Here is a 72,089-nt window from a genome sequence, read left to right on the forward strand (position 1 = left end):
TAGTACGAAAATATGCAGAGCAATCAGCTCTTTGCTAAGCAGTCTCTTTGTTCCCAGGGATCCCAGTGGTGGGTGGATAGCCCCAGATGAGAGAGAAACATTATCTCTCAGAATAAAGCCAGTGCACTGGTTGCAGAAGCCGCACTGGCACAATTCACCCTGTCCTCTAGGTAATATCTGAGTGGCCCTTGTCTGATGGGAACAAAGTGGCTTCTTGTTAGAGAAAAGTGTTCGAAGATCAACCAGTCTTGCTGCAGGACTACCACTGTTCAAGGGTGGCCACGTGTTGGCTATTCCACACCCACAAAGGACCTCTTCATCTCAAAATTTAGAGTCTCATAAAAACATTATTGTGCAGCATCGGGGATCATTTGTCCACTTCACAAAAGAATCAAAAACCAAAGCATTGACCCCTCTGGTCTTTCGGGGGGCATTTTTAAAATTCCGACCCCCTCCCTGCCACTCTTATGCCCACACTGACGTCCCAACAGTGCTCCTACGCAGCCAAATTCACCATGAAGGTATTTCAAAGGTTGAATGGTCAAGGCCGCCACCATAGAGGCCATTATGTTTTGGCCCTCGTTTTGCCATCAAACAGAGGAGGCTCTGTTGGGTGACTGCGTCCATCTACTGTGTTTTAAATACTGTATCTTTCGGTCATTCTTTTGGTTCCTAAATGCATTTTTTTGTCCCTTGTTGGTTCCCCATCTTCTCCTTTCAAACGTAGCAATGAATCAACGGGGCCGACTCTCCATCAGTAATATTCTAAATATGGCTACTCCACATGGCTCCGCTCTTGCACAACGTGTACCTGCCAAGTGCTTGGGCAAGGTCATGTCAGCCTATTAACCATACTGAAACATCACAATTATGGTAATTGGCAACTACTAATGCAACTTTAGGTAGCTTTGCTCCAGGCAATGAATCATAATGGATTAGCCAATAAAGTATAGGGGAGGAAGTGGAGAGGTGCAGCAGGGTCACAGGCTTTAGGCCCATCCGACTGGTCAGAGCTTGACCCTGATTGTACTGAGTTCATTTAACTTCATTGCACTCATCTAATTTGCAGACATCATATAGAGGAAACAGCGGCCTCATGCAAAATTAGTCTACGGGACATTTCAGTTATGACTTTAACATTGCTAGATGGCTAATCATGTCTGGCAGATCTAAATACATGGATCCTGTAGAAATGCCTGTCTCAGGTGATACATGTTGCAGCGGGCAAACATGCAAAATATTTACCTTTACCTATTCACTGAGATCTCAAATTCTGAGGGTACTTTAAGGGTATTTTGGGACTTATTTACCAACTAAATACATACTCTAGTGTTCCTGTAGCTCAAGTGGTAGAGCATTGCGTTACCAGCACAAGGTTGTGGGTTCGATTCCCAGGGAACACATGTTAGATAAAAAATGCTAGCCTGAATGCACTGTAAGTCACTTTGGATAAAAGCATCTGCTAAATGCATACATTTAGCTAAATAAACTTATCACTGTATCTAAACCAACAACATGTTTATTAGATCCTGTACCCACTAAATTACTGAAAGAGCTGTTACCTGTAGCCGAAGAACCGCTTCTCAATATCATAAACTCGTCGTTATCTTTAGGACACGTCCCAAAACCATTCAAGCTGGCGGTTATCAAGCCTCTTATTAAGAAACCAAAACTAGATCCTAGTGTACTGGCAAATTATAGGCCTATTTCAAATCTTCCATTTATGTCTAAAATTTTAGAAAAAGTTGTGTCTGCTCAATTGAGCACCTTCCTGCATAAAAATGATCTGTATGAAGAATTTCAGTCAGGTTTTAGGCCCCACCATAGCACAGAAACTGCACTTGTTAAAATTACAAATGACCTGCTCCTTGCGTCAGACCAAGGCTGCATCTCATTTCTAGTCTTACTTGATCTTAGTGCTGCGTTCGACACCATAGATCATGACATACTCATAGATCGATTACAAAACTATACAGGTATTCAAGGGCAGGCTCTAGGATGGTTTAGATCCTACCTGTCCGATCGCTACCATTTTGTTTACTTAAATGGGGAGTCATCTCATTTATCATCAGTAAAATATGGAGTGCCACAAGGATCCGTCCTAGGTCCCCTTCTATTTTCAATATACATGTTGCCCCTTGGTAATATTATTAGAAAATACGGAATTAGCTTCCACTGTTATGCTGATGATACTCAGCTATATATATCAACGAGACCAGATGAAACTTCCCAATTATCTAAGCTAACAGATTGTGTTAAAAATGTAAAAGATTGGATGACAAAGAATTTTCTCCAATTAAATTCGGATAAGACGGAGATATTAATTATTGGACCAAAAAACACTACACAGAATCTTGTAGATTACAATCTGCAACTAGACGGATGTACTGTAACTTCCTCTACAGTCAGAAATCTGGGTGTTATATTAGACAGCAATTTGTCTTTTGAAAATCATATTTCCAATGTTACAAAAATTGCATTCTTCCATCTTAGAAACATTGCCAAGCTACGAAACATGTTATCTGTTTCTGATGCAGAAAAGCTAGTTCATGCATTCATGACCTCTAGACTGGACTATTGTAATGCACTTCTAGGTGGTTGTCCTGCTTCTTCAATAAACAAGCTACAGGTCGTCCAAAATGCAGCAGCGAGAGTCCTTACGAGGTCAAGAAAATATGATCATATTACCCCAATTTTACAGTCTCTGCACTGGCTACCTATTAAGTTCCGCATCAGTTACAAATTATCATTACTTACCTATAAGGCCCTAAATGGTTTAGCTCCAGCGTACCTAACTAGCCTTCTACCACGTTACAACCCATCACGCACCCTAAGGTCACAAAACGCTGGACTTTTGGTAGTTCCTAGGATAGCAAAGTCCACTAAAGGAGGTAGAGCCTTCTCACATTTGGCTCCCAAACTCTGGAATAGCCTTCCTGATAATGTTCGGGGTTCAGACACACTCTCTTTGTTTAAATCTAGATTAAAAACACATCTCTTTCGCCAAGCATTCGAATAATGTATCTTTTTAATTGTGAGTGTAGTTGCATCTGATCAAAGGTGCATTTTTATTCATTAGCTTGGGTTAAACTAATTTTACTTTGTTGGATCAGCAGCTATGCTAATGATGTCTGTATTTTGTTTCTATGTTTTGCCACGGGATTCACATCCCGTGGTAACTAGGATTTACACAAGCTCCAGTCTGGATCCAGAACACCTGAGAAGAGATGATGCTGACCCTCAGAGGACCTCAGATGATGCTAACCCTGAATGAACAAACAGAACTAACAATTATTCCTAAATGTGTGACTTAATCATATAATAACTTAATTAATAATATTGATAGTTCATCGTCTAGCTGACTACGTCTTGTATTATTATTATTTTTTAGTTTTTCTAAAATCCTGTCAAATGTGCACAAACTACTAGCTACTACTAAATATTGTAGAAACATAATTTTCTGTAAAGTTGCTTTGTAACGATTTGTTTTGTAAAAAGCGCTATACAAATAAACTTGAATTGAATTGAACATTTAATTTAATCTACAATTCAAAGGTTTGGGGTCAGTAAGATCTAAAAACAATAATAAATACTATTTTTATTATTGTTTTACAGAAATTTTATTTTAAAGTGACAGTAAAGACATGCTAGATAAATTTTCAAAGAAATGTTGATCTTCTGAACTTTCTGTTCATCAAGGAAAATTGAAAAAAATCTTTTAACAAAAAATAAATAAATACAAATTTGAAAAATAAACAATTGTTTTCAACATAACCAGATCGGCATATTAGAAAGATTTCTGAAGGATCATGGAGTGACTGGAGTAATGGCTGCTTAACATTCAGCTTTGTTATCATAAGAATAAGTTACATTTTAAAATATATTAAAATATTTAATAATAATGTATCACAATATTACTATTTTTACCTTTTTTAAAATAAGATGCTTCTTTTAAAAAACATAAAGAATCTCTCTCTCTCTCTCTCTCTCTCTCTCTCTCTATATATATATATATATATATATATATATATATATATATACACATATACATAAAAAAATATATATATATATATATATATATATATATATATATATATATATATATATATATATATATATATATATATGCATTAAAAAGTGTGTACATGAATACACTACATAGAGTGCTGCTGTTTTGTTGCAGTTTTTATTTGATTTTATTTATTTTTCTATCTTGCCTTTTCTTTTATCTTTGACTAAGGTGAGGAAATGCCCATTATAAAACACATAGTTGGTTGAAAGTGTCATGCTAAGCAGTTCGCCCAAGAAATTGCACAGTTTGATTGGAAGCAAAGAAAGTGTCATCCCTTTTCGGTACCTACCTCTCCCTACCATTCCACTGTGTAGACCCCTCCACCCTCCTCTCCAAGCAGCCCTGACTGTGTCATTCCGGGAGGAGAGTGCATTCTCCTTTCATCCCTTTAGAGGACAAACATCAGCCCCATATTGCCGCCATCCATATTCATGAGCCTCTTATAAATATCTGATATCAGCCACTCTACAGCTGTTTAGCTCTGAAAGCAACACTCAGCCCATACACACACACAGAGATTTTAACGTAAGCACTAGTCTGTTCATGGGCCCTCATCACCTAGTGTGCCTTGACGGCCCCTAGATAGCATCAGCTCATTGCCGGGGTATCGCTCTCGGCTTAATTAAAGACTAAATGTGACCGCTAAATGAGAAAAGAATCCAAAAGAGCTGCACTTACCTTCCGCATGATAGCACAGCACTTATCTAAAGAGAGAAAGAGACAGTGAGTGCATGATATAGAGATTAAAAAAAGAGATGGCAAGGATATACAGATTTGAGTTAATTGTCACTTCCTCATCTCACCAAAGCACAAGGTGACTGCTATATCAATCATGAGTAAATAAATTATTTAGTCGTGTCTCGATATAGGCATATATATATATATTTTTTTTATTTATTTATTTAATTTAAATACATTAAATAAATATTGAAAATTTGAAATATTAATATGATTTGTTATGTTTTAATAATAATAATAATAATAATATATTATGTGTGTGTTTTTAATAGATCTATATATAGAATAACAAATAAATATATAATAAGTAAAGAGAATTATTATAAAATATTATCGAGTAAATATAGCTTTCTCATACTTTGGGCCTTAAAAAGGGGTCTCTGTGTCTGTAAAGGTTAAAAAGCCTCTTAATACCTCAATTTTACGTAAACACCATGTCCCACAACAGAGTATTTTGTTGTCAGATTATCTAACCAAAGGACATTGGATGGGTTGAACGCTTTACTAACTGCTACAGTAAACTATGACTTGTTAATGAGGAGGGCACTGTGTGTTCTCAACAACGCAGAAAAGAACATTCTGCCTTCCTGAGAAACTGTTCTTTTTTCCCTCAGATTACACTTCCAGTCCTCCTCCAACTCATTAGAAACGTTAGAATTGCTGATCCAGGCAAGAAAAAATGCACTTTGCTTCGTTTTCCAGAATATCATGGTTCGTTTCCAAAACAAACAGCAAGAAATTTAAATATTGCTCTTGTAGTGAGTGTGAGTGTGTGTGTGTGAGGGGGAAGGTTAGAGAGTGAGAGAGAAAGACAGATTGTGAGGTTTAAGATAAGTATCACAGTACCTAGTGGACTGGATGGGTTTAAAGTATTAACATTAGAGAATACAGGACGACGAGAAGCAGAAAAAATCACAGGGAGGAAATGATAAGCAAGACACACTTAAAGAAAAGAACCAACAAAGACTGAGGAAAGTTAAGCTCTGTGAACATATACATAAAATAAACATATAGATATGAGGAGGGAGTTTCCTCTGAGAAAAAAAACTGCAAGTTGGAGAATGATTGATTTGAATATACAATATGCAAAAAAAAAAAATTAAAAGGGCCTATGAGACACCAAGATTTTCTGAGGGGAAAGAAAAGGAGAGTTGGCGGATTTCTTTTTATCGCTCATTAGCCATGCGCAGTGATCTGGCTTTTCTCCCACACCTCGCGGCTTGTTACAGCCAGAGCCCTGCCTGCCAGTGCAGCCCCCCTCGCCACCCTCCTCCCCCGGCCCACACAATCACGTCTGCAATCACAGCCTCTAATTAGGTTAATTAATTTGTATCAGCCCTGGTAGGGACTTGGCTGATGAGGCAGGCGTAAGAGTATAACTGTTTGGACCTCATTAAAATACAAGCAAGACGATGAGATACAGAGAATGTTGTTGTTTGTTGTACGACAGGACAAGACAGGGTCATAAAGCATTTCAGATTGGACCCCAAACCCACTACATACCCCCACCGGGGGTTCTCTCTATCCCACATTGTATTATCCTTTAGGTGACAAGGCTGCCCCGTTCAGCCATAGAGAGGGATGATATAGTGCAAGTGCTCAGGAAGGGGGGGCCTTTTTGAAACAGAGGCATCACATTACAATCAGCGAGGGCCGCTCATCAGGACACTGACGAACACACTCTGATTAAAAGCACGATCTGATTACAGCAATCATACAGAACGTAGGACCAGTCCCATGAGGGAGGGAAAGAGAGAGAGAGTGCAAGATTTACTGAGAATGTGTGATAAATATATTGGAATGCTCATTCACTCTGTTCTTATTACAGGAATAATGGAATTCAGATATAGCAAATATCATAATATAAAAGTATTATTATACAGCTTAATGCAGTACATTTGAAAGATTTAACCCTCACATTCTGCTTGGGTGTCCACAGGGGCCTCAAAAACGTTGATAATTAAGTGCTGATAATTACAATTTTAACAAAGATTCCAAGTGATAACACCAATTACACATTCTCTGTGAAAAATGTTACATATGTTTGTGTTCTCGGAGACCCCAGATTTAAAGCAAGAACTTGTTTAAGTGCTAACAATCTCTGGAGACTTACTGCCATTTGTTAAGGTAAAATCAACACCAAACAGAAATAATGTTACTAGAAAATATTTGAATCTTATTTTGTCAGTAGGGATGCACTGATGCTATGTTATTGCTGATAAAAAATTATGGTCAATATTAGAATTCTAAATTATTTTGTCTAAATAAATGCAGTTTAAAACACTAAAACCTCAAATGTATTATTTTAAATGCTACAAGTGAATTTAAGCAACACAGATTTATAATCATTATGAAAAATGTATACTTATTTCGAGATTTGCTAATAATAATAGTCTGACCGATACCGATAAGCCGATAATAATTTTCATCCTATGGCTGATTACCGATTGTGGTCATTTTTAAAAGTCTACACTATTTTGTCTAAATCAACACAGTTAAAACATTAAACACAAATCTTTTTGAAAGCTACAAGTTAAAATTAGGCACCACAGCGTTATAATGTACAGTATGAAAAATATATGGTTATTTTGAGATTTGCTAATGATCAGATTTAAGTGTTATTAAATTATTATTGTTTTTTTGAAGAATAGATTTAACTGAGCATTAGATGATGGCAAAGGTAATATTAATGCAAGTAAAAATGAGGAAATGGAAATGGATATGCGCAATATGAACTGATGTTTTTATTTTAAAAAGAAGAAGAAGAAGAAGAAGAACAGCATTTTAAAAGGAACTCTAATACTGGCTGATAACCAATATGGTACAGCTATATTGTGAATCCCTTCCAGTCATATTGTGGTTTAAAGTGTTCAAGCATCATAGAAACATATTACAATAATTTTAAAGTGAAAATTACTCTCATTATTTTTTTAACATGTCAATGGGATCTTTGGTATAGGGTCAGCTTCAATAGGTAAAACTAAAGAGAATATACTCATAAGATTTAAAATGTATAAAACTTGATATTTTAAAGAGCATTGGAGTTCAAACAACATTGTACCTAGTAAAAAAGCAAGAACATCGGAAAGCAATTCAGGTTTAAAACAAGATGATGGTGAGTAAATAATTGCAATTTCTTTTTTTTGGCTGAACTAAGTTTTTGAAGTAATGGTAGAGAGCAGTTTAAAAACCTACAGGGAGACACAATGATGTAGCAAACAACAATAAGGTGCATCCATTGACAGGCCATCATAGACCATAAAGCCAGACTGTTGTTTTATAAGGCTGAGCGAAGCAGAGTGTGGAGGTATACGCAGCGATAGACAGACAATGACACCCGGTTGCCTGCAGACAAGGACAGATCCAGTAGTTAAAGTGTAATGAACACATCCCCCAGGCACACAGCTGCCAGTGGGAGAGTGATGGACTAACGGTAATACCCAGGCAGATGGGTGCGCGCCACGCCTTGTCCTGTCCTCTCACCCACAGCGGGTCCCCCCCATGGGCCCCCATGTCTGGGGAGCAGAGGGGAAACGAGCTCCACTGGGGAGGAGGCCTTAGCGTGATTTAGGCTCCCATGCAAATTTAATCAATTCAAGTGCCTCTTCCAAACAGGCTCATGGCTAATTAGTGACTATTTAAAGGGGTCTCTGTGATCCCACCTCACACACACATACACGCACACTCGCATGCAGTGAGAGTTATAAAGATTTTCCTTCAGTCGCTTTCCCTCTGGCACAGAGACAAACCCCCACCCCTCGAGCTCTCGCTACAATCTGCTACTTCAAAAGCCGTGTGACAAAGTGTGGTGCTACTCAATGGGGCAGATATAAGAACCTCAGCCATTTTTTCTCCACACAACCCACCGATTCTACTGTTCACCCACCCAGTTACCCTGAACCGTAATTGGCAAATCGATTAGTGCTGTTCTTAACCTCACTCTTGAAAGGAGACTTTGAGGTACAGCAGAGAAGAGGCAGCTAGGGGCTTGACATCCAGCGGGCTCAGGTGCCGTAATAACAGTCAAGGCCATCATACTCTAGTCAAAACTACTCTGAGTCACCAACGCTGTTTTAAACAGAGAGTGATTAAGAAATGGCCTATATTATATGCATCTGAAATGACAGTTTAATCCATGGAAATTGTTACAGTGTGATCTATTTGCATGCAAAAAGTCTAGAAATAGAGAGATACTTATCAGCAATAAGCAAATTACTCTGCTATGAAATGCTTGTTCACACTCACTTACATACTGAGAGGCTTCAACAGCGTTTACAACTCATTTTATTAGTGCCATTCAGAATCACTTAATATTAATTACTCAGGAGTCAGGTTGAGACATTATCCCAAGTACACATCTTAAAGATTTCACTAATCATTTCACAGAACCAACAAAAAAACAAAAAAGAAGAGCAAAAGCATTGAGGCTCAGCATAGACTTCACATACCATCCCATCAAATGAGCCTATTTAAAACTATTGTCAACTCAACACTCCTATCCCAAACCCTTAACAAATGGCTCAAGAGCTCCATGAGGGCCACAGGAGGCCTCTTTTATATTTCCTAATGTTAATAACATTACGGGACAATGTGGAGGATTTTGACCAATATCTTTCAGATCTAGGGGTCACTGTCAACACTGCGCTGGTAGACCTGCAGCCATGACCCCATGCAAAAGCTGATGCGAATGAAAGACAGGCTTCAGTAAGAACAGTGGCTTTCTGTGTAATGACAGACAGAAGTAGAGCGGAACTGCGCACATGGCTGCATGACCCAGCACTCCAAACCGAGGCGGTCGCAGTGACGAATGCTCGGCCACATGACGCACACACACACACTGCCAGTGACTTCTTTTGGCAAATACAGAAGGTCAATATTGATATGTCACACGGAGCTGCTTTGTAAATATCACCAGACTTGGACATGTATCCACATGTCACTATGAACACTGGCTTGTAATTCCTTATATATATATATGTGTGTGTGTGTGTGTGTGTGTGTGTGTAAAGAATAGCATGTAAGAATTAAACATTTTGAGTGTATTACAGTACAGCAGCAGTATGCACGCAGCATTCATTACAAACTGCTTTTCCTGTGGTCAGCGTGGGCACAGACAGACTCCTGGCCTGCTCCTCTCGAACACAGTGACATTTACCTGTTCCTGATTCAATCCTCTTCTTTCCCAGGAGAGAGTAATGGATGGGGCCTGTTTATGAAGCCGCTGCCACCTGCATGATCAATCAAGTCATGCAGAGACGTGTGGGCCTTAAAAGTGGGCCATTTAATGTTCTGAGAAAATTAACTTCTGCTTTAAATAGGGTTTCTGCAGGACCTTTTTTAAGACCTGAACACATAATTAATACCATATGAGCGGTGTAGGGCAATGTCTATAGTGCCATATAAAGTAACATAAAATTACTGTAAAAAGCATAATTTACAGTTCAGTTACAAAACAGGAAATATGGTGTCTAAAACTTAATCTCATGAACTGTTTTATAAAATCAAATCACATTTATAATAATGCTTGCTTTTGGAGAAAAAAAAACATCACTTTTCATGTGATTGTAACTATATGAGATTATATAAATATACATTTTCTTCCCCCTCTTAAATTGTGATCATTCTAAATGCACTGATTAATGCATGCAGTGAAAGAACGCGCACTAGTCTAACCTACAAGACTTCATTACATTACATCAAAAAAATTTATTGAAAATGATCATTCATACTGCCAGCAGGTGGAGCGTTTGGTAGAGTATAACTGTTTCCCTGGTAACAGCAGAACAGCACTGGACTTTGAATGTGCAGCGCTCATGTTTATTCAATGAAATCATAACATCAGCCTTTTGAAGTTTAATCGTCACATTCAGCCGCAATTCTGGTCTTTCATACCCACATTTAAAACCTCTTGAAATCATACTTGAAATCACTTTTTTAGGCCTTAAGTTTGATACAACAAAATGTAAGACTTTTTAAGAGCCCCCGGAAACCGGGTTTATCTTAGTAGCCAGTCAATTTAAAGATGTAATGGTAATAGCAAAATGTAAAAAAAAAAAAAAAAAAAAAAAAAAAAAAAAAAACAAAGGATGTAATAGGACAAAAAATGTATATTAGTAAAAAAAAAATAAAAAAAATAATATATATATATATATATATATATATATATATATATATATATATATACATACATACAGAAACCGTATTTCTGAATTATGGATCTACCATGTAATATAAATTATATTGCTATGTCACCTAATCATTAAAGAGTTGAGACTGAATTTTGAAGGCATAATAGTTGCATTTAAAAAATTGAATGCCTACATCAAGAGCCAGGAAAATTGTTTTTTTTATTATATTTATCAAGGTTGTAAATTTGATGAGATGATTTAGTGCCATCTACTGTTAAATTAAAGAACTACAAAACAGTATGTGTATTTTAAGGCAATAAACGATTTTGCAGTAAATATTTACAAACTCCTTGCTTTATATAGTGTGCAAGATTCCCAGCATAGTCTTTCAAACCACACTATAGAAGTGAAAGAGAGTCCACTTCATAGATGAAACTGCTGATTGATGGTCACAAGAAAGTGAGTTTCCACGGTGTACTGATACAAAGACATCATCTTTTCCTCTTAGCTTCAAATCTATAGACAGCTGGAGCAGTTTCGGTCTCCTCACAGACTTTCACTTTCTTAACTTTATCCTGTCAGAGATAAAAGCACAACTCAGATGTCACACAAAAATGAAAACCAATTCTGAAATCACCACCAACACTTCATCATAAGATAAGGTTCTTAAAAACAAGATCATTGGTAAATCCATGCATTACTAAATTGAAATGATTATAAAAAGTACTGAAGTGCCCATGTTTAAGGGGTTTATGTGAAATGTAGAAGAATTCACTTACTTGCAGATCTTTTCTAGTCTGGATCTTTTGACTAATGACAAACATATTTTTTTCTCTGTCAATACGCTGTGAAAGCCTCAGATATTGAAGTTCCCTCTGCTTTGCAAGTTTCTGAGAAAGGGGATTCAACATGTTAGAAAATGACAAATATGAGAAATGGTACAATAAATGCAGAGAAGTTAGTGTTAAAACGTGTTTTTTTCACTATTTACACCAGGATCTGCATTTTCATGGGTTTAAAAATTATTACATAATCAAAATTATGAATAATTTAGAATGTATTTCTAAGTCGTCATGACTACTATTTATACAATTATTAAATTAGTGTAAAATATATGAATTCTTATTAAAAATGGGTAAATGAATGAAGAAATGATTCAACAGTGCAGTGTACACACTAAAATACTTAGGTTACATAGGTTATACAAAGAATGCTATACAGTGGCTAAATTACTTTTATTCTCTGAGGATCCACTGCTCCCACAATGCTTTTCTTTTCCAGCGTCTCTATTGTAGGTCTGTTATATGCTCGTCCCACCAATTCAGGTACTGTGTTGAGGTGTGTGGCCAGATCAAAGCCCTCCACTAGGATAAATAAAAAAAAATATATTAAAAAAAACAAATTTTAAAATATAAAAATGAAATAAGCAAGCAAACAATAAATTACGTCTACATAACAAAGGGGTCTGCAGCAATACTGCAAGTGGTCCACCAAGTATCATTTGATCTCAAACTTTTATTCAAATATTCATAAACTTACAATCATGCAGTATTAAAAGAGCAGGTCATATGCTATTTTAAAGTGTCCTAATATTGTGTTGTAGCAACTACAACAGGTTTAAATGCATCTAAGTTCAGAAAACCAGCCAGATTATAGAAGCAGTCCTTATTAAAGCTGCAGTTGGTAACTTTCGTAAAAATATATTTTTTTACATATTTGTTAAACCTGTCATTATGTCCTGACAGTAGAATATGAGACAGATAATCTGTGAAAAAAATCAAGCTCCTCTTGCTCCTCCCAGTGGGCCTATTGCCATTTGCAGAAATCCATCGCTCCCGTTAAGAAACAACCAATCAGAGCTGGGGTTCCGTAACTTTGTTTGTGTTCAAAATGTAGAAAAATATATATAATAAGCGAGTACACCATGAATCCATTTTCCAAACCGTGTTTTTAGCTTGTCCTGAATAACTAGGGTGCACCTATAATAAGTGTTTATATTCGGACTATTTTAGATTGCTTCGGGGGTACCGCGGCGGAGTAACCCAGTACCTTTGTGATTCTTCATAGACATAAACAGAGAGAAGTAGTTCCGGCTACGATGTTCTTCCGCAAGACGCAAGCAGTTCTGTTTATTAACCGCTAGAGCGTCAAAAGTTACCGACTGCAGCTTTAAGTCCTAATTTTTATTACTAAAATTACATGCAAACAAAAGGTTTGAATCTTATTTCTGTGGTATCCTTGAACACAGCGTCTTCTCAACATGATGTGAAGTAAACAAACTAACTAGCGGAAGTGTTTGTGGGCAGGTCAGAGTGTTCCTATTTAGCGGGCAGGCGGGATTATGCAAATATGTTACCTAGTGATGCATACCTGTAACAAGCAAAAATATGACGAATCATTAAGGCGATTAAGAAACGACTCTCTCATTTAAAAGACAATATCTTTATTTATCATGCACTTTTTTGATGAACAACTTTGCATAATGTTTTCATTTAAGGATAGCTACTTTATAAACTGCAAAAGAGATATTTTTTCAAAAACCCATTTGGCCTGCTCTTTAACTTCACATAAAGCTAAAGTTAAGTAGCTAGAGGCAAATGTTTTGTATCGAACCACATAAAAAAAAAATGTCAAATTAAAATGTAAATTACATCAATAAATCTTATTTTACTGGCATAGCAATGTAAGGCGCATAAGGTGTATAAATAAATATATTAATATGATACTATCTGATTATAAGGTAGGTTTACATTATGTAATAGGTGTAGCTATGCAATATTACGGTACCTTCTTTTTTTGAGTCCACATAAAAAACATGCTTATTTTTCTTTTCTTCATCAACATCAAGAAGGTGGAGCTCTGACTTCATCCTTTCGATTTTCTGAAAAATAAAAACATTTAAGCCATTATTCTCCACTTTAAAGGGATGAAGCCACAAATAAACCGATATATAAGAAGAATCTGCCCCACCTTCATCTCCGACACTCGCTTCATTTCCACATATCTGATGTCCTGGGTCCTCATCACCTTCTTCTGCTCCTCTGTCATGGTTTCGTCTTTTGGTTTGATCACGTGAACTCCATCCTGAACAGTAGCAGAATGAGCAGAGGATTCACAAACCTCGTTGCTCCCATTTCAGGCTAAGATAGTTGAATGCAGTAGCAGTTCTAAGAGGGGACAAACCTTTAAATGGTTGTGTATCATTTTAAAGTGAAATTCGTCCGGGTTCTTATCCATTGCCTTCTTGCGCAAGGCCGTGAGGGTCTTCTGTTTCCGATGGTAGTCACTGTATTACAAATAACATGTTGTACACAGCGGATTGTAAATCATAAGTGAAGTATTTCAACTATATTCCAATGTCAAACCAATCTGAAGTAAAACTATAATGGCCTTCATCTTATAAAGTGATCAGTTACATCCAAACTCATTGTTATTATCCTGTACCAGTATATTATATTTACTACTATCCTGATTAGGATCTCTTATATTCACTACTCTCTTTACTAAGGCACTCAAAAGACACACACAGAGACACATATCTATATTTTTACATACTTATAGTGGACATCAAAATTAGAATAACCTACAATTTCCTAAATTTCAAGGTCACTGCTCAGCCCTATTTGAAGTTATCCAAATAGGAGCAGAAGGGCTTTTTTTAAAAGCATATTTAATAAATGAATTGTATTCTGCAGCAAGTGGCATGGTTTGAGGGATGTTTTCTGAAGATACAAGGCAGGGTGAATGCAAATGTTTATCAGAACGTCCTTCAGCAAGATGCAGTACTTTCCCTGCAAGCATCTCCCGATCATCCAGCAATTTTCATGCAGGATTATGTCCCCGTCACACCTCAAAACAGGTAAAGCACAAAGCAGTTGCTTGAAGCTAAGAACACTGAAATAATGAAATGGCCGGGCCAGAGTCCTGAGCTAAACCCAAATGAAAATCTCCGTTAAAATCCTTGGAAGCAAAGTTATTGCTAAGAAACCCAGTACAGGTACCAAAATATTGACTGGAAAAGAGTGTACCAAGATCACACCAGCGAGCGCAGTCTCAGAAACTAGTGATGCCCAACGGCTGCAGATGTGCTCAAGTCACTCAAAGCAAGGGCCTCTACACTTCCTACTAATTTCTGACATCTGTAACCCTCCAAACTTTAAGTTATAATCTGTTTTCTAATTTCCTATCACTGTGTTTTCCACAAATTAAAGTTGTTGTTTTAAATGCCTTGGTTATTTTGTCAAACATTACTATAACAGTTGAATACCCATAGCTAATATTCCTTAAAATTTTGAGCAATGAAAATTAACAATATTTCAATAACAACAAAAAAATCAAGTATTTACAGATTGCTCTCTAACTGTAATATATATACTCATTTTATTTAAAATGTTTTATTTTCGATAAATGTATTTCTTGTTTACAAAACTTTTCATTGACATCTCTTATGGGAGAGCATCCAAATCAGTAAACATAAAACTATAAAAACAATAATTAAGTTGTGTTATTTCTTACTCTGCACGAAGTTTGTAATCCTTCTTCTTCTCCAGTAGTCCCAAATGTTTCCTGAAACCGAGCTGAGATGGTAGAAAAGTCACGTTAACAAACAAGAAATGCGAAAGTTAAACCTTCTCATTCACTGTTAGGGAAAGCTAAAGTAACGTTAGCCATCGGATATCAGTAAAACTCGCTTTAACGTTACCTGGTTAATTTGACACCATAACTACATACGTACATTAATCTGTCAGATTAAATATAATAATAATACACTGTTACATACACTGTTTCAACAGTCTATGAGTCCTTTTACAACAAAAGCTATTTAGCAAGGCAGCACGCGAGTTACCCAGTACGTTATGTTTAATCTTACCTGTGATCGCTCTTTGTGGTCTCGTTGTTTAGATTTCAAGGCTTTTCGAAAGGAAGACATGGCTGTAAATATCTAAAAAATCAAATCCAGTTGTGAATGATGGGAGAAAAAACCTAGACACGAACTAGTTACACGGCACAATCTCGAATGTATGGTTCTTAACTCACGTGGATACGATGGTACACACTAGCGTGTTATTTCTCGGCAGCAGATTCGCGGGTAAGATTTTTCCTTTTCAACCTGATCAAGCACAATATTTATTATTATATGAAATAGAAGTAAAAAATAAATAAATAAATATATATATATATATATATATATATATATATATATATATATATATATATATATATATATATATATATATATATATATATATATATATATATATATATATATATAAAATGTAGAGATAACGAAAGTTATTCATAAATGGTTTACTTGAATTATTAAAAAAATATATAAGTCTGCAGTAGCCTATAAATTCCTCAGTATTAATTTAACAGAGTAAACGCGAAAACTGAACAACAATATAGTTATTTACGCTGTGTGCCTACTTTTAATGTAAAATAAATGTTGCTCGACATTTGTCGACAGCAGATGGCAGTGTCCTCCATTGCATATGACCCACTCCTATATTTTGCTTCGTCCAAATAGATCCTTTAAAATGTGAAAGTTCCTCATAGAAAAAAAAATATGTTTTTTGACTCCAATAAATGTTATGTTTTCAAATCCAATCATTCACTCTTGTTCCAAAAACTGCACTTTCTGAAAGTCACAAAGCTCCAGTACCAATCTGACACTGAGCATAGGCTACACCGCAACATTAGCTTAATATGGCCATAATCAGTGACATCCATCAGAGGAGTTGTCTGCTGTTTTGTATAAAGAAGATAGCCAGGCTCACAGCAGGGAAGAACTCAATAACAAACCTTGGGTGCTGAGACACTTAGTTTATATATCCTGGCCAGTGTGTTGACACTAAATAACTTCGGTCATGAATCTCATGATAATGACAGCCGCAATCTGCCAAGGAGATTGGTTAACACTAACAAATAATAATTGGTGTTTCTCAGACTTTAAAGGGTGTTCTACTCCACACTTATGAAAATTAACCATAGTTTTATTACAGTAAAACTTAGTGATTACCATTTGTATAATCACAATTTTATAAATACCACCCAGATAGCACATGTACGTCTGCAAGATATCTGTTAAAGATCGCTTAATCTGGAAAGTATCTTCTGTGTAGAAACATCTGATGGGTGTCTTTAAAATGTCAGTTTTACATTCATTCAGAAATAGCCATTTGATGTGTCAAAACATGTGGGGCATAAGCTAGGGCAGATTTGAAATAACAACCATCTTTTCTTCTTGCAAAAAAAAAAAAACCCACTGTGGATTACTCAAAAATACAGAACATCATGTTCTGGTGCTGCAAGTCTTTTCCCATTGTGTTTTTTAAGAGGAAATTACAAAATAAAACACTCACATTTCAGTTTGAGGAACCTCAAATTGAACACTTAAGTCTTTTCATTTATACTTTAAATAAGGACAAAGGCAATGTATTACCTCATAGGACATTTCTATCCTTTATTTCCCCTTTTATGTTTGAAAAAAATCTGATGTGTGAGATTTGCAGAACAGATTCTTTACTGAGAAAGAAACCACAGAAAAACCACAGTAAAGCATGTAAAAAAATAAAAATAAATAAAAATAAAATCAGATTTAAAGTACTTCCCTGAGTGAATTTTAATAAGATTTGATATGTTTCTCAAAAAAAAAAAAAAAAAATTATATATATATATATATATATATATATATATATATATATATATATATATATATATATATATATATGTGTGTGTGTGTGTGTGTGTGTGTGTGTGTGTGTGTGTGTGTGTGTGTGTGTATATATATATATATATATATATATATATAACTGAGCTCAAGACCTTGGAATGTATTTCTTAACCAATGTAAGGTTCTATACACCGAGGGTGAGATTAATACAAATCAAGATGTGCTCTTGTATGAATTATATTGTAGATCTTAAATCAGGTTTCATCTCATTTTTTTATTTAATTTTATGCATTTAGCAGACGCTTTTATCCAAAGAGACTTACAGTGCATTCAGGCTAACAGTTTTTACCTAACATTTTTGAGTGTTATATTCAAGAAATAGATGTAGTTTGCCTGATTAAAGTTTTACAAGTTGGCAGATGTAAAAGTGGTGGATAGTCTGGATTGTGGGAAATCTTATTTACGTTTCACTCCTGTGTCAGAGAGAAAGGTTTTTGAGGATTGTTTTTTGTAAAACAGGGGAAACCATTTAACAGATTTAAAACATATAGTTTCAGGTTTTACCAAGGATGTTAACAACACCATCTGAACCTATCCTTCCAGGAAGAGGCCTCTCTTAAATGTTTGGTTCTCTCAAAATTCAACCACAAAACCCTGTAAAGAGTTGATATGGGACAATTAACAGTCACCCCACTATTTACCCTACCAAGTTTGAGCTGGCAGAACAAAATGTAGTGTTGTAGTCCTCGAGACCAGTGTTGGTCTCATGTGATGATCTAGAACTTCCTGCTTTAAATGAAATCAACTTTCTAATTTTAATTATTTTGAAATTGCTGTCCTCAGTCAGAATTTAATGTGGAATTGTGTCAAAAATTTCAACAAAATTAATACAAATGCCCCCAAAAATTGAAGATATAGTCACAAGAAATTAATTGAGATCTTGTTTTTATACTAATTAAGAAATATCACAAAAGCAAGAGTGCAAAGATTATTATTATTATTATTTATTCGGGTTTTTTTTTCTGTGATTGAGTTTGATTGGTAACAGCTCTAAATAGTGTCTTAATATTCTGGTTGTATTTATTAATTAAATATTTATATATTTTTCAGGTAATAAATGTGGATCTTTTACAATTTCAGGAATGTGTGTATGGTCTTTTTTTCAGGGATAAAAGGAATGATTATCATAAGCAGTTGTAATGGAGGTATTTCACAATTTACACTTGATTACATTTGGTGTAATTTGATAATCCTTTCTTTTAAACTGTTAAAGAGGGCAATATACGCTCAATGGCATTAGAGTTCTGATGCTGAGAATCAGACTTCTTGAACATCATAACGTTTAAGAGAAAAACATGAGGTAAATCATGGATAAGTCAACTCAAGATACAGTAACTAATTTAGCTTCAGTTATATAACCTCTGATAAATTTCTGATGTTTTCTGCGGATACCTGAATTAGTACAAGGACAAAGTCACTTTCTTTAATCTTATTACAGTACATTACAAACATTACCACACAGTGAAAACTCATCATGTAACACTTACGCCTTTGTTATGTAATAAAACATTTTCATAGCAAACTTTTGTAAATATCATGTGTCAATATGATAAATCAAACTGACGTCATCAGAGAAGTAATTCCATTCCAGAGTGGAAGCAAATGTTCAGATTTTGATTACCAAGACACATTTATTTATTTATTATTATTTACTTGCACGGATATATTTTTCACCTCAAGAATAGCAATGGGCACTAACAAAATGAATTTTATACATTTTGATTTTATGCAGACTTTAAACAATTAGTTTTTTTAAATAAATAAATAATAATAATAATAATAATATTGTATATCTTTGTAATTGTTATAATATCGAAGGATTTTCATATTGTAGAAAGGTATTTGAAAAAGTAGCATGAGTGATGACTGATAAACTGATGACATTTTCAAGACCGTTCAAGAGTTTCTGTTAATGACATTTTCCAGTTTAAATGTGACCATAATACAAAAATGAGTAAAAATCAACCCCTGTTAAAGATAAACGATATGTTTAAAAATGATAAACATAAAACTGGATTTCCCCAGGAAGCTACAGGATATGTGCTCCACTGAACGAGATAATTTTCCAACTTTGGAAAAGTGAAAAAAGAAAGAAAGAAAAAAGAAAGAAAACATTTTCTCTATTCCAATGGTTAGATTGGTTTAGAAAAAAAAAATAAAAAATATGTATATATATATATATATATATATATATATATATATATATATATATATATATATATACACATTTTTTTTTTTTTTTTCAGCTCTGTTTAATTAACCTTGTCTGAAATATGCTCCATCCCCCTTGAGCAGCGCGGTTATGGGGTGGGGAAAAAAAGTTATTTATTATCATGACGATTCATCCCCTTCAGATGTGGGTGTCACTGGTAAGTATTTGTGCTACAGACATAGGCTACATCTTTTGCGCTCTAAACTAACTGCAGACGGCAAATCTGCTAACAATGCAAACAGTTTTGATTTAAACATCATTCAATGAAACTTCCTTCAGAAAAGTAGGGTGACTGGGCGGGATCTTGTGAATCTCACAACTTCCTCTATAGTAGCGCATGGAAGAGTTGAGCGCGAGCATTCTCTCACTCGGGGGTGCTTTGAGAGAGAGCTGAGCACTTCTGGACACCCGTGAGGAGCAACAGGACTACAGAGCTGTTAAACAGGCCAACTAAACTGACCGCAGCACACTCGACACGGACAGACAGAGTACTGAAAGAGTTTTGACTGGGTAAGCGCTTCGGCGTTTCTTTTTTCCCTGTCATTTAAATTTAGAACCAGAAGCTAACCAGATTTTTCATTCATAACCAGAGAGTAAAAATCATCGATAACTTGTTAGCCTGTGAAAATTTTCATTCATCCAGGAAGAAGTATTAGACATTTCTAGGCTACCTCAATAGGCTACTTGTAAAACATTTTCTGACTAACTCTTAAACTGCTTCAATGGATAATAAAAAATAAATAAATAAATAAAAACCTTTTTTAAACTATATTTAAAGTTATCAACTGAACTTTAGATGCATGTTAGACAAAATCCTAGCATTAACGCTTACTCATATTAGACTTTAATGTAAAACATAATTCATTCTAAGACATTCGTTCCTGAGTGAAAAAAAAAGACTCATTTATTATATGCAAGCCCTTTCGATGTCATCTAACCCTACCTAAAGTCAGAGTTTCATGACATGTATTTTACACACTTCTCAGAGGAATCTGGCACATGTGTCTAGACATGACAGTTATTTGTGTCTTTTTTGACAGCCAGACCTCAAGTCTTCATTGCATTAAACATTAGAAAAACAGAATGAAGGCAAACATGCCTTGGGGATCTGACATATTCCTGAGTTTAGTCAAAAGCTGGTCCAGGTTGGAACTTGATTTCTCATCTTTGAACACAGCTCATCCCAGAACATGATGCATTCCGAGGCGTAGTGAATGCTTTGAGTAGCTGCTCGTAAGGTTCCTCTTTGCAAATTTACAGCCTGTACTGTGAGGTAATAATGTAGAAGCCCATTGAGAATGATACTATTTATGGTGTTAATTTTTTTATTGATTTACTTCATATTATGTACTGTATGTTTATACAAAGTAACCTTGAGTTAAACACAAAACAGGAAATGGTTTATGCATATCAGTGAGTGATGTAATTCATAAAGACACACCTTGAGTGATTGAAAGCAGGTGAGTGGAAATAGTTTATTCATCAGTGAGTTTGTCCTCTTGATGTAAACATTTAAGCAATATTTATCTTAGGAAGTCTTGAGAAGACAGACAAGGGCAAAAATTACAGTGAGTAAGTCAGAAAAGCTGACTGGAAGAACAGAACTGCATCCTCTCATTTCCTCTTTCTTTTCTATTTTCAAGCCCATGCTGGTGAGACTGGCCTCTGTTCTCTGGCATCCTGTAGATATTGCATACAGGCAGCCCGACAATTGTCTCATGCTCAGTGACTCATTGAGTTTTTAACTGATAAAGTGAGTTGTTCTTTGCGTTTTTTAAGTGCCATTTGCTGGCATGCATATGTTTGTGTGTGCAGGAGATTTTTAAGGTGCATCACTGTGTCTTTTGGTGCATTAAGAAGCCTTTGAATCTGCTTGCCTCAGAGCCAGATTCCCATCCTATCTGCTCCCAGTGCTCTGCCATTCCATTCCCATTCATTTTTCCAAGAGGTGGAGTTCAGAGGTGCTTATGGAGAAACAAAATCATCCTTTTAAAACCCAAGTTCCATCCCTCTCATAAACGTGCCACAAAATTTATGTTTAAGTTAAGTTTAACTTCCTGCACCATAGCAACTGATTGCTGCATGCAATATGAAACACAATCCTTTATCCAAACACTTGTTTAGATGCCAATCCTTTATACTCTAATTATACTTAAAAAAGAATTATCTGCCACTACTTATTGACTTAATTTGGGGGCTTTTCCCAGCAAATATTGATATATACAATTAATTAAAAAATTCAATGCATTTTATGATATTAATTCAATTAGAAAGTATGCATATTAATTAAAATGTGTACTTTTTTTAATTTATACACTAATTATATACTAATATTTAAAATTAATTTAAAGAAATTATTCCTTTTATTCAGCAAGAACGCATAAATCGATCTAAAGATTCAGCATCAAATCTGCTGAAATTTTAGCTTTGCCATCACAGGAATTAATTACATGTAAAAAAAATATAAAACAGTTTTGTTTAATTGCAATAATACACAACATTAAAGTTTTAACAAACCAAGAAGCCCGAGTTGTTTTTTAACGTATTTTTGATAATATAAATCATGAGCCATACAATTAAAAAGATATAGAAAGGTTTTTATTACAACTTTCCCATGTCCACCATATTCTATATATATCGTAAAAAGTGCTACATCAGAAGTGGCTTGTGAATAACTCATCATGGTGTCCATCAAAGAAATCCAAGTTCTTAAATTGGGCTGTATTTCATTTTTTATTAACCACAACAGAGCTTCCTCTTATAAGTACTGTGGTTTCTGAAGTGTGTCCTGCTGTGCCAACAAAATTCAGTTTGTTATTCTTTTTTTCTTGTGGTTCAAAATCCCTGCACTCTTTGGTAGTGAGGTCCATAAAGTCCCAAAAAATTCCATTAAGTGTGGTGTTGTCACCTTTGGAGTATATTTTTTTGGTGTCTGGAATATATATGGTGTCTGACCCCATTGGGTCAGGGTGATGTGACTGCAGTGTGGTCATGGCCACATTCTTTGGAAGTACTGTGTTTTGGGAAAGCTTTATCTTATGCACAGACTGTTGTTCATCAGTGATAGGACAGAGCACAATGCATTTTATGATACAGTATTACATAATGTGAGCTCTGTTGAATACTTCTCACTTGGCAATTTAATTCTATGCATACAAAAAATGCATACTGTTCTTCCACCATACATACCATAGTGTATGTAGAGTAGTGTGGTATTGACTACCACTTGTTTGGTTACAACAAACACTCAGTGTAGTTGTCCATTCACAAGTCATAGCGCAGCACTCAAAAAGAGCATACATTACATCATTAAAGGTTGTCCCAAGCTATTATTTATCAGACCATATATATACAAATCAATTAGACTGATCATCTGTCCATAAATAAGGCAGCTCTGTAGCCAAATGTGTAAGATAACACAAAACCAGAGACAACAAACCCTTTAAAAAGAATAAAAAAAAGAAAGTGACGTGACATTCAGCCAAGTATGGTGACCCATACTCAGAATTTGTGCTCTGCATTTAACCCATCCAAAGTGCACACACACAGAGCAGTGAACACACACACACACACACTGTGAACACACAGCCATTTATGCTGCGGCGCCCGAGGAGCAGTTGGGGGTTCAATGCCTTGCTCAAGGGCACCTAAGTCATGGTATTGAAGGTGGAGAGAGAACTGTACATGCACTCCCCCCACCTAGAATTCCTGCTGGCCCTTGACTCGAACTCACAACCTTTCGATTGGGAGGCCGACTCTCTAACCATTAGGTCATGACTTCCCTAATTAATCTCTAAAAGAGGGCTCAATGCCGTAATGTGATTTCAAATGTCTTGAACGAGTAACACGTGCAAGTACACTGTTTACAGTCTTCTTTAAATCATGATGAGTTACTGTGTCGACTCTGGGACTGTCCCACACATATCACAAGCTCACTGTGTGATATTATGTGTGATATTGTGTGATATTGTGTGTGTATATTATTATCTCAGGATTCAGACTTTTTGTGGTCTACTGCCATATTTCTAAATTGCTCATGGAAACATATAACTGGTTGTTTGGAGGATTAACTTTTGAATTAAAGGAAGTTACTGGGAGTTTCCTGTGGGGGACTCCAGGTGCATCTGCAATCCAGTGAGTTGGTGGCTTCCTCCCAGACTGAGGAGAATGAATGGATTCAATCAGATCCTTTCAGCCTGGGCCCCAAGAGATGCGACCTTCTGCTTGGTGTGCTATCTGCTCACTTGAACTGATTGTTTACCTTTCCCCTCTCTCCCTCTCGCAGGCCTTATTGTCCTAGATGGTTATTGTCTTGCCCTGAGTCACTTGTTTTTTTCTGTCTTTCTTTCATTCATTTCTCTACAACACTTATTGTGTGCTCCAGTATGCTGCTATGTGTCACCATGACCAAGGTGTCAAGATTCAGCTGGTTAAACAACTTCTGGTATACTATACAGTCTGGCTTTAAAAATGTCTTTCTCCATTTAGTAAAAAATTGGGTTTTGTTAAAGTTTACCATTAACAGAACCCATTTCGATAACAGTTCTCAGGCTTGCATTATTCCATCAATGTGAACGTAATATGGTACCGAAACACGGTGACAATGTTTTCTGCACTACTATTCAGTGGTAATGACTTATGAGCAGCTTTGTTTATCTGAATCAGAACAAGGATGTGTGACTACTGTAGTCTGATTTACAAACAAATGACTCTTATTAGCGACATTGTTTTAAGTAATCAAAACCATAGCAACTAATGTGGTCTGATTCCTAAACAAATGAACCACTTTGTTTTAGTGAATTAAAAACATAGACTGCAACTATTGTAGTCCGAATCACAAAAAAATTACTCTCATGAGCCACTTTGTTTTAGCGAATCGAAACCATATATATGGGAAACTAGTGTAGTCCGATTCTCAAATAATTGACACTTATGTGTTGGTTCTTTTTTGAAAATTAAACGAATGCAGTTAACTTGCTATCTTTTGTAATACTTTTGGATTGGGAGACTTAAATCACTGCAGTTACTGACATTAATGTCATTAATATTTTATAAAAATGAATGAATGACATATGTTGCAACATTTTTATTTAAGGATTAATATTTAATATGTCCAATTGTCGGAATCTATGTATGTTGCCTTTTAAAAGACTACAAAAAGTAAAATACAGTATTAGTTCACTTCCAGAATAAAAATATCCTGATAATTTACTCATGCACCACGTTATCCAAGATGTCTGTCTTTCTTCTATCAAAAAAAACATTTTTTTTCCATAAAATAGACTTAAATGGTGACGAATGGTCCAAATTGCTGTTTCAGTGCAGCTTCAAAGGGCTCTACACGATCCCAGCTGAGGAATAAGGGTCTTATCTAGTGAAACAATCATTAATTTTCTTAAAAATACAAATGTATATACTGCAACCACAAAAGCTCATCATGCACTAGCTCAACCATGCATTATGTTGTCATGTTGGAAAGGTCACGCGTGACATAGGCAGAAGAGCCTACCCAAAGTGAACATGCAAAGAAAGTCGCATGTTCTTTACAAAAAAAGGTAAAACAGTGATGCTAGATGTTTTTGAAGTAGTAGGAGGAAATCGGATGGCGGTTTTCACCCTACCCTACCTTCTTGAACCAGAGTACACAGACGATGAGCTAAGCGCGTGTGACCTTTCCAATGTGAATACGTAATGAATTTGATGACGTGCATTTATGGCTAAAAAGTATATCAATGTTTATTTTTCTTTTTTTGAAATGACAGATCGTTTCCCTAGATAAGACCCTTATTACTCAGCCTGGGATTGTGTAGAGCCCTTTGAAGCTGCATTGAAACTGCAATTTAGACCTTCAACCAGTTAGCACATTTAAGTCCATTATCTAGAGCGAAATTCTGGAATGTTTTCTATGCGACTGAAGACATAAAGACATGAACATCATAAGGGTTAGTAAATTATTAGGAAATGTTCATTCTGGAAGTGAACTAGTCCTTTAAAAAGTCTGTGTAAACAAAATTTGCAATGATTGGATTACATTTATTACCTTGTTTTAATAGGCCTTAGTCAAAGTATAAAAAAAGAAAAGAAAAATATGGATGAAACCGGAATGGGAATCAATAAAGTCCTTACATTTCCCATTCTAAATAACCATTCAGAATTTACTGAATCTGATCTTACGAGTGTGATTAGCAATGCCACATGGCATGTTTCTGTATGCATGAGTTGCATCAGTAAACATTCTGTGGGTTACAAGGATTAAGCAATTGGCATTTTTCCTAATGGTCCAGGTCCATGCTTATTATGTCAGTCATAACAGCTGTATCACAAGCAACCGATGTAACTGTGCAGTCTATCCATCCACACTCTTTTGTCACCCAGCTACAGTCCCTGAGTCACCTTTGATGCACTTCATCTCTGTACGGATCCAGAAATCAGTCACTCTAGAGGTGCGGGCTGTAAAAGACTCTGTAACCTGTCCCATCACAAGGTTGGGTTTTTTCACCCCTATATCACCAACTCCCAAGAGGAAATTTGCCCAAAACTGTCTAAGAGATGCATTCAACCTGACAATGAATACCCGCATTGGAACGTAAACACTCGTCCGTTCTTATACCAGTCACATTAAACGTGTGTCTGGTTGGCGTTCTCAAAGCTATGACTGTCAAACGTACTGTAACATTATCAGAATCAGAGTGAAATATGTGTATAACTGCAGGGAGTTTCCTTTAAAATCTGGATCCAGAACAAATAAAATCAACATCTTTAGGGATGTTGGAAAACCAAATCCATTGTAAACTGCTATAGAAATCCCAAAGTATAAGCAATTTTTAAATAACATTATTTTCTCCATTATCTTAATTAACACAAAAGCAAAATGATCGAAACCAACAACTCATCAAAAAGCATCAAAAAAGAAAAATAAATCTATAAACATGGGGTATTTTTAAAAAATATATACATTTTCCTGAGCATTAATGGTACATTATAAATAGTCAGGGATGAAAGTTGATACAAACTGCTCCGTTCATCTTCATGGTTGGGAGTTTTTCCCCATCTGATGGTGACTCACCACATACTGGAAATGTACGGTTCAAACATCTGACCTGCAGACTGATTATTTTGACTTGATTTATTCTTGCTGATAAATCAAACCATTTTTAATGTTCCGTCTGTTGTGCCAGGTCTTGATGGAATTAGTCAGGTCTTTGCACTCCGCACGGAGAACCTTTATCAGTGACATCAGTTTAAAGTATTGAAAAAAATTTTCTGGGAGAAAAAAATTCAGGGGTCACAGAGTGAACTGCAGTAAAAAAAAAAAAATTTAATAAGTAGAAAAACTAAAATGTACAGTGTACAACACGAGCACTTTATATTAAACATTTACATTTAACTATTAATAGTATCATAATGCAAACATTTCCATTTTCATGCAAGTAACTTCTTGTAAATGCAAGCAAACTATTTAATGCTGCTGTTGCCATTCAACTTTGTAGTAACTTAATAATTTTATTTGGATATCAAATTTAGGGTTTAAATATTAGTTCCCTTATATATATTGCATCTAGTGCTGTTTTTATATAGTCAAGTAACTAATATGATTTACACAAGGGCTGGGTAAAAAAATATTGATTTAATCGATTCTCATTTTTATCTCATTTTAGTCTCACCTGTCAGATAATGAACAGAACATTGTAGCATGCCTCCCACCTAATAAATTGTAAGGAACTTTGTGATTTGTTACTTCTGATATGAAAAAAGTCTCAGATTTCAAATTACAATATGTGCTTGCAAATATATTACAATATTCATATATTAAATGCTGTTTTGGCGCTGTTTAATGTGGAGTGACAGTTCGCTGAAGCGCCTCGGTTAGAAGTGGCAGCACGAAGCTGAACTGATCATCTCCGCTTTAATAGCAGTTACAGCATGAAATAAGCATGAATGAACATCCGCTGTTAAAAGAAAGAGCAAGTTACAGAAATCTGTATCCTGTCATGTAATCAGTCACTCAATCAGTGTTTCTAACGTGTAAGGCCGACAATAACTTGTAAACAATATCACATATCATCATATTTACCGCAGAAAACATAGGCTATTTGTTGACGATACACTCATAAGTCAGATAGAAAAATTAACTTTGGAGAGGAGCATTTTCTGAAATATGCACCATAACATATGTATATTCATTATATATATATTTTTTATACTATATATATACACACACACACACAAAATATCCAATATTGAAAAGAATCAAATCAAATCAAATTGCAAGCTCGCGAAAGATAATAGAAACAAATTGTGAAATTTGTGTCAAAACCCGGCCCTAATTTATACTACACTGAAAATAATTTGGTGTTGAAAAAATGTACACTTACAAATTGGCAGTAAATTTCACAATTATGGGAAGAAATAAGAAATGGGAAGTAACTTTTAAAACATACTGCAATAATCTAAATGTTTTGCTCTTTTTTTTTACAGTGTATGTTCCATTAAACAAATGAAAAAACTATCCAATTAACCATTCATCAAAAGCATCTCTACATGGCAATTTAAAATACTTTTACTGTCACCATGTCTTTCACACATGTCCAGTTACAAACAGCAAAATGTGACTAATTTGTCAAGTAGGGTCAATTTGATTCTGTAAAAGCTCTGCTGGCTCTTCAGTGATAAAAGCACAGAAGCATTAAGAGAATGGTACACTATGTAGTGTAGGAAAAATGAAAACTAATATTTAGGTTTGAAACCAATGGTTGTGACAGCGGCCCAGCCATTTAGCTTTTTACTGGGCCGGGAATCATCAAGAGGAGCCATTAATTCCCTAACAAGCCATTTAAAAGCATTAATCAAAATCATTACATCTTACACGTGCAATTCACCACCACAGTTCCTGTTGTTACATAGGGCTTATCTTGAAGCTCTGAATCACACGTGCAAAGAACCGCATGTGTAGGCAGACACATTTAAGCACATTATAGGGTGCCAAGTCTGGATTGCAAGTGTTGATCACTTCCCAATGCTTAATTAGTCTCCACATCTGTAAGAGATGAGCGCAAATGGCCTGTGACATCATTTCAGATGAGAGGAAATCTGACTCAACTGTTTCCATTCCGTGTTTGTGCATCTGTTGTGTTTATATATAGTGTGGAATGACTCATTTCAGTTGATTTCTGACTTCTAAACAAACCTAGACTTAGACAGCATACAAGCTGTCATAATCTTTTATGGCGCACAATGAACCGGCTCACCCACACTGACCTACAAAGCACACTGCAATGGAATGCGTATAAAACCAACTCTCAGTGGGATCGCTTCTGAATTTGTAAGTTTCCTTCCCCTCCGTTTATGCTGGTGTTTACGTGGTGCACAGCTGTGCGAGAGTGTTTGCCTCTTAAGTAAATGCCCTGCAAAATACTGCATCATGAAGAAATTTGGTAGTGCAATGCAGATGCATGCGTGAATGGTCAAATGCACTTCCCTGGGTATGAGTGTAAACACATTCAGTGTATCATAAGTGGAATGTAAATTAAGCGCACTGTTACTAAGTGTCTTTGTTTTAAAATAAAAGCTTTGATGAGGTAAAAAAATAAAAACAGGTAAAAAAAATAAAGCACAAAAATGATTCTAACATATTGGTGGGGGCGGGAGGGCTATTTAGGCGTGCATAGCCATTTACTCCCAGCTAAGCAGAACTAGGTTTTAGTGTAGAAAACAGAGTCTTTCAGCATTCTGCCCTGTAAGCCTGCTTCCTTCAAAAATGTCATGCAGTGGCCGTGCTTGAGGCTTCCTGATCATCAACCCAGTCAGGTGCTGAGCAATATGAACGAACTTTTTTTCCCGAGACTATATAAAGTTAAACAGCACTTGTCAGTTGGCATTTTATGATCTAGATTCAATCTAACGTTAGATCATGAAATGCCAACTGACAAAGTGCTGTTTGACTATAATTTAATCAACCGCGATCGCGCATGGAGATAATAAATAATTAATTTCCACAAAGCGGTATATGTAGCCTATATGTGTATTAGCGAAATAATTGTTATGTAGTAAATGATAATATAATCTAGGGTGTTTAAACAAGATAATCTTGTCAAAAGTTTCATCCAGTGGCATTGCTTGAGGCTTCCTGATCATCAAACCCAGTCAGGTGCTGAGCAATATGAACAAACTTTTTTTCCCGAGACTATATAAAGTTAAACAGCACTTGTCAGTTGGCATTTTATGATCTAAATTTAATCTAACGTTAAATCATGAAATGCCAACTGACAAAGTGCTGTTTGACTATAACTTAATCAACCGCGATCGCGTATGGAGATAATAAATAATTTCCACAAAGCGGTAGGCTATATTTATATGTGTATTAGCGAAATAATTGTTATGTAGTAAATGATAATATAATCTAGGGTGTTTAAACAAGATAATCTTGTCAAAAGTTTCATTCAGTCGCCGTGCTTAAGCCTCCAGATCATCCGTCAGTTGCTAAGCAATATGAACGAACTTTCTCTTCTAGACTAATGGTGAGCAATTCTGGGGTATGAGTGTAAAAAACACTTCAGTTTATCATAAGTGAATGTAAACAAAGCAGGGACAATCTTTCCCTTTCAATAAAATGTAGGATAGACTAGCAGGCTTATGTCAAATGTAGTTCTTTATTTCTGTTTGAAGGAAATATAATACCACTCACTTTACCTGTAGTGTGTGTGTGTGTGTGTTGCGTTATATATATATATTAGTGGTAAAGAAGAACATTTGGTAGCCACTAATTTTAGGTATAGTTCCAATCCTACCTGACACAGAGGTTTTAAAGAGATTTATTATTTTGCCATGATCCATGAAGCAATAGGAAAGGGGAGGTACAGTAGCTATCGCCTTCTGTGAGTGAACACCTTCACAGGACTTTCGCTGACCATGGCTCGGCACTTCACAGAAGCCCATAAATGGGAGTAAGTGTCCTTGTTGTGTCTATAAAAGGATAACGGCTATAGTGGATAGAAAAATGAAGTTGATTTAATGCAGAGGGCCTGGATAAGAGCATAGAGATGAGAAAGCAAAGACACATGTTTTCTGACACTTGTTGACTAGGCTGTCTAGAGCCAAACCTTGAGAATACAAAGATAGGGTCCCTTTGAATGCTTCAATGACTTGTTTGCTGTTGCACATGAAGTTACATTATATATGAATTACATTTTAAACACACCTCAATCATTGGTATATCTGGACATGGAGTATGTCCACAAGCGAATGGTGTCAAAACTAGATCGCTCCCACTATAATCAACGGCGTTGTCTTCATAGCTTGTCTGCAATTGACTCTTGTAGTGTTTACAGCTGGGTTGATTCTTCCCGTGGCATGAAACTGACATTCTTTATATTACAAGAGACAGAGGGATATTGAACCAGTTCAGGAAAAAAGGATGAAATGCATAATTACACAAAACAAGAGCCAGATTGCCTGTACTCAAATGCAGGGAGTGCTGACTCTATAAAAGCCATTGCCTCACTCTGAAAATATCTAAATGCTAAATGTTAAGCTTTTTTAGTGGAAATCATATACTGTTCATGTACAGTTTTTTTTTTTCAAAACTTATAAGAATGGGAATGCAGCTATTTAATAATGTACATTATACTCTACATTCAGGATTGAATGTGGATATTATATGGAGCAAAGAGCCTTGACGTTCAACTAGGATGCAAGCTCAGCCCAAAAAAACTGTCAACAAAATCTATATTTTTGGATGATCAATGATGAGATTTTCAGAAAGCCATGTGCAGAACCTGGCAACACTCGCCACCTAAGACCGATGTCTTTACATCTGGCTCTGGGTCTGTTTGGCTGTCTGTGTATTCATTTATCTGTGGTGAGCTGCTCCACTTGGCCTAAAACTGCACAACTGCACTGTGGAACTCAGTTTGTCAAGTAAATCAACCAGGTTTGTTTTAGTAAGTGGAACTGATGGCGGTTATAAAGGGTTGTGGGGTTTAATGAGGTTGGAAACATCATGGCAGAAAGCTGCGGATACTAACAGACCTTTGAAAGGGAGGTGCCCGACATTGATAGACAGTTAGTTTGAGGCCTTCTGATTTGATATCTGCATAATTATACAGTCTTATATGCATTCGCCAAACTACCTATGCTAATGTTTTTTTGTTTCCACTCAAGAACATATATTTTATCACTTGCACTGAAGACAAATGGTGTTTTTGCATGGCTGCATGATAAAGAGAGTCCCACGTGACACAGCAAGATAAGACCATGATGAATTGCCCTTCTTATCCTTTGCAAAGTTTAAAGAAATGAAAATGTTTTTCCAACTGGCCCATTTGATACTGTGAAAAGCTGTAGCATTATAATGGTAAAGCATTCCAAGATTAAGGGCAAACAAATGCATCTTATGAAGTACATGGAATCAATAATATAGTGTGTCTTTTTAAAGGGGACCAGTTATGACCTCTTGCAAAGTCTTGATTTAGTTTTGGGGTGTACTAGAATAGGTTTTAATGCTGAATTGTTCCAACAACGCGTTATTTCTTCCCAGTCTGTCTTGAACATACGGTTTAATTTAGGGCTGTGTGATTAATCGGAATCGTAATAAAATCGCGATTTGAGTGTGCGCGATTTCTAAATCGCTTTATAGCATGATTTTCCGCAGCCCCACCCTCCAGCAGTATGCTATCCGAAACAATCAGAATGCAGCGCACCTAAGTGGGAGCGCGAGAACAGAACAGACTAACTCCAGGTTCACACACTCTGTCTGTGATGCGTAGCCTTTTTTTCCGAGCCCATGTTAACGGACCAGAACGTTCACACTGCACACAATAACAGACGAGAACAGAAAAGGTTATGAATAGAAAAGTGCGAAAAGATTTAATATCTTGAGCATGAGCACAGAGAGAGTTGTGAGTACACAGGACACATGTTGAGTGAGAAAAGACAAGTTTTAAGCAGCGTGTATCTGAGCCTTATACAGTCTATGATCTGAGAATGCGCGTCTGGTTTTGTTAACAGAGCAAAGGAAATCTGCGGATAGATTCACGATCGCGCATTATTTTAATGTGCTTTTGCGTTAAAATAATGCGCTCTCGTTGCTGCTTCTGAACCGCATACACATACATAACTGAGTGCGTAATAAATATATTGGCAATAAATATATTGGGGACGAAAAATATAACACCTGAGGCACCGCCAGAGTGAGCTCTATGAAAAGAGAGTGAGCTCTAAAAAAAAAAAATCCCTGGACACGTTTTTTTTATTTTTATTATTTTTTTTTTTATTTTTTGCCATATGTCTAGACATTTTGTTTGACAAATGTCTGTTCTAGAGACATGTTACAACTTTTTGATAAAGCTCTCATTGGTTTTCTTTTGGAAATATGTTTGCGAAATCGCAAAATTTATCAAAAAATCGTGATAGGTTTTTTTTGCCCATATCGCACAGCCCTAGTTTAATTCCCGTTTCAATGAAACCCCTGCTTCTGAAATACAAAATGTGCTCTGGTTGGTTAGCTGGCCCAGCGCAAGGTTTTGCTTATTCCAACAACATTCTACTGAAGCAGTTTTCTATAGTGCAGCTCCACCAGAACTCGCCCCCTTATATGCATATATATGGATTGTTTAAATGACGTTATGATGTCACAATATCCGGAAGAAGCACAATTTAGTCCGAACGTCCAATTTTGAACTTTGTAACTTTGCAGATTGTTTTTATGCTCAATCACCAACATTACACACTGACTAAATTTGAAAACATGAAAAAGCATAATCCCTTTAACATGCCCAATCATTTTCCTGAGATTTACCTACCCAATCATTTTCCTGAGATTTACCTACCTGCAGAGTTCAGTTCAACCCTGCTACAACATGCTTGTCTGTAATTCCCAAGATCCTGACTGGGCTGGTTCAGTTTTTATTTGATCAGGGCTGGAGAATGAACTTTGCAGGAGGTAGAGGAACCAGGATCCAGAGTGGGCACCCGTTTTTACAACTACAGGTGCCAAGGAACTGCACAAGAGATTGACAAGTTACCCACAATAACCTTAACTGTGACTTGGGCTTCTGCTGTCACTTGATTAAATTTTTTGTACCTCTGAGATTCCAAAAATAAGATGCCAGTGAAGGGACACTGCCACAGATTATAACTGATTTTGATTTAGCATTAGTTTTGTTTGTAGCTGGATGAACAATCAAGGAACTGGTGAATTAAGCAGCAGCCCCGTTACAGGCACAACCATTGAATTCAGAAAGACTGGAGCTCAGAGTCTATGAGGTAATGGTTCTCTAACAGACCCACCCATCTTGAGAATGACAGATGGATTTTGGCGGGATGGGTGGTAGAGGATGGCGGGGGCACAACTCTTTGATTTATGGTCATTTTGAAGTGAGCTCATTCCAGCAGCGTGGCCAGTGCTCTGCTCTCTGGTGCCTGGAGCTCAGTACCCTGTGAATGGAATGGGAAAAAAAGACACCTGGAGGTCACCAACACCCACAGCCGTTTGCATGCAAATTATATGCTTCCTCATTTTATGGCAGGGGGGAAAAAGTGGTGTTGACACAAGTCTATATTTAGGAGCATTTATTTCTCTGCAGTAAACTGAAAAAGTCTGATGAATTCAGATTTATTTTCATGTTTTTTCATGTTGATTCTTTCTTCATGTTTGGGAATAATCAATATAATTCATTTCTATAATATTTTGTCTAAATATTTTAAAAACGATATGAAATGATTTAATTTGAGATTTGCTAACGCGTTATATTTAATAGCAATTATTAAATTAATTAGTATTTTTAAAGATGAACTAAATAGATTAACTAAAGCCATTTTACAAATATAGCCTAGTTGACTAAAGATTTTTCTATTCTGATCAGTCAGAATCAAGTATTCCAGAGCACTGTGAATATATCTAAATATAGTATTATAGCAGTCCAGTGTGGGGTTGTGGTTATACGCTGTGGAAAGCAACCACCAACAGAGTTCGAGAAGAGATGTGTGTATGGCAGCTGCTCATAGTGTCTGCCCCTCCTGAACAACTCCCCCATTGTCTCTAGATCTTCTGCTGTGTTTATTTCATTTTGTGAAAATTTTCATTTTTAGTTCAGTCCGAGAGCTCTCAGTCCCTCCATTGAAACTGTGTGCACGGTATACGGGTCCATGTTCAGAAAGGTAATAAAAACATCTTCAAAGTACAGTAGTCCATGTGACATCAGAATTAATTATTTTAAGCATTGGAAATACATTTTGGTCCAAAAATAGCAAAAACTATGACTTTATTCAACATTGTCTTCTCTTTCGGGTCTGTTATGAGCGTGTTCATAGTCATATAGTAGTGATATCCGGTTCGCGAATGAATCATTCGATTTAACCGGATCTTCTTGAACCAGTTCACCAAATCGAACTGATTGTGTGTGTGTGATTGTGAGTGTGTGTGTGTGTGTGTGTGTGTGTGTGTGTGTGTGTGTGTGTGAGAGAGAGAGAGAGAGCGAGAGAGAGACAGAGAGAGATGCCTATACAACTCGCATGATGAAAGCAGACAACAGTGCTGGGTATTTTACTGGTCTGTGGAGGCAGGGCACTGTTTACATGTTGCCAAGGAGAAGAATCATAAACGGATGATAGAAAAATAAATACATAATATCCTGGAATGACTTCTGATGGCAAGTCATGCTGGATGCTTCCCATTTAAGCAGGATCCCTTCATGTTTTGGCACTATGAGTTTTTCCCTTTCCGTCAGCTTGCCTTTGCCAGAGACAAAGAGAGAGAATATGTCTGTTTCCTGCTGCACTGCTAATCTTTAGATAAAATATGGTAAAACAGAAGACAAACATTTAGTTCTCACAAGCCTAAAATCTTTTATCCTAAAGACATTGCCTTAAAAAATTGTAGCAATTTCTAATACAATGTCATCATTTACTCACCTTCATATTGTTCCCAAATTGAATGTGTGTGTGTATCAATGTTCCCTCTAAGCTGCGCGCGTGCGCGGCCGCGCAGGCCAGTCGAAGTAGTCGCGCAATAGATTTTTCAGACCGCGCACATTTTTAGACTGCACAAACAATTTTTTTTTTCCAGGGGTTAAACATCTGTGCATCAAGGCGATGTAATAAACATTTAAAATACTGAGATGTGACAACCAAGCCGGATGTACGTTAGAATGTTTACATACAAGTATCCTAGGTTACTCTTGGCGTGCCCCAGCAGTCATACAGTAGGCTAACATGGCGAAGAGAAAGGCAGAGCAGGTGCCCCAAAAAAAGGCCTGCCTAACGTTTAAACGTGAGTGGCTAGATGAAATAGTCCAAACTGACACAAAAGATGGTCCAGGTAGGATAAAACTGTCAGACATATTTACATATGAAGAAAGGAGTGGCGTGATCTGCAAATTCTGCTCGGAGGCCAAAGTGAAAGGAGAGTTCGCTCGGGGGAAACATTGGTCCGAGTGGAAGCTTGATTACCTTAAGCGTCATCTGACACAGAAAGTCCATGTAGACGCATTGAAAACATTAAGACTTAGACATGGGAACTCTATTGATAAAATTCTCACCGAAACTAATGAATCCCGAGAGAGACGGATTCAGAGAGCACGATCCGACCCTGAACAAATAAAAATATTGATCGACAATGTGATGCTAGCAATTAACACCAACATGTCCATGTTATCAGTTCAGGATATACACGATCACATGGCAAAATACGTCGACCTACCTCAGAGTTGGAGAAGCAAAAATTATGCTTTTGAATTTGTGGAATGCATCAACTCAGTTGTGCAGACTGAGATGATAAGCAGCATAAGAAATGCTCGTGTCCACACACTAATTGTGGATGAAAGTACCGATATCTCAGTGCATAAGATGCTTGTGCTTTACATTAAGTTTCGGGAGCAAACTGATTACAAGACAGTTTTTGCTGGAATCATTCAGCTTTCAGGATGCACTGCAGAAAACATCCTTGATGCCATTACCAAGTTCTACGCAGACCATGCGCTAGACATGAACAAAATGGTCATGTTTACTTCAGATGGTGCTTCTGTCATGTTAGGCAGACATAAAGGAGTAGCTGCTTTACTGAAGCGTCAGGTACCCCACCTGACTGAGCAACACTGCGTGGCCCATAGGGAGGACTTAGGAATCGATGACGCATGGAAAGATGTCCCTATAATGAAAGAGGTAGAAACGCTACTCCGGACAGTATACTCCATGTTTTGTAGATCATCTGTGAAGAAAGCCAAATTCACAGAGATGGCAGAGGTTTTAGAAGTGGATTCGCTGTCTTTTAGACCTTGAATGAAGTGCGTTGGCTGTCACGCTACCAAGCTGTGCACGCTTTTTTGCGAAATTTCAGCGCGTTGACCGAATACTGTGCAAAAGATGCCGACTCTGACCCCATTGCGAAATACTGTCATAGAAAACTAACCGACACCAAGTACAAATTTGCAATCACTGTGCTAGCAGAAGTGCTTGAGGAACTCGCTCAGCTGTGCACCTGCTTACAGCGCAGTAATCTTACGGTCATGGATGGGCACTGCATTGCAAGAGCGAAAATACAGAAACTAAGAGCGCAATATTTAGGAGAGCGAGTTCACTGGGGAAAACGAGCGCTCACAGTTTTGGAAAGTGAGAGTGCAGTGAACACACGGGACATTCTTCTGTTTGTCCATAAAGTTTGTGAGCACTTGGATGCCCGCTTCCCTGAAAATGAGCTCAAAGAGTGGGCTGCGTTTGAGCCGGACACGTTGGATCATGCAGCTGGTGAATTTGATCATGGGCTGAATGACGTGACCAGTCTGGCGAAGAAGTTTGAAGCGCTTATGGATGAAGCAGACGATTCGGTCCCGGGGCGCATTTGTCAACAATACAACGAATTCAAGTTCATGGTTAATGAAAAAAGGAAAATCGGACTGCTCAGATCTTTTTCTGAGATTGTAACCTGGTCGCTGAAAAGTGAGCATTTTCCAGATCTGGCAAAACTTCTTGACATTTGTGGCACATTCCAAGCATCCAGCGCCGACTGTGAACGCGGTTTCAGTCTAATGAATGCCATTAAGACAAAATCGCGCAACCGCCTTGAAGTTTTCCATTTGGATCAACTGATGAGAATTAAATCAAGGCAAAAAGAGGGTCCTATAGACCTTGACAAGGTCTACAACCACTGGAAAGGGGACAAAGACAGACGAGAGAAGATTTGAGGTAGAAATTTATTTCCAATATTTTCAATTAGACCTATTAGGCCTAATATAGATCAAAGTGATCTTGATTACTGCAACAACATTTTGACATAATTATGTTTAGTCATTGAATCATGTAGGTTAATTCTGTTTTAGTATATTTGCAGTTGTTTAATGTAAAAATGATTTTGTGTTTTGAAGAGAAATGATGTTTCTCTTTTGGTTAACCTGTTTTTCAGATGCTGTTCTTTGGAGAGATGTGTCTTCTATAGGCCTGCAGACAAGATGAGCCACATAGCCAGATAGGCCTATCATCCTCAATGACATTCAAATAACATGTTTTGTTACCTAGTGTGTTGCACTAGTTTGTTGCAGTTTTTAAATTGTTTATATAGGCTACCTTTAGGAAAATTTACACCATGTCAATTTAATAGGCCTATTATTGTCAAGCACTGCATTCGCATTTTTCTTTCATTGAAGTTCCACTTAAATGTTTTACCTGCTGAGAAATGACTAAATATCTTGGATTCTTTTATTTTTTTTATATATCATTATCAGTCATAATAACCAGTGAACCAGTCATAATAACCTCTCTAAACCTTATTGAAACCTAATCAACCAAAGATCCTTTAAGTTCAACTAAACTGACTGGTAAAACACCATCATTAAAATCTTCCCAAAGTCCTACCATTATAAAGGATATTGAATAAATATCAACCTTGTAAATATATTGATGCATTTGCTGTCATCTCTTTGGCTAACACAGGCTCGTAGTCATTTTCGGTAGGTCGTGCGATAGCGAATTGCTCACAGTACTGAAATGTGCGCTCAGAAAAAAAATAATTTGCTCAGTGCTGAAAAAAATTAGAGGGAACATTGGTGTGTATGTATATATATATGTATATGTATATGTGTGTTTGTTTGTTTTATGGCTATTATGAATTTGTTGTTAAATAAGAAATCTGAATGAATATTCTTTAAGATATCAAATGTTTTGCTCCAAAGATGGTCATATCGATTTAAAACAACATTAGGGTAAATAATCTCAGAATTTTAATTGTGGGGTGAAATATTCTTAGTGAATAGTCAAGACAGTTTTTGACTCTACAAGAAGTTGTATTTGACATTGTATTTCAGAAGACATTGTATTTGACTCAGTCCGGCTTTATTATTATATGAATCAAATATGTGTCTTTGTTTTTTGAGAGTTGATTTCTCAGCTAGTCTCACAAACCGCTGCTGCGCTAATTCTGTTCAAGCTGACCTTGCTAAAATATTGCATTTTTATTAAAAGACAACGCGAGACAAAGACCTCCTGCTTAAACACACTGTCATGCCTTATGTGAAAGGGAGCATGTTCTCTTATACTGAGCTGTGCTAAACTCATAATTATTACAAGCGCTACAAGCAGAACGACATTCCTTTCATTTAGGATGCTTGCCATGAATGGAAACATTTGTTAAGCAAATCTATTATTAATACAGATAAAATCTATTTTTTATAGGCACAGAAATAAGGATCAGAGAGGACCTCCATGACATAATTAAATTCCTGAGAACTTCAGATGATGTCAAATGTCAGAGTTTGTCAGAGTCACAATACTTCAGTGGTGAAATGATGGCTGTGTGAATGCACATTTTGGACCAAAGATAAAAGGCACTTTCCAGTAATATGGCCAACTGGAGTTCTAAATTATTTAACATAATTAACCCATAACAAAAGGTCTATAGTTAAAATGGCCTATTCCACCACTAATAAAAAAATATTTTATTAATACTGTTGCTTTAGTCAAAGATTATGAAACAAATTAATACAGGTATGTATAATGTAATATAGACCACCATTCAAAGGTTTGGTGTCAGTATGATCTACCAGAGCACCAAATCAGCATATTAGAATGATCATGTGACTGAAGGCTGGAATTAAAAAAAAAATGCTTTATGAATAAATTAAATTTTTTAAAATATATTAAAATAGGAAAGATTAAAAATTAAGATTCAAAATTTAAAAAAAGATTTAAAAAAATCATTTTTAAATATTTCACAATATTACTGTTTTACTATATTCAAATTTTTGGTGTGCATATCTTTCATGTGCATCTCGTCAGTAAAGCCGGTCCCTTGATTAGTAGTAGCTATTCAATATACCCATAGAGCCGTAGTTCAATGAAAATTAAGCAACATTCGAATGTGATATCGCCTAGCTTGACAATCTCATGCGATTAAATGCGCAGCCCTACCTAGCAGTACACACATTATGTCAATTAAGTTGGTAGTTGTAATTTTTTCAATAATTGTTCATTTATGATACACCTTGTTTGTAGCTTATACATACTGCTAATTTTCGGCCAGGATATTATGTTAAGATGTAACCCTGGAACCCGAAAACGCAAAACACAATGCACAATGCAGGTTAAAAAACCTGTGAAGAATCAATATGGAAAATTTCTTCATGTTACAGTATATTGTGCCTTGTTTTTACAGACCTTTCTTAGAGTGTAGCACACTAACTACTTATAGAATACTGTTTAAAACTGTGATTTAGAATGTAGTTGTATAGTTCAATAGCTAATAAGAAATTACAACAAATGTAATAGTTAAAAAATTTGTAAGTGTTCAATAATTCAATGTTGTATTTAAAAGTATATCATATATACATTATATTTAAATATGTAGTATGTATTTGAATTATTTTTATGAATAAATCTGAATGAAATCAAAAACATTTTTGCTGAGATTTGAGCAATCTGATTGTGTATTCTATGCAGTGATGCAGCTTTACAATGTCATTTAGTAACTTTTAGCAACAAATTGACCTGCCTTTAGCAACTTACACTGAAAATTAGATGGCAACACTGAAAATAATATAGAAAAGTTCTGATTGACCAAACATGAAGGCAATAAACACTTGATTCCAACAATGTAATTATCAGTGTTCCAAGCCATACCAGGTATTTTCATAATAATTAAGTGTAATTATAATTATAATCCACTGCAAATCGAAATAGGCTTTTTACAGTACAGAATATATTTTCTGCCTCATTCTGTGACAATAAGCCACATCAGATCACAAAAGGAAGTTATTTGAAATGTTACAGTGACGCTGCCATTATAAGGGAAGATGTTCAGTGTGTTGCTTTTTCAAATGCACTTATAATGCACAAAGGTGTTTCCTCAACTAAGCACGTAAACTCACGGCCACACAAACAGAGCCAATTCTGAGAGAAATAAATCACAGAAATTGTTTAAATGCAAAACCGAAAAAACACAATTTAACAAGCGTGTATTTTCAGCCTATTCTCTACACTAGACATGGAAGTGTGAAAAGCAAAGTACAGCACTATCAGCTCATTTGCTTTGTGTTGACATGAGAAGGAATGTAGGAGAAAGCACCAAAAACCTTGGAGACTAGACCTAACAGGCCACACTCTAATGCCAAAACATAGCAGTTGTGACTAGCAGAGAGAAGTATGAACAAAAAAAGCAAATAGGAAAGGCCTTGAACCACCTCACAGCCTGCTATGTTATGGCACTTGAAGAAAAATCACAAATAGACTCAACTAATCACTATTCAACTATTGGCGCTTTTCCACTTCATGGTACGGCATGGTATGTTTCAGTACGGTTAACTTGTGGGGGGTTTTCCACTGTGTATGGTACCTGGTACTTTTTTCAGCACCACCTCGGTTGAGGTTCCAACAGATCCGTACCGTTACCAAAACGTGATGCGTAAACTCTGCTGATCACTGATTGGCCAAAGAGAATCGCCACTAACTGTGTCACTGGACTTACGACATAGAACTGCTAGATTTAAACCAGCACAGCCAGTGAAAGATCGAACACAACTGTTTTGAAAAAGCACACTTTTTTTAACAACCAAAAATGGTTGTTTCGTCTTTTGAGGAAGTATAGATGTTCCTCTCGTTGATAGCAGAGGAGTGGATCCAGCGAGAGCTTGATGAAACGATGTGGAATTAAAAAGGAGTCGAAGTAGTAGAGCCGGCACAACAAAAATTACATTTGAATAATCCCGCCCACTCTAACATGGTACTAAACTGCAGACGAAATACAAACCGAGCCGTGTCGTGCCATACAGAGCCGCGGTGATCTGTACCACGCAGTGGAAAATGTGTTCCCACTGTTCCACCATATGTTCCCACTGTTCTCATTGTTTTTCTAACATCAAACAGATCAGAGCATATCAACTTTGTTGAGAAATTACTGGAGCAAACTTGGGTTCTCAGAAATATGTCAAACATTTGAGGTGGAAAAGAGCAAGAAATTACGTAAAAGAGTTATACATTAAATTCTTGGTAATTGGATGAGTTTGGACTCCTCAGTTATACTTTTGTTTAATCAATGAACCGTTTCTCAGTCATTTGGCAACCTTATGAACCGGGTTTGGAAAGTCAAATTTGAATGTTACGCTCAATCTACCTCACCAGCCATTATTCTAACCATTGTAAATAATTTGTCATGTTGAGGATGAAGCAGTGTGCTTAAGAGCAGTTTCCATCAGCATCATAAGACATCTGATCAAGGCAAGTGTTCCAGAGGTTAAAAAGCCCTCTGCTATAGCATGTTGAAAAACCACCAGTGAAATTTAGGAGCCCACCCTTAGCCCAAGGAAATGTTTTACAATTGCCCCTTGTGTTTGCCAGACCACCTTTCTGTGTCTTTATTTTGTACTCGGCATGGAGAAGAACGAGGCCAGACATCTGACGTGTAGCATTGCCAACCCTCTGCAGCACTTTGCTCTAATCGTAGGGTTGTTCTAGGAATGTACAGAGCGGGACGGGCAGCATCCAGCCATCCAGTGTCCACACTTCACATCTGATGAATGATCATCTTAAAGTTGGTCCTATTTAAGTCAAGTGAAATGCAGCTTCAATGAGAAAGTTACTGATTTTGCTATTTGATTTTTTTGCTTTCTTTTTTCATTTCCATTTTCCTGTGCCATTCCATGTATTCCTTTTCCTTTCCAATTTTTTTTCCTTTACCTTCCTCTCTCTTTTTCCTTTCCTTTCCCTTTGCTTTTCAGTTTACTTACTTTCCCCTTTACAATTGACCTTTCCCATTTTCTTTTACCTTCTGGATTTATCTTTCCTTCAACTACTGATATCACATTTACATTCTTTTACCTCTGCTTTTCTCTTTCCTTAAATTTGCCTTTCCCCTTTTATTTTTCCCTTTCCCATGTTTCGTCTTTTATTTCCCTTTCCTTTCCTTATTCTCCCTTTCCTTTTCCTTTCACTGCCTCTCTTTCACATCATTGCTTTATAAATGCTTGTGTTGATATTCACCTGATTTTATTTGACTTAAGGTTACAGTTCTCAAACATTAAAGCAAAGGCGCATTCAGTTACAGAAGGTTGATACCACATGGAAGACAGTGATGCCCACGACAATGTTTGGTCATAATTTCTACTCCACGTAGCCATTGGGAAACAGAAAAGCTAGCAGGCTCGTGAGATTACAATTTTGTGTGTTTGTTCTGGAAGCAATAATATACTAACTGCCTCCTCCTTACTGTCTTTCATTATCCTTTGAACACCCCTCCCCAATCAATATCCCAACCGTAGTCATCTTCACCCCAGCTTAAAGACTCCTCCTTGTCCTGACTCCCTCCCTGCTCTCATTTTGCCCTCCTTCTCTCCTTCTTTTAATGCAACAAAGCTGTGAACATTTAATTCACCAGGTCTTTCTCTGGTTTGTCTTGGACTCCTTGACCTGATTTAACTCAAACCATACAAACCTTCTAGTTTTAAGTTTTTCTATTCACCCCAGTCTGTCCTTTTAACTGTCAATTTCTATATTTGTATTCTTCTTTCCTCTGAAGTACTTGGCAAATACCACAGAAAGTGAAGAAAAGACAGCATTTCCTGCATTCCTTCGGCAGAGAATCTCCGAAACCTACTTTGGCACTCTAAAGTCAACTGCATACTTCTGTCAATTGAAAGCAGATGTTAAACTGTAATGTATGGCAGGTTTTCCCCTTTGACTCTCCTTACACAGAAAGAAATATGTAGGCACGTCCCCTTTTTTACCAGCTACATGGATATAAATACAGATGATGAATAAATCTACCTCTATTTTCACCTTTTCCTGGGGCAGTAGCTTGAGCAGAAGCAGACCAGAAGCAGATGAAATGCCTTCTACAGTGGTAGAAGCACTAACAAAAAGTGTCACTATATTTATTTCATAGCATTTTATGAAGTAATAAAAATCATGGTATATACAGTAAATATGATTGTCATTGTGCAATAGTACCTATTCAGTACTTATCAATCATCATACCCCCGGAAAATATACACCCAATAACACTACCATTAAAAAGTTTGTGGTCCCTATGATTTGTTAATGTTGTTAAAAAGTCTTATGCTCACCAAGGCTGCATTATTATAAAAAAAAATTGTCACTTTGATAAATTGAATGTATCATTGCTGAATAAGTATTAATTTCCAAACTTTTGAACAATAGTGTATGTATGCATACGTTTTGCCTATAATTTTGCATAAAGTACAGTAGATAATAAACCACACTAAATAAATAAATAAATAATCACAGACTACTAAACAATCAGACTACTAAAAAAACAAAAACAAACTCAGAACACAACACTATTGCAACCACCACAGAAACTACTTAGCATTGTGTCTGATGATTTTTTTGTATTACCAAGCTGTTTTATTGTGTCTTTTTTTTGTTTAATTTTTTCCCCACTTTGGCTTAATGCATCGCTCATACAGAGCTGTAATTTAGAATAAAACAAAAAGTCCTCCATCTCCGGGCCTTTACTATGTTAGCTCCCAAAGCAGGTGCTTATATTTGAAGTTTACGAGGTGAAGCTGACTTTGCCATCCTCATGCAGCAAAAGGCTGTGTTTCAAGGGCTCATTGGAAATTACATGTTAGCCCTGGTGTATTTCTGTTCTTCTGGCTTTTTTCCTTTCTCTAACATGCACTAAAATAGAAGAGGCTCAGAAATGAACAAACAGATCCATACTGATCAGTTACGCAATAATACCTGCCTTCTTGCTTCATTGAGGCTAGTAGTGACTTAATCTTTTGCAGTGGTAAATAATACTTTGGGTCCATAACAAGGGTTAGAAAGAAAGAGCATTTGTTTATACGGGTTGTTGTCTGGTTTACATCAAACCTTTGCAAAGCTGTCTCAGTGTGGATTATTTGCTGATGATGGTCATTCTGTTCAGTGACGTCTGCTTCACATGGCTGTGCCTGTAAACTGTTATCACTGTCACACTAGAGAAAATGTGTAGGTTTCAAACTCTGTGGTGGCAGTCGAACAGATCATTTACTAACACTGTCAAGGCATCCTCTCCAGGGAGAGTAAACAACAAAGGCCTAATTTCAGCCCAACCATTACCAATAGGCAGAAAATCGAATCAGTGGTCCAGAGATTAAAAGAAAATGGCTGATGTAAATAAATAAATTAAATAATAATTGTAAATTAATAATTGGTTGAAAATCTACATAGTAATTGTAGCTACCAGATCTAGTTATTTCAGTGATCAAGATAAGCTATTTTATGAACTGTACTGTATAAAAATACCTAATGTAGGTGGAGATTAATCTTATGTGTCATCTGTCATGCATCGAATACTCCGATAAAGATAATGCGTGAATAAGCGAGAGCAAGCGCTCAGATTTGTTTTTGAATGTTATCTCCTCTTCATCGGCAATTGCCTCTCTGCTTCCTCCGATAAGACTCGCTCTTTCCTCCCCCTCTCGGTTGTTTTTGGCTTATCTGATGTGGCAAGAGAAAATCCTAAAAGGCAATACCAAGTGCAATCCAAGCAATCTTCTCCACCACAGCTTTCTCATATTAAATTGATACCGTGACTTTACAACAGAAACTTAAGCGTTTTGTCAGGCAGACATCACCTCCATCTTGTTTCTGGAACCTGTTGGCTCTTAATTTTCGCACTCTTGGATTTGCCAAGAGTGTCTGTTCTCGGAAATTCAATATGGAGTCAATGTACTCCACTGTCTTCAAGTTAGCACTTGTCAGTTTACTGTACGATTAGTGATAGACTATCTCTGTATTTTGTTATGCAAAAAAATTGGGGGCAAAATACATTTTTGAAATGTAAGAATTCCGGCTAAGACGAGGTTAAACAGTAAAAACTGCTAATGTAAAATATTATTGCAATTTAAAATACCTTTTTTGTTTAGTACATTAAAATATGTGTTTGTATTGTAGATATATATACAAATATATTATTAATTGCTATGTTGCCATTGGACATACGCTGTAGCTTCCTTAGCCTCAGATGATATACAGCGGTATCTGATGGTGGTGTTTTTTCTGCTGACTGTAAATCAAATCCAGAGCTATCGCTGTGCCTGGAGCTGCTTCAATGGCAGACTGATCTCAGCATGGTGCTCTCCGTTTACCCATGTGCTGCATTTTCACTCGCCAGTTCAATTTATAAATCTTTGTGGTTCAACCCGCCATTTATCACTCTGTTTTGCCCTTAAGGTTTATAAAAGCTACATTGTACATAAACAGAACATACTACTCTTTTCTCATATCTAACAGAGAATATTACCTTCATCACATTAGCCACAAGCCTGAAATAATGTGACAAATCATGACAGTCTGACAGGATCTATTCTGCAATGGAATCCTTGACACAGGACAGGATGTTATTCCATTGACAGAATATTTAATTCGTTGGCAACACTGTCTGATGATACACGGTAAAAGTAGGTTTTGGGCTGTTATAGTGTGGTGGCAAGTAGCCATTGCCTCCTGTTGCCCAGGTAGACAGACGTTTGACAGGCCAAGCTCTGGAACAGGAAGGGTCCGGGTCAGTTTCCCAGCTTGAGGCACAGCCGGCTCGTTTAAAGTGAAGCGGAGCATGATAGGAGTTTGGTCAGAGGATTAGTGCTGTTGTCTATGAAACTGCAGTGGGAAGGGAGTTTGCGTGCCCCTACTGCTTTGCTCCCTTTCAGTCTTGCCTCTCTGAAGTTAGACAAACATGCTATTGTGACCTTGTCATTCCCCAAGAATCTCACAAACTGTTCTGAGAAGGACCGCCATGTCCTTCATATACAGATAGGACCATAAGTCAACAAGATAGCTGCTGTGAAATATTTAAGAGCTGGCCTAAAGTCTCTTATTTCCTTCATATTAGTGCAGGAAGGTGACCTGACAGCATTGAAAGTGACCAAAGACACAGGATGTGGCAACTGTCTATGCGGGAAGCCACAAAGCTGCATTTCATCTCAGAATGTTCACTATCACCAGGCAATCAGCAGCAGTAAAATGGTTGAAGTATGTTAGGTTCTTAGTATGTTAGCTAATAAGGGAACTGCAACAACAATATGGATAAAGCAAAATATCATCCAAATTATTAGACAAGAGACCAGAAATTTCACAAGCTGACTTTTAAGTAATGGTTAGTAAATATATAATAAATAAAATTCATTGCAAGACTATTCACATGTAATATTTGTAAGCAAAATAATTCTATTTCAGGTGAACTGAAAAAAAAAATCCCAGATTTTTTCCAGGGTAGACAATTTCAGTTTTTGAAACATAATACTTTTGTGTATGTGTAGATAGATAGATAGATAGATAGATAGATAGATAGACCTAAGAATGAAAGTGTCACGGCACGGTAGGACGTGCAGAGGAAGAAACAGGGTCTGGGTCCAAATGCAGGGAAATATAACTTTTTAACAAAAGAGAACAAAAAGGCCAACAGGGCAAAAACAAAACAGAAACGAATAACAGAGAACAAGCTGAAATGCAAGAACTAGAAACACGGTTTACAGTAGCAACGATTAGCAGATAACATTAAACATAAGACATAAAATTCAGCCAGACAGAGTAGTGTGTGACGAGAATATATAGTCCATGACAATGAGCAACAGCTGTTTGTGTGATTGAGAGACAGGTGTGCAGAGTGAAGGTAAATGAGTCCGGGAGCAAGGGAGAAACACAGGTAAGAAAAGAGACAAAAGCACATGGCACTAAACAAACACAACACTCACAGAAGACAGTGACCGAAAGACAGAAAACTGTGACAGAAAGAAAGAAAACACATTTTCCATGAAGTACATGTACATGAACTTGAAGATATATGCCAATGGTTTGTCTGAAAGCAGTGATATTTTCCAGACTAGATGAAATAAACAGAGCTGATGGGTCATGGTGTTTTGTTTGACATCGTCAACCTTTAAGGACTGTTTTGCTTACAGTATTTTACCACAGTCCAGTTGATCATTCATAAAACACAAAGAAGAGGAAATTCCTGCTTACACTTTCAACTGCAGTGTGTCAGAAGGTTCCTCGTGGTTCTGTACAGAATATCACGTTAGCTGTCAACCACAGCCAGCTCTAACTTTATAAGTAAAGGGAGAGGTCTCATTTCATTTTTTTCCAGCTTCTGGACGTCTTGCCCTGGGGTCACTGATGACATCATGCTCTCCACTTTAGTCCAAATTGCCCATTTACTCTCATGTTGCTTCCATTTGTTGCTCTCATAAGATGTTTTAGAAAACTCAGCACAAAAAGGAAGTAATAACAAAGCCCATCCTTGACTAAATAAGTATTTATATATTGTCATAGCTGGAACAATATTTCCCTCCATACAGTGAAGGACTGGGTCCTACCTCATCTTTAATGATTACCAGGAGGAGAGTTATTCTAACTGAAGCTCACGTCTCCCCAGAGACTGTAAACACACTTGTAGTCAGGCTGCAGAAAGGCTATTGTTGACGTTACTTGGGTGAACGATGAGGCCTTCAATGTGCTGTTGGTGATCCTTCCAACATCCTGTCTTGTGTTTAGATGAAATTTAATGTGACATTTAGCATATGCTTGCTAAATCAAAGAACAGAGATGCTTAGATCTGCTGACTCTCATTATAAGCAATGCATTTTCTTCATGTACATTTAAAATATGTTTATCAGACCTCCATGACTTCTTTTTTTACAACGTGTTACATTTATATGCCCAGTTTTAGGATTTTTTGTATTTCTGTTAAAACAATCGTATTGATGGAAAAAAATGGAAAAAAATTATGAGTTATAGAGGTAACTTCCTAATTATTCTTTGCAGTTTATATTCTTGTGTTTTGAGTGATTTGTTTGAGTAAGATATTTATATTAACTTTTATATATATATATATATATATATATATATATATATATATATATATATATATATATATATATATATATATATATAAATAATTGAATAATAAAAATAAAACAGATAATAAAATGTCAAAAGCACATAAAATTACAACAAAAAAAATTAAAGTAAAATTAAAACAATTTTTTTAAATAATAAGCTAATTCAAAATAAAAACATTATCATATAAACAGTATAAACATTGCTAAAATAATAAATAAGTAAATAAATAAATGAAGGAAAAATCAAGTTTAAAATAAATAAATATTAAGTGGTGCAACCATCAAGTAATAATACTGTTTTCTTACACCTTGAATATGTGAGTGTGCACATTTTAAAATAATTCATTATCTTTAAAAAAGTTTTTAAATATATTTTCAGCGTGAGAAGTATTTTAATTCATATGTATAGGTTTTTGGAGAGTCACACATGACATTTTACATCCTGAATGAATATTGCCTTATCTCTAAAAAGCCATAATATATTTTAAAAGCAAATTTGCTTTTTAAATGTACATTTGACTAAAAAAGGCCAATAAATGTGTGATGATGTCATCAAGCTGCAAGAAATACAGAACCATGATAGTCTTGATGGGAACGAAGAAGGTTCATATTCCCTCAAACGCAGGTCTGTAATGATGTAAACCAGGGGCAGCCTCAGGCCAGAGGAGCCTTTAACATTAACACTCCCTAATTTACGAGCAGAGCAGAGCCAAGGCGAAGAAGCTTTTGAAGCAGCTCTCAGCTGAGGGTAAGTGGTATCATCATAGTAAAAGAGCGTCAGCTGATTATTTATGAAGCTTCGGAAGGTGTGTTGCGGTTTTTTTTATTTTAGCCTTTCACACCCACGATCATTTAAGCCTTTTGTCATGCCAGGGGAAAGCGAAAAGATGATATCTTTTATCTGGCATCCTGTGATTACACCCTTCCTGTGGCCGTGTGTAAGGCAGGAAATGCAAATAGATTCATCATTTCAGTGGTGGTTGATTATTATTATTAGCTGGGTTGAAACTGATACACTGAGCTCATCTCTGCTAGGAAGGCCTATCATTTATCATAAGGCTTTCCTCCAACATTTCGGTAATGTTTTGGCAACCTGATAGCGTTGCCGCAATGCTGTAACAATATTATTTGCAGAGCCGTATGCTCATGTTAAGGTCAAGCTGGTGTTTTTATTACACTGTCAGTTTTGGTTTTGGTTTTAACACCTCGCATTGTGAACGTGGGGTATGTTATTGTACCGAATGTGAACAAATCTGATCCGTACTCCCCTAGTGCATCTGATGTTGTTTTGGGATCAGTGCTTGTTCTTTCCAAAAAAATTAAACGAAGAGTCCTTGTCACATTTGCGGTTCTCTAAACAATCTCCCTAGGTGGTCTGCACATCCAAGGTAGAAGTGTTTACTTCACAAATATTTGCTTGTGAAGCATACAAATGCACAGACCTCCAACAGTCAAGAATATAGTCTTACCTCTGTGATCTCGCAGGCCTTTTATCTATCAGGCAGTGAGGGGTCTCTCTTTTTTTCGGCACGTGGATGACTAAGTGAGAAATTCAGGGTTAGATATTTAGGTCACACTTTATTTTAAGGTCCAATTCTCGCTATTAACTAACCATTAACTATGACCTTTGCCTCAACTAACTCCTAATTTGCTGTTTATTAATAGGTTATAAGGTAGTTGTTAAGTTTAGGGTATTGGGTAGGATTATGGATGTCATGCATTATACAGTATGTACTTTATAAACACTAATAAACAGGCAATATGTTAATAATAGGCATGCTAATAAGCAACTAGTTATTAGTGAGAATTGAACTATCGGAATTATTTCCGATATTTATAATCTAAAGGAATTTTGATGAACCTATAATAAAGAGGAAAATGCCTGTAAGTCACATTTATTTATTTAGCCTATTAAGTCATATGTGTTAGCAATGGTTTGAAAAGTTGGGCTCATGAATAACTTTAAATTTATTAATAATCATTCATCTATAATTCTGGTTTGTGAATATAAAATTCTGATGTAATGTTCGCCTGATTATGTAAAAGGCTAGCTATATTAAGGTGTCGTTCTCTTTCATGCAAAAGCAAGACGCAGACAACATTTTTGGGGAAAAAAGGCTTTGATCTTTTATCTTGCTACGGAGTAAAAAAAAACATTGAGAAACATGGGTATTTGCTCCGTTGCCAAGCAAACAAAGCTTTTAAAACACAGTGATCATCTCTCAAAAAGTGGGGGTCAAACTTAGAAATGTCTAAAAGTGGGCTCCGCTACAGCTGCCACGTCACATGCAGCACAGAGTTGTGCGCTGGCTAAATTTCCTGATTCCTTCCTCTCATTTCCCAGCTATCATTACAGAGCTATAAAACTTAATAGACGTTTTACACAGTGCTTCATGACAGATCAGCCTGTTTGTGTTTGTTAGTGTGTGACTGTGTCTCTCGGCGCGATGTAGCCATGACTTGAAGGCTCACCTTTCTGAATGTGTGTTACAGGGACTGACTCGGATCAGGAGCAACATGAGCGAGCGCTTTGACTGTGACAACTGCAAGGAGTCCTTATACGGCAGGAAGTACATCCAGGCGGAGGACAACCCTTACTGCATCCCTTGCTACGACAGCCTCTTCGCCAACACCTGTGATGAGTGCAAAGAGCTGATTGGCCATGATTCAAGAGTGAGTAGCGTTTATTAAAGAGATAGTTCTTCTAATTTACTCACCCTTGTGTCATTCCAAACCTTTATTACTTTATTTCCTTTGTCGAACACAAAAGAAGATATTTTTGCAGAATGTTTAGGCAGCTCTTTGAAATACAATGTAAAGAAATATGGACTGTTGCTCTAAGATGCGACCGCATTTTGATGAAAATTTGCATACAAAAAGGTCAATGACACAGATCACACTTTCAGATCTTTCTTTCTGTTAGTCAACATAACTAATTTGCCTAACAACCGAGATCAAATTATTCCCTGAAAAGCCGTGCAAATAGTGTCTGGTTTACTTATTACAGCAAAATGTTGATTTTACAGGATCATATCCACGGTGGTTGGAACAATTTGAGGCTCAGTTACACTGTAAAAGCATTTTAATGTGGTTTCAGGCTGAAACTGTCCATTTGGCAGTTCTTTTGAGAGAGGCATTTATTGTCCAATTAGAAATGTCATTCAACTTCAGTAAGGGCAACAATGTTAAAAACCTAAGGCAAAATATTAACATTTGAGTCTTTAATCCTTCCCATTTCAAGGGTAACTAATCCCTTCAAAATGAAATAAAACCAAACAATGCAGTTCATTTACCACTGTAGTAAACTCCCCACAGGAAATCGCAAAGTTAATGCGCTTACACACAAAGAGTCTGGTGAATTATTGACAATAAGGGACAGCAGATGCTAAATTAAGTCACTGTTTGTCTTGGCCATTTCCACCACAGGCCATAAATTTCACCCTCCCTGTCTTATTACTATGCGTTTACATATTTTACATGAGGAGTTGACCCAGGCGCCATGTTCTCCACAGAGACACTTATAACTAGATGCACATGTGCTAGCATTTGAGAGGCTGAATTGCCATTACTTGAGATCTTAATCAGAAATGAACTTGGGATCGAGGAAAAGCGGTTTAATTTGTTGCCTATTTTGGCTTTTTCTTTCTCATAAACACAGCAAATCTGTTGGTATGTCAACTTGTCTTTAACATTAACCACAATTGTTTAATATTATTATATGGAGACCCCAGTGCACCATCCGCTGTTAGTTCATGTTTGTATTGAAAACCTCTTGGTTAAAGAGAGATTTCACTTTAAAAATGTGTCATGATTTACTCTTGTGACACTACAAACCCCTATGACTTACTTTCTTCTGTGGAAAACAAAAGTACATTCTTCAGCAATTTTCCTCTTGTGTTCCACTGACGAAAGAAGGTCATACAACATGATTTGTGCATGACCTCTATCTTTAAAATGTTCATAACATCTCGGTGTTGTGTCCGTGTGCTTCAGGAGCTATTTTACGAGGACCGTCACTACCACGAGCACTGCTTCCGCTGTTTCCGCTGTGACCGTTCGCTGGCAGACGAGCCCTTCACCAGCCAGGACGATGCTCTTCTGTGCAACGACTGCTACTGCAATGAATTCTCCTCCAAATGTGTGGCCTGCGATAAAACTGTCATGCCTGGTATGAATGACTTCAGCACACCTCATCAGTCATTACCCAACAACTCTTGTTCAGACTGGTCTCAGATCTAGTCCCTTCGCAATCTGGCACAGTTCCTTCAGTTTGTGCTCATTTTTGTTGTGTAAGACTGCAAGTCTGAAAAAGACAGCTTGACATGGCCATAGGTATGCAGGTAAAGTTAGATTCACAAACATGGAGGAGCCAAAACCGAGAAAGGGGGAAAGTTCTGCCAAACAGTACCAACAGCATGACCAAAATGGAGAGAGAGAGAGAGAGAAGTGAGGAGGTGTTGAGCAGTGAGGACCAGGTTAAATGTGACAAAATAATTGCCAGTCAGCCTGGTTTACTGTCTCTCAGCCAAATCATTGTGCATGGCTGCCATCCAAGCATCTGATGATACGAGGAGATAAGCCAGTAAACTATTTCAGCAAGGCTGCATCCCTCTGAAATGCAGGTAACCAAGAAGTAAAGAAGTCCAAGAAGTTACGTATGTTTCGCTTGCAAAGTGAGCCCTGCGTTGAAAGTCCTTTTATGTATTTTTCTAAATTCCTGCCAGGCATTGATTTTCCATAAATTCAGTTAGAGTTGTGGTTAGAGTTTGTTTTTAATTTAACTACCACTCACACTACTCTTCACAAGTTTGGGGTCAGTAAGATCGGTGTGGTTTCAGCAAAGATGCATTAAATGGATTAAAAGTGATTTCGTGTTCTTTTGAGATTTCTATTCATTAAAGTATCCTGAAATGCATTCCACAAAAATATTAAGCAGCACAACTGTTTCCAACGTTGAGCACGAATCAGCATGAATGATTTCTAAAGGACCAGGGTAATGGCTGCTGTAAATTCAGCTTCACCGTCACAGTCTTGGTGAACATAAGAGAATGTTAATGTCCACAAACTTTTGAACTGTAATCTACTGCCATTTTGTTAACAATTTTAGTCTCAGGTGTGTTGGTCTACTTGGTTTGTGTAGATGTTAAGCACTGTTAGAATTTTCAGCACTGACAATGTAACCGAATGTGATGTTGTCATATTATTTGAATACTGAATCTTGATTGATCTTCCTCCTGAAATTTATTTGCATACCGGATATAAGTCAGCTTTAGATGGCAAAGTTGTGCACTGAGTATCATGGCAATGAGAAAGCAGCTATGATGAGGTGTATCAAAAAAATTGTAATTTTAACATTTATTTTGCAAGTACTTTTATTTCGTCCTGGAAATGTAAATCCAGTGGCTTCTGCCATTTAAAATTTGTAGCTGTTATTTTCACAGATAAATCTAGTGAACAAATCAAGCTGTATTACAACCTCCAAAAACAAAAGTCCCAGTTCATGCATGTAACACATTGTTAGTGGTAAGGACCTTTGTTTGTGATGTGCAGATGACAAGGGAAGGAGAAAGGATGGAGGGCTCCGTTTCGTGGTTAATACTTTGCTTTGATGAACGTTATATATATATTTTGGGGTGAGTCTTGAACTTGAGCAAGACAGCCTTGCTGTAACTTGATATTTCTTCAAAATTTATTTTGTTATTCAGTGGATTGCAAACTTTTTTCTTTTGCTCTCTATGTAAAGCTTTTATGTAAAGTAAATTTTGGCAGCGGGGCCTCTTTAAGAAGTCTTTTGATCTGGGTAAAGTGTAAATCTCGTGAGATCGCTTAAGAAACATGAAGTCCAACCGGGTAAAGTGACTGTTGGTGACTTGCTCATCAGCAGGTCCTACAAGGAGATAATGCAATGGTGGTCGAACAGGTGGCAAGACTCTCAGTGGGCAGCCATTTATGCTGCGACGCCCGGGGAGCAGTAAGGGGTTCGATGCCTTGCTCAAGGGCACCTAAGTCGTGGTATTGAAGGTGGAGAGAGAGCTGTTCATGCACTACCCCCACCCACAATTCCGTCCGGCCCGAGACTCGAACTCACAACCCTTTGATTGGGAGTCCGACACTCTAACCATTAGGCCACGACTTCCCAAAAAATACTATCCATCATGGCCTTTGTTTTAAAGTCTTTCTTGTAGTTTGGAGAAAATATTTCAGTATCTTGATCATAGTCTAGCTTTGATAACAGCCAGAAGTGTAAGTTTGTGGTAACGTGGTCTGAGCAGCAGTCGAAAACAAGGAAACGTATTAGCCTTATTTTAAAGGCTTCCTTTCCTCTCTCTCTCTCTCTCTCTCAGGATCCAGGAAGCTTGAGTATGCCGGCTCCACATGGCATGAGGGATGTTTCATTTGCAACAGCTGTCAACAACCAATAGGCTCCAAGTCATTTATCCCAGATAAAGATGACCACTATTGTGTAACCTGCTATGAGAACAAGTTCGCACCACGCTGTACCCAATGTAAACAGGTCAGTGGTGGTTTTACAAGCTTCTCTGCCTGAAATACATAACCATGTGTTATTCATCAGTCCACACACACACATTCGCTCCACAAAAAGTCAGAATTCTGACATCATCTCTCCTTCCTGTTGCATATCAGAAGTCTTGCTGGTCACTGGTTAACTCTGGCTGTCAATTTCAACATTACAATTACACCACCATCTGTTTGCAGTCTTGGCTCTTTACTTCTCTGAAATACAAAAAAAAGAAAATAAATTTTATTCATTTATTACAGGCCGCTCAGAAAAACAACACACAACACAACAACCAAACACATCTATATAATAGCTGTGTTTTAAATCAATTAAGTAAAGCTGCAATTCTATTAAATGTAAAATTTAAGAATTTAAAATTGAATAGATAAGATGTTTGTTTTTGTTGTTTTTAAAGACCCTTGTGCTCACTAAGGCTGCATTTATTTGATAAAAAATACAGTAAAAACAGTAATAGTATGCTATTTTAATTTATTATAAAATAAAATGTATTCCTTGGATGGCATTACTGAATTTTTAGAAGCCATTATGCCATTCTTCAGGGTCACATGATCCTCCACAATTCATTCTAATATGTAATTTGACACTCTAATATTATCAATCATTTAACAATCTATTTAAAACTATCCAACCGCAATTGCTGGAAACTAGTAAATTCACTCATGTATAACAAACAATTGTAAATGAATACATTTGACTATCATACCTTTTTCCAGGTAGCTTTATTTAGGTCAAGTATACAGAAGCTCATGCTGACAGGTTACCGCTTGTGTCTCTGATGAACTCTCTTCACCTCAGGCCTTGGCTAAAGGTGGTGTGACCTATAGGGATGAGCCATGGCATAAGGAGTGCTTTGTGTGCACAAGCTGTAAAGTCCAACTAGCTGGCCAGCACTTCACCTCCCGTGATGACAGCCCATACTGCCTCAAATGTTTTGGGAATCTGTACGCTAAGAAGTGTGAAGCCTGCAAAAAACCTATTACAGGTAAAATGTGCAAGGACGTCATTTTGGTTTCCGATTTATGGATGGTCAACCAGTGCATCCCTAGTTTTGGCGTGATGTGATGAACTCACCTGAAATGTCACAGAGATCTTACATGTTTTTTTATTTCCTTTTAGGTTTTGGTGGAGGAAAGTACATTTCGTTTGAGGAACGGCAATGGCACCAGCCGTGCTTCTCCTGCTCTCGATGCTCCGTGTCGCTGGTGGGTGCTGGCTTCTTCCCTGACCAAGATGAGATACTCTGTCGCAACTGCAATGGCAGCTTATAGAACGCAACCCCTATCCACACACTTTGCCTTCCCATATACATGCATACATATTCACACGTCTATTTTACACTGCTGTGCCCTCACATGAGAACTTCACATCTAAAGAGATGCCTATGCTGGTACTGCTGTTTGAGATTCCAGCAAACCAGCAATCTGCCCCCACACACAATTGTCTGAGTTTCATCAAAATACTCAAATAATAGGCTTACTGGTTTAAGACCAGTAAAAGATGCACCAAAGACTGCTGTTGAGTTGTTAAAGCCACGCGATGCGGAGTTCCAACTGCAGTCCATCCACTGCACAATCCAGAAACAACACTCCATAAATGTGTAGGTCTCCATGCACAGATAAAAATATCTGATCTACCTACTAGTTATTCCCATCTTTATTTTTCCTGGCCAGCCAGAACTGTCATTAGGTTGGTAATGGTCATTAATGGGTGGATGTAGTCTGTGTTTACAGCCTGTGAAAGAACTTAAGCAGATTCCTTCATAAACACTAAAAGGTCAAAGTTTTGGTGTTCTGTTGGAAGTGACTGAACGCCCATGTAGAATTGTTCCAAACAGTCTGTGCCAATCAAAGTGTACATGAATGAAGGCAGGACTGATTTTTAGTTTTGGGAACAATGAAAGTAACACTTTGAGAAGCAGCCACCCAAAGCTGAACATCTAAGCATTCACACACCATAAGTCACACAAATGTGTGTGACTTCTGTAGTTAGTTAGCATTTTTTTCTAGAACTTCACTAAAACCTCTTGTCTTTCTTAGCAGAACTTCAGCATCAAACAACTTTTGATGCATTGCACATGTATGCATTCATTTCAGTGGGAGTCTTCCAAAAGGAATAGTAATGTCAGAAATAATACCAGCTGAAATCTTTCTGCAGTCCAGAGATATGTGGGAAAATGAGGTTTGAAATGTATTTTGTATACAGGTGGAAGACAGACTTGCATTTGCACTACTATAGCTTGAATAATATATATAAAAGCACAAAAACTTCAAGATACAGCACACATTACATTGTATATTTGCAAACTACATATTATTTCTTGTTCAATTCCTGTTTTTAAATTGTTTGATAATTCATTATTACTTCTACAGTCATAATTTCATAATTACAGTCTCCTCCGTGTTAAGAGTGAATGAAAGAAACAATATTTGTGTATGTCAACAGTTATAGTATGCATGTTGTCAAACTTTGTCAAATTGAACCATTAAGTATTGTTATTTTATTGATGCCACTTTTACTAGTTTCACCTTGTGTTTTTTTTTTTTTTATACAAGTGTATAATTACTAACCCTAACCCAAGAGAGAAAGAATTGGCTAATGTGGTTTTCTTAATTAAAATGATTCATGCTTTGTAAGTTTGAGGTGTGGTAAAAAAATCTATTTTCTTTTGTTTAAATGTAAAAAAAAATGGTTTATTGTCTGTTGATATTTTATAAATTAAACCAATTGTCAAAGACATTTAATTGACTAAGAGCCTACTAGTATCCACTACGTCTACAGTCTTATTCAGGGTTACCTTGTGCCTCTAGATGGGTGTGTTTATGTGCAAACGTGCTGAGTGTGCTATTTCTTCGCCTTGACTAGGCATAAGAACTTAAAATAAACACGTGGCCAAATCCGCTCCCTCTCAACACTTCTCTTTTTCAGCATTTTCACCAAAGAAGGAAATGGAAAAGGAGAATGATAGATTGTGGTGGGTGGGGGGGGGACTTCTGGTGGAAGATGGGAGATCATGTGGGAGAGAACACCAGAAAACAAAAAAGAAAGGATGTCAGAGGAGAGAGGGAGGGAAGATAGAAGCCTTTGGAGCTGGTCCATTGCACTTCCACTGGGGTTCAGTTACATACACAATCAAGAGGTTTATGGGGGGGGGGAAGAGAGGGCCAGTGAGGCAATGGAGGAGAGTTAGAAGAATCACATGAGTGGTGAGTGAATCATTACCAGGGAAGGCCTGTGGGAAAACAGGACACTGTGAAGTTGGAGTGTTTCAAAGCCTCACCGACTGGCTCCTGTATTTAATTCATCATCAAGGGATGAGGCCACCAATCCTGATATAATCACTCTGAATGATGAAGCCCTACAACTGCTGAAAAGCACTCAGACAAATGGCGAAACCTCTTTTATTATCCAGACGTTTCTCTGACGTTATATTGTTTGCATTAAATAAGCAATCCAACCATAATAAAGACATTTGGCTCCAACTATAAAACTCATTTAAATGGATTTCACTTAAGTATAAATGAGTATGACTGTGGCTGATACTCAAGGCACAGTATAAGAGTAGATCAGCAAGTACTGTGGGGCAAGATCAACAAGAGCATAACATTTTATGCGGGTTAACATAATGCTGTTAGCCTCTGTTGATAGATGTGCATACTATAGTACAACAATTCAAAAGTAGCCATGTATTGTATCAAAATACATTTAACTGCAAACAAGATATGTGTTGTTTGCAAACTGACAACATTTTATTATTATATAGTAGATGTTTTGTCAGTTTACAAAAAGGTGAGGATGAAGAACAGATCCCTGGGGAACACCTCTTGTAAGAAGGGCTGGAGGGATCGTGTTATTGAAAAAACTACTACCACTTTCAGTAAGAGGTGAACCAGAAGCGAACTGTGTCAGTGATGCAAATTGCTTAAGGATATTACTGCAGACAGTATCACATGCAAAGCCATTCATGGTTGACTGTTCAAATTGAGAAGATTGAAACAACAGAAAGGAAGAGGTCATTAACTACCTGTGGGGAACTGTCTCAGTGCTATGTCGAGGATGATATCCAGACTGGAAAGGCTTTTTTGAAACCTGCTGGAACTGAAGCTGACAGGGGAAAAAATCTCTCCAACACATTTTCTTCAAAAGGGAGATGTAAGATACATGTAATTATTTAAATCTGCAGGATCACTTCAAGTTTGGGATGACAACACCAGTTATATCTCACAAAAAAAGGGAGGATCGATACAGAATGAGTGTGGGATGATGTTCTCTAGATACTGTACTAGATTAAAGAAGACAATAGAGGACAGACTAAAAGTGATTTTGTTTATTGCAAAGGACATTTGAACCAAACCAATCAGGAGCTGCAAAATCGTTGGATTAATCTTAGCGCTAGTTAGTAATTGAAATGCCTATGGAGAAAATTAATATAAAAACAATACAATACTACCACTAAACAGTTAGTGGTCATTGTTGTGCTATATTGCTAGTTGATATTGACAGCAGAAAATGTGTAGTTTAGGGCAGTTGATATCACAAATATCCACACATAAATCTTTTTTTTATTACTTAAATGTTTATATTTGAAAAAAAAAAAATTGGTGTTCGTATCCAAAATCACAGTGAACATTAAAAGTAGAAATTGCAAAAAAATAATAATAAATAATAAGACATCACTGATGTTTGGAGGCTGTAAACATACATTTTAGACTAAAATAATATCACTGATGTAATTCATGCCCAGAGAACCAGGAGAAAAATCTAGCCATGAGAAAGTATGTGATCTCATCTCACTATATCCTCAAGTGACATCTAAAAGCTTTGTATATTAAGTGCTGAAATATCCATAACAATTAGCCTGTCCGGTGAAGCCAAATGCTCTCTCAAAATACAAGATGATTTATTGTATAAGCTGATAATTCCCATGATAAGTAATGAAGCGCTGTGGGAAACAATAGCTTGTTTCTTGTGTTTTGATAAAGCAATTTGTGATTGTGGTTCTTTTATGCCTTAAGTCTCATAACATATTTTTAACAGAGTATTTTAAGAAGAGATGCAGTACTTGTTCATGTGCCTGTTTGTTATTATCAAGGTGTATTTTCGAACACATGCCAGGCAGTGATTATTTAACCAGTATAGCAAACTAGCATCATGCTAAATTTGGCCATAAAATGAGTATGTGTGTGTGTGTGGGGGGGGGGGGTAATGGAACTTAAACGCTCATTGAAACTGGGACTCAACAGGAAGTTGCTCTATAAAGCACAGATCATGCAGACAGCATCCACATTATGCTATACTTGACAACAATTAAAAAAATATATTTTAACCAATATTTCAGACAGCCAAATTGAGCATAGTTTGAACAAGGTCGGCATGTTACTATAATGAATTTCCAAGAAGTGCATTTCATCCTGTTTACCTGAATGACTTTCATGAAATCTGTGGATGAATCTGTGGATGACCTGAGAAATCAAGGTCTTTGTTGCCAGTAAAGTAGTCAGCTTGTTCTTCAGGCAAACACAACAGAAAACAGGGTATAAGATGGCTAAATAAGGTCAACATCCTATTTGGGAGCTAAAAAGATTCACAGTCAGTGAGAATCCTTATGACTCACGTTGATTGCACATTTCAGCTAAATTCTTCCATGTGTCTCAACAATGAGGGAGAGAAACGTAATTGTTACAGTCATTAATGATGTCAGAGCTGATTTCCCATTACTCACAAAACAGCTGCAGTTTACACTGTGACAGAGTCCTATAGTTATCTAGACAAGCTTTCAGGATTAGGTCAGCTTGGTTGGTTGCACTGTGTGAGTATTCCTAATTAACCTTTTAAAAGTCAATTACTGGACTGTTGTCTGATATCATTTAAGGTCAAGATGACAAAATATGTAATCTGGTTACAACTGACATGAACATTTGCTGATTTTACTGGCATTAATACGTTCACAGCTGTTTGATTTTAAGAAGCTGGGGAAGGGACATATAGGCCCTAACACTTACAAAAGAAGTACCATGATATAAATGTTTTTCTTAATTCTGACAGTATTTGGTGATATAAATTGTCCTTACAACATATTAAAACTGATGTTACAGATTCTGCTGACTTGAACTCTATAGTAATTAATATATTGGTATAATTTAAGGTCTAAAGTTGATAAATGCCAGGTCAATAGTTTTAGTTATAAGTTACATATTTTAGGCTTTTTTATTTATTTATTGTTTTGATTTTGGATTTTAAACAAAACTGGTTATATAGAGGTTTTTGGCTCTTTTCAGCTGGACATGCAAGGATTAATGAATTAACACATATGTATCCCTCCCAGCTTGTTTTCATTACCATCGTAAAACAATGGCATCTGACTGGTTACATGCAGTGCTGCAATTTTGTCTGCTTAACATAAATCAATGACAAACTTAAACTTCATCGCTTCTTAAAAAGTCTCAACACAGCAAGTCTCAACACATCATCTGCATTTAGTCATCAGTCTGTGTACGAAGGCAGAGAAAGTGATCCTTCCCATCTAGAAGTTGAACAATTTCAGGTAGAAACAATAGAATTCACTACTGAGTTGATTTTTTTTTTTTTCCATTCATGTATAAACATCATATCTGGACAGTTGAGATCTCTAGAAAATATGAAATATTTATAATGTAGAGGATGGTGTGTTTAAGAAATGGAGCGAGAAGAGGAGGAGGAAAAAGGACTTGTGAAAGGAAAAAAAGGGATGACCTTTCACTGTTGCCGCTGTGAAACGTGGCACTAGGCATGTGCAGCGGAGGAGCCGTGTAAAACCAGGCAGTGCATTCCTAGGGTTTACTCATAATCCCAGAGAAGCTCTCCACAGATCTCCATCAGGGTTCAGTTTAATGTGGGTGTCCAATTGGCGCAGTGCTTGGTGTTGCTTAAGCCACAGACACATCTGTGCAGTCAACATTTGGAGACAAAGATGCTTAATTGAGTTGCTTAATTGTATATGCAAATTGAGCAGCTCACAACATAAAATAATGGACTTGTTTCTTTTTTAATTTATTTTATGCCACACAATCGGGGTCAAAGGTTTTTCTCAACCCATGAACCTACCAATACCACCCCCCCCCCCCCTTGTTCTGCTGTGATATTTTTTAACTATTTTAAAATGTATTCTATTAAAAAATGAAAGTCACTTAGTTTTCACTACTCGTTTATTGAATTATTAAAATCAATGTCAAATCTGCAATCGTGCTGATATTCGGGAAACGGCACTCTTTTGGTCGATTGGTATTGCTTAACCAAGCTATATCATATGTTATAAAATTAAAAACTTTGTTCTGTTGTGCTCATTTGTTTTGATTTCTCCATGACAATCTCTTACACATGCGAGCCTCAACTTGTGAGGCCTTGTTACTGTCAATACATTATTCATTATCATCAATCGTCATTTACTCTGAAAGTAATAAAATGAGAATCATTCTCACCGAAACTGCTCAGTTGCACTTCCCCATTTCTTTCTGACTATGAAATTTACATTCTCTGCTTTAAAATGTACTCCTCCATGCCCCAGCCTGCCGCTGACCAAACATCCAGTGTAATGGCAATTTTGCACCAGCCGGAGGCAATTACCAAACTGGTTCCACGTGTGAATCACGTAAATAATCATGTTTTGCGACTGCAAATTTTTAAGTTTTTCATTTATGTAAACTCTATTGAAAATAAACTGGTAATATAGCATTTTTCTTCAGAACCGTCTAAAACTTGTAATGCCTGAAGGAATAAATGAAGTTACATTTAATATTATTTAAGGCCTTAATTTTCGCAAAATCTATTTAATGACTTTTAATGCTTTTCAATGCCCCACGGAAACCCTAATGGACAAACATTATGGTCACATAAAGAAAGATGATTTTGGTTGCAATCTATTCCTGAGGGAAATTAAAAATGGTTGCATGGGATATTTCTCCATCAATATTAATCTATTTCATAAGTACAGTCAATGTATCCAAAATATTTCTGTCAGGGAAGACATCATTAAGTCTGTTTCGGCAAACAGCCAGATGTATTTTTGCTGTAGACATTTTTCAAAAACCTCTTCACTCTCGATTGCTGTCATTACAACAGGCCGAAATGAGAGATGAGAGGATTTGTAGCTCAATGGCTAAATACAAAGTCATCAAAGTCTTTAAATGTCTTTAAGTGACATCCTCAGGCTCAATGTTTAATGGTAAAGGTCTGGAAGTTGCCTCTGTGGTTTGGCTTTCCCCAAAATATATTCTTCCTTCCTTCTCTGTCTTTATCTTTCTCTCTCACTCTGAAGTCAAGACATTTCTTTCCTGTGGATGGATTATGATGGTTTGAATGGTTATCTTACACTCCATTCTTGAAGGAGCCATTTCTGTGGGTGAAAAGGGGCTGTGATGTCTAAATATAACAATGTATATTATACACATTTTGTCAAGCTGCAGTAGTTGAAACTAAACATTTATTTGCATTATCAGACCTTTCCTTTAAGATATTTATATAGGGATGCACAGATATAAACCTTCTGGCCGAAGCCTATAAACTGCTAATTATTTTTTAATAAACATAAACATTATATTGCTGATATAAAAATAAAAAAGGTATTTGTGTATTTATATATATATATATATATATATATATATATATATATATATATATATATATCACACACACACACACACACACACATATATATATATATACATACATATATACACATGCAGACATAAATAGGTAGATAGATGATTACATTATGTGTGTAATCACACAGAGAAAAGATTCACCCCCTTTAATATAATAATATTTTGTTGCTTTGCAGCCTGAAATGAATATGGACATAGTTTTTGTTATAGCCAGCTGTATTTACTCAATGCACCAACACATCAAAAAAAAAAAAATTATAATTTAACAGAATCAGTGACTTAGAAAATGGATCCCTCCCAAAAATGACTTGTAAAACTCAGTCAGGTGTAGTTAATCAACCCAATGGCACACTAGTTTGTGATCAGCTGTAGTTTGATGAGCTAAGCACGAAAAGAGCTTTCCTGGAGCGTTGCAGCTCTTGGTAGTGCAACTGATTCAAACAATCCACTATGGGTGGCAAGGCACTGTCAAACGATCTCTGGGTTAAAGTTGTGGACTGGCACAAGTCAGGAGATGGATAAAAAAAAAAATTCAAAGGCTTTATAAATGCCAAGTAGAACAGTGACGTCTGTTATTAAGAAGTGGAAGGTATCTGGTACAACACAGACCCTCCCTGGATCAGGACGTCACTCCAAACTAGATGAAAGAGCAGGAGGAAACTGGTCAAAGAGGCCTACAGAAGTAGTTTCAGGAATTCGTGACAAAGAGAGGTCATTGTGCGCACATGACAACACTAGAACTAATTCTACACAAAATGTAGCTTGCATGGGAGGATTGCAAAAAAAAAAAAAAAAAAACTCAAGGCCACATGTAGTCACAAATGAGCTTTGCCAAAACTCCCCCAGAAGATTTTGATGCAGAAGAGACTAAAGTTGAACTATTTGGCCTCAACACAAAATATGTCTGGTGGAAAACCAATACAATCCAAATAACAACATTATTGTGAACTTGGCGTGTATTTGCTTAATTTTTTTTGTGTAGAATTGCGACGCAAAAAAACAAATTTTTAGCAGTTAAAAACATTTTTGTAACAAATTAAGGCTATGACATACAAATGTTTACTTGTGTAAGTTTGAAACGCAAATGTGAAACCAAAGAGAAGACCATACAAACACCGTAATGCTTCCAAATGACTCCTAGACTAAGGAATTTAGTCAAAGATTAAAGACAAGGGGTCTGCAATACTTGCCAAAAGCTAGCCTATCCATTAGCTTTCCTATTCGTGTTGTGCTAGATGTAAAATATTTGGTTACCATCTTTGCTTAGTTTAATATTAATTTTTTTAATTTTTCAAACTAATAATCTGAGCCATAATGCCAGGTCATTTATGTCATGTTGACACGACTGATAAAAAAAAAAAAAAAGAACACACTCGGTCTCAAAAATTTCAACAGCAACTATTCTAAGGTAGGAAAGGTCCTTAACATTTCTTTTTAGCTGTTAAAGCTGCAGTAGGGAACTTTTGACGCTCTAGCGGTTAATAAACAGAACTGCTTGTGTCTTGCGGAAGAACATTGTAGCCGGAACTACTTCTCTCTGTTTATGTCTATGAAGAATCACAAAGGTACTGGGTTACTCCGCCGCGGTTCCCCCGAAGCAATCTAAAATAGTCCGAATATAAACACTTATTATAGGTGCACCCTAGTGATTCAGGACAAGCTAAAAAAATGGGTTTGGAAAATGGATTCATAGTGTACTCGCTTATTATGTTCATTTTTCTACATTTTGAACACAAACAAAGTTACGGATCGCAGCTCTGATTGGTTGTTTTTTACCGGGAGCGGATGCCTTTCTGCAAATGGCAATAGGAGCACTGGGAGGAGCCAGAGGAGCTTGATTTTTTTTCACAGATTATCTGTCTCATATTCTACTGTCAGGACATAATGACAGGTTTAATAAATATGTAAAAAATATTTTTTTACACAAGTTCCCTACAGCACCTTTAAATTCTATTTTAATTTGTTTATTATTGCTGTCTCTATTTTAAGGTTACTTCGCACCCTCAGGTCACGTGAAGCCAACTCTATATTGAAAACAGAATGGTCGTGTTAATTACTCCATAAAATTAAGCATTTTAAAGTTCAAACGCGTTGGTAGCAGCTAAAATTTAATCAGCATGACAACCTGTCGTGAGGCCAAGAGTTGTACACAATAGAGACATTGATGTCTAAAAGATTTGACCTCTATCCTAAGTGAGGCAGTATCACGCATAACGATCAAGGTGAATTTCCTAATTAAACATTACTTACGCTTTCTCAAGTCTCATGAGTCCAATTGACAAGCAGACGGAAAGCATATAATTCTTGTTTTCACCCGTAATATATGCTATGATAACCGTATCGAGCATTTTTCAAATCATTTGTAACAGAGTGAATTTCTCCATCAGAACGAATCAAGTTCGTTTTATATGATGCGCCGCCCTCTAGTGGGCAAAGAATAATTCACAATCTAATCTTAGCAGTTCATGAATATTCAAATATGGACATGTATATAAATCGAACGTTCATTACGTTGATTAAATGTTTCAATTAGCATTAATGTTAATAAAGTATTAATCGCAGTCTGAAAAGTTAACTTCCTTGTAAGGTAGCCTATATTGAACGTTTTGTTATCTATGTGGCTTTGAAAATGATAATTATGACACAATGCTTGATAATAATATCATTATGATTGTTTATACCAGTCCAGTTAAAGTGGCAAAACTACGTTCGTGGCTAAAAGTTTTTTAAAACATTTTGTGTTTTGCAAAGTTTGCTGCTTTAGCAGTTGTGGTGTTTCTTAAAGCTTAATTGGCCAAAAAAAAAAAAAAAAAAAAAAAAACAGCTAACATTAATTGACTAATCATAGCAGCACATGTGAGGCCAAGACTTTTGGACAATAGCCTAGTATCAAGAAGTGCAACGAAGAAGCCCTTCTCTCCAAGAAAAACATTGAGGACAGACTGAAGTTCTGCAGGAAATACAAGGAGTGGACATCAGAAGTCTGGTACAAGTTATTGTCTCTGATTAAGCTCCCTTCCAACTGTTTGGGGACATTTGTAAAATTAGTTGTTCTGAGAAAAAAAGGTGAACGCTACCTTGAGTCCTGTGATGTGCCAACAGTGAAGCATCCTGGGACCATCCATGTGTGGAGTTGCTTTTCAACCAAGGGAGTGGGATCTCTTATAAATCTGCCCCAAAACACTGCCATGAATAAAGAATGGTATAAAACGTCCTGCAAGAGCAACTTCTTCCAATGATCCATGAGCAATTTGGTGATGATCCGTGCATTTTCCAGCACGATGGAGCACCATGTTACAAATCAAGAGTGATAAAGAGGTGGCTCGAAGATCATTACATTGAACTTTTGGATCTGTGGCCAGGCAACTCCCCGGATCTCAGTCCCATAGAGAAACTGTGGTCCCACAAATTGTGATCAACTCTGAGAACAAATAAGGCAAAAATGGATCACCATCAGTCAGGATTTGGCCCAAAAGCTCATTTCCAGCATGCCAGAGTGAAACCATTTTCCAATTTTCCAATTTTGCCAATAAAACCTTTTTTTTTTTTTAATCAGTGTACTATAGAAACATGGAAAATAATCTACAAATACTGAAGCAGCAAACCAATAAAAGACCTATAAAAAAGCTGATAGCGAACAACGCCCTCTGTTGATCAAAATATTTGTTTCTGCATGTTCATTGTTAAATTTATATCATTAATGCATCTTTGTGGTTTGACTGTTATTTTTTATCTCATTCAAGGTGAAAATAAATAAATAAATCTCAATATTAATACAATGATTGGAAACTTGAGATAATTATCGTGCTGCTGATATAGCCTATAGCCAAATTAATTTGTCCTAAATTTTAAATTGTAAAGTTGTACGAACAAAATTGTGACTTTTCTAGGGACCTCAAGTAAATTGGCTGTAAATATAAATTGGGTGCCCTGTTTTCGCAGTTTCCTTAAACAATGCTCCCATGCAAGATGGTATTTGATTTAAGTTCCCCTCGAATTTACATAAATAGTTCATCATCACATTAATTGTGGATATGTTCCAATAAGCTTAACAGTCAGACACTGTCAGCATACTTATTTCACTTCAGAATAGTATGTCTATTTTATTTACTTGTTGTTATTTACTTGTTAATCTGGTTGATACTTGGTACATTTTATATTATTAAAAAGGTAGATTCGTACCGTAAAAATTCTAACCTTATAAACAGGTAAAGCCAAATAAATCTAAATAATTATAATAATTAAACCGCAAAATAATATAAAACTGTGTTCAAGAAACACCCCTAATGCTGAAGTACAACAACCAGATGGCAGCACCTTCCTATTATTGTCAAAACTTAAGACACTCGTCACAATCAAACGGTAGGCCTACCGTGCGTTTTCCAATGCTTTTTTAAAATGCCTTTATCTGCAATATAGGCTAATGCTAAAAAGTAATGAAGTCGCCTGAAAAAATGTATTTACAACTGGACTTCACATTTTAGGCTAAGCCTAGCCTACTACTTGGATTGGTGGCTTGAAAAACAAAATCTGTGATTACCTGAATTAATGTAAGTTATTTAATTACCTCGTTGATATTAGCTGACCTATGATTGAGCAAACAATTGTACTCTAAACAATTGGGCCATTATTTGTGTTAGGGTCATTTCAATATAATATAGGAAGAATGTAATTATTTTAACAAGAAAAACATGCATCTTTATCGGTCTTAGGTTGATAAATAATAATAGCTAATAATAAAAAAATAAAATAAAGCGACAAGAATAATGCTTTAGCTAATACGAGCAAAAAAGAGAGTGCCTTAACTGTGAATCAAACGCTGCTCCGATGGGTGGAAGCAGATGTTTTGGAGTTCCCAGGCAAGTCAGGCACAGTTCTTGGCTGCAGTGCTCTCATCCTGACACGCACAGGAGTTTTATACGCTGTCTGCACCTGCTGACCGGGGGCTGTTTCTGTTAGTGTGGATGCCCATCATCTCAAAAGCTTGCGCGCGTATGAATCAGCCAGTGATTATAAAACAAAGGTTTCGTCATTATAATGTTTGAATGCTTCCATTTGGAATGTAATGAATTGTGCTGTAGGCTATTTATTCTGTAATATATAGCATGCATGTTTGAGTCTCATAAAACTGGGGTTCCAGCGGGTCAGATATCTCCTGCACTGGCACAACGCCTCACTGGTAGACACCGCAGACACGGTGCCAGCTTATAAATCCCACCACCCACACTCCATCACGCGCTGTTCCAGAGGCACCCCTTAACATCCCATTCTGGCCCCCATTTTCCCTGGCCTCAGATCTCGATCCATACGGGAGAGGTTGTGTTTCAGAGCAGGAGAGAAGAAAACGTGGCGCGGTTTTCTCTATGGGGAATCCCTGAGTTCATGCAAGGAGAGCTGGACTCGGTTATGATTTGAAAGACAGAAATTGGGTAATTGGTAATAACAGTGGGAAAGCACGTGGCTTATATGCAGAGAGTAGGCTATATGACATGCGGGAGACTCGTGGCCTCATTTACCCCGGTGGAGTCCGTGAGCTGAGAGGGAGGAGTTCTGTGACTAAGCACAAATGCTCGTCACTCACGAGGTGAAATATTCAGACGAGGGGATATGCATAATGTTTTTCATATCTTGAAGTTTTCATTATACATAATAATGGTTTGTTAATGTACGGAGCTCCTAAAGGGGAAAGGGGGAAAAATTAGATGGGCATTCTTTCGCAAAACATTAGAGATCTCCACAAGAGAAATTAGCTAGCTCGCGAAATGTTTGTGATTTGACTTGTGCGAATAAAGTAGGCCGACGTATTTTTGCAAATGAACGCTAAGTAGCTATCTCAAGAGAGAGCGCAATACATTTGCAAGGGAACGCTATCTTGGGAGAACATTTTTTTGTGATAGACCACAAACATCATACACAAACAGATTTTCAACCAGAGTCTCAACTGTGAACACAGGAAATCTCTCAAAATTTTGCTAGACATCAGAATAAGCATGGCGGACGAACTGCAAGAAGAATTGCAATGATAGTGTTTGGAATGATTTTCACAGATAAATCAGGGAAAAGAAAAAGAAAATAATTTGGGTGAAGTCGTGGAGACGGCGGGAACATGATCTGTACAAGAGTGAGAGGTGAGCAATGGTCATGACTGCTTCCATCTTCCATCATCTCGCTTTCTGATTGGATATTGTTTCGTTGCACGTGATAATGTCCAGAGCGTTCACGCCTTTGTCCTTGGGGTTCCCACAGACATCGGGATTTCTGATCGGAAATTTTACGATTCGCAATAGGGGCGGCTCCGACGTTCTTCAGATCAGGTTCGGACACTCACCTCACACCAAGGGAAAATCTGAAAAAATAATCTGTAGAACCATCTAGATAATCGGGACATAATTATCTTTTGGTGTGTACCCAGCACGTTCCTTGTCCGAGAAACATTATATTCACTCGCAAAACTTTAATAAATAATTTGAAGAGGGAGAAAAAACTAATTTAAATGCATTTGCGTTTACTCGCAAAACGTTTGTGATAGAAATAATTTAAGTGAAGTGAAAGTGACATTCAGCCAAGTATGGTGACCCATACTCAGAATTTGTGCTCTGCATTTAACCCTTCCGAAGTGCACACACACAGAGCAGTGAACAGACATACACACTGTGAACACACACCCAGAGCAGCCATTCATGCTGCAGCACCCGGGGAGCAGTTGGGGGTTGCTCAAGGGCACCTAAGTCATGGTATTGAAGGTGGAGAGAGAACTGTACGTGCACTCCCCCCACCCACAATTCCTGCCGGCCCGGGACTCGAACTCACAACTTTTCGATTGGGAGTCCAACTCTCTAACCATTAGGCCACAACTTCCCTGGTAAGGATGAAAAACAGTAATTCAGTTGGCCGTTTACCAGAAAACAAAAAATTGTGTGAAGTATGAAGGGATTTTTCACCGTTATCAGATTTGCATTGTAGTCATTTCTCTCGCACTTTAATGCCCTTTGAATGGGACACTCCTTTTGAACTGGAATCATGGCGGAATATCCTGTGATGCCCTCAAAAGTCAAAAATTACTAAAATGATAAAAAACTATATATAGAAATATATATATATATATATATATATATATATATATATATATATATATATATATATATATATATATATATATATATATATATATATTACATTTTCTGAAGAGAAATTAGGAAATGCTTGCGATCTGCAAGTGCATCAAAGATGATGCTAAAGTGCATCCCTGTCCTGCTCAAATACAACAGAGATATTATGATTCTCCAAAAACAAAAACTTTATTCATACAAACTTATTTCAGTCAACACTCAATTACTACAAAGTAAGTGCAAAATACTACATCCCAACACACATGACACAATGATGCACTGTCTCTCTCAGTATCTAGTTGACATGAATGTGCATGAACTGTGGTAGGTTATAACTTTTGTGTCCTTGGTTAAAACAAGATGTTCATGCATTGAGTAGTTGGTGCCCTTATGTAATCAATGAAATTGTAGTGTGCGTCATGGCAGACATGGCGCACTGGTGTGTTCATTGCGCAGACTCGTTGGCATGATTGAGAGCAAAGGAGAGGTCACTGGCATACAGCAGGATGTGGCAAAGTAAAAAACAAACAAACAAAAAAAACCTCGTACTTTAGCTAAAATAGCTCATTGTGGCAAAAAAAATTTTTTAAATAAATAAA

General features: G+C 36.8%; 2 protein-coding genes across 3 annotated transcripts; one reads left to right on the forward strand and one right to left on the reverse strand.

The window, feature by feature from the left end:
* Positions 1-11,138: 11,138 nt before the first annotated feature.
* Positions 11,139-16,031, reverse strand: LOC113059181 (probable U3 small nucleolar RNA-associated protein 11). Of its 2 annotated transcripts, XM_026227481.1 has the most exons (9): positions 15,976-16,031; positions 15,809-15,880; positions 15,454-15,515; positions 14,122-14,224; positions 13,909-14,022; positions 13,726-13,819; positions 12,172-12,302; positions 11,718-11,828; positions 11,139-11,513 (listed from the first exon to the last, which is right to left on the reverse strand). In XM_026227481.1, the coding sequence occupies exons 2-9, from the start codon at positions 15,866-15,868 to the stop codon at positions 11,430-11,432; spliced, it is 759 nt and encodes a 252-aa protein (XP_026083266.1). In that variant the 5' UTR covers positions 15,869-15,880; positions 15,976-16,031; the 3' UTR covers positions 11,139-11,429. The 2 variants fall into 2 exon arrangements, with proteins under 2 accessions (XP_026083266.1, XP_026083265.1); XM_026227480.1 differs by lacking the exon at positions 15,976-16,031 and having other exon boundaries at positions 15,809-15,969.
* A 4,008-nt stretch (positions 16,032-20,039) lies between these two features.
* On the forward strand, positions 20,040-58,481 carry LOC113059182 (four and a half LIM domains protein 3-like). The gene is made up of 6 exons (XM_026227482.1): positions 20,040-20,393; positions 51,698-51,877; positions 53,198-53,372; positions 55,549-55,718; positions 56,541-56,727; positions 56,862-58,481. Exons 2-6 carry the CDS (start codon positions 51,722-51,724, stop codon positions 57,011-57,013), a joined length of 840 nt encoding a protein of 279 aa, XP_026083267.1. The 5' UTR covers positions 20,040-20,393; positions 51,698-51,721; the 3' UTR covers positions 57,014-58,481.
* Positions 58,482-72,089: the final 13,608 nt, after the last annotated feature.

The sequence above is a fragment of the Carassius auratus genome, chromosome 41 (assembly GCF_003368295.1).
Source record: "Carassius auratus strain Wakin chromosome 41, ASM336829v1, whole genome shotgun sequence".
Classification (NCBI taxonomy): Eukaryota; Metazoa; Chordata; class Actinopteri; order Cypriniformes; family Cyprinidae; genus Carassius; species Carassius auratus.

Bases quoted from the DNA above. Each gene is read 5' to 3' on its own strand.
- LOC113059181 (XM_026227481.1), bottom strand. From the start codon at position 15,868: ATGTCTTCCTTTCGAAAAGCCTTGAAATCTAAACAACGAGACCACAAA. The intron at 14,225-15,453 runs GTAAGAAATAAC...TTTGTAATACAG, and splicing joins GATTACAAACTTCGTGCAGA to TGACTACCATCGGAAACAGA. The intron at 11,829-12,171 runs GTAATTTAGCCA...CCCCTTTCTCAG, and splicing joins TGGATCCTCAGAGAATAAAA to AAACTTGCAAAGCAGAGGGA.
- LOC113059182 (XM_026227482.1), top strand. From the start codon at position 51,722: ATGAGCGAGCGCTTTGACTGTGACAACTGCAAGGAGTCCTTATACGGC. The intron at 51,878-53,197 runs GTGAGTAGCGTT...CGTGTGCTTCAG, and splicing joins TGATTGGCCATGATTCAAGA to GAGCTATTTTACGAGGACCG. The intron at 55,719-56,540 runs GTCAGTGGTGGT...TCTTCACCTCAG, and splicing joins GCTGTACCCAATGTAAACAG to GCCTTGGCTAAAGGTGGTGT.